At 42.1% G+C, this 71,337-nt stretch overlaps 3 protein-coding genes across 10 annotated transcripts; 2 read left to right on the top strand and 1 right to left on the bottom strand.

Annotated features, from left to right (window-relative positions):
* Positions 1-6,530: 6,530 nt before the first annotated feature.
* Positions 6,531-14,681, bottom strand: myb (v-myb avian myeloblastosis viral oncogene homolog). 2 transcript variants are annotated; one of them, XM_080490092.1, is made up of 15 exons: positions 14,602-14,681; positions 12,818-12,935; positions 12,655-12,726; positions 12,116-12,208; positions 11,263-11,483; positions 10,560-10,779; positions 10,408-10,467; positions 10,223-10,327; positions 9,643-9,912; positions 9,056-9,174; positions 8,856-8,970; positions 8,668-8,763; positions 8,268-8,357; positions 8,004-8,087; positions 6,531-7,918 (listed from the first exon to the last, which is right to left on the bottom strand). In XM_080490092.1, the coding sequence occupies exons 1-15, from the start codon at positions 14,622-14,624 to the stop codon at positions 7,805-7,807; spliced, it is 1,800 nt and encodes a 599-aa protein (XP_080346218.1). In that variant the 5' UTR covers positions 14,625-14,681; the 3' UTR covers positions 6,531-7,804. The 2 variants fall into 2 exon arrangements, with proteins under 2 accessions (XP_080346218.1, XP_080346219.1); XM_080490093.1 differs by having other exon boundaries at positions 9,643-9,891.
* A 6,465-nt stretch (positions 14,682-21,146) lies between these two features.
* On the top strand, positions 21,147-45,235 carry hbs1l (HBS1-like translational GTPase). Of its 7 annotated transcripts, none has more exons than XR_013936421.1 (19): positions 21,169-21,365; positions 21,903-21,968; positions 22,146-22,277; positions 23,096-23,335; positions 36,741-36,837; positions 36,928-37,190; positions 37,815-37,980; positions 38,742-38,859; positions 39,887-40,033; positions 40,341-40,415; positions 40,509-40,626; positions 41,744-41,812; positions 41,906-42,010; positions 42,210-42,300; positions 42,998-43,106; positions 43,330-43,430; positions 43,845-43,989; positions 44,105-44,183; positions 45,162-45,235. XR_013936421.1 is itself a non-coding variant. In XM_080490405.1 (18 exons), the coding sequence occupies exons 1-18, from the start codon at positions 21,323-21,325 to the stop codon at positions 44,114-44,116; spliced, it is 2,097 nt and encodes a 698-aa protein (XP_080346531.1). In that variant the 5' UTR covers positions 21,147-21,322; the 3' UTR covers positions 44,117-45,235. The 7 variants fall into 7 exon arrangements, 4 of the variants coding, with proteins under 4 accessions (XP_080346531.1, XP_080346533.1, XP_080346530.1 ...); XR_013936422.1 differs by having other exon boundaries at positions 44,105-44,287; XR_013936423.1 differs by having other exon boundaries at positions 44,105-44,346.
* A 1,448-nt stretch (positions 45,236-46,683) lies between these two features.
* On the top strand, positions 46,684-51,847 carry aldh8a1 (aldehyde dehydrogenase 8 family, member A1). The gene is made up of 7 exons (XM_080490238.1): positions 46,684-46,901; positions 47,834-47,981; positions 48,605-48,760; positions 48,848-48,997; positions 49,122-49,378; positions 50,294-50,455; positions 50,528-51,847. The coding sequence occupies exons 1-7, from the start codon at positions 46,761-46,763 to the stop codon at positions 50,960-50,962; spliced, it is 1,449 nt and encodes a 482-aa protein (XP_080346364.1). The 5' UTR covers positions 46,684-46,760; the 3' UTR covers positions 50,963-51,847.
* Positions 51,848-71,337: the final 19,490 nt, after the last annotated feature.

Below are 71,337 nucleotides of genomic sequence, written 5' to 3'. Positions count from 1 at the left end.
TGATATATAGAAATTTATGAATCAGACACGTCTTTTTTTATTTTGTCCAAAATGATTAATTATTGGACCAATATTGTTAGCACAAAGACACGGCTGAAAACATGCTGGTAATAATGTCTCATTTGGTAGTGATCTTCAGTCATAAGCACGTCCAATGAAGTTTTTGTGTGAGGCAATAAAACAATATGCATCTTTTTTGATTTCACTAAACATAACAACCATGACCAGCATCTCTATCAATTATATTCTACTTGTGATTTTTCTTTGGCCTTAATCTATCACATCAACACCAATCTTTTTCCACTTCCCCTTTATTTTGAAGGGCTTTCTGTCCACTCTGAAAAAAATGTTTTATCGGAGGGCCCAACGCCTGTCTTTCTTTTTGCTCTTTGACACTGTCGGCATCATTTTCGCACTCCTGACCCACTTTCTGAAATGTTTACAGTTATTGTTTTGGGCTATCTGCAGCAGGCACATTGGTCTATACATTTGTTAGTCCTGAAAAACAACAAACAAACGGCCAAACGAGTGGCAGCCAAATCTGGGAGCACAGTAACTGTAACGAGTCTAATCACCTCAGCACCAGTCCCCCATCTCTCTCTCTCTCTCTCTCTCTCTCTCTCTCTCTCTCTCTCTCTCTACCTCTCTTGCTCTCCTATCTTTCCACCTTCAGTCTCTCTCTTTCTAAATGGCAACGTCTATCTGCTCAATCTGTGTGTTCTGGTTGTGTGTGTGTGTGTGTGTGTGTGTGTGTGTGTGTGTGTGTGTGTGTGTGTGTGTGTGTGTGTGTGTGTGTGTGTGTGTGTGTGCGTGCGTGCGCGCCCTGGTTGGCCTCTATATGCTGCCCATGTGTCGGGGTCGTCACGTTGTGCCAGACAGACGTGGACGTTATGGGCCGGGGGTCCAGGAGTCTTTCACCTTTATTTCTGCATTATCTGCAAATGCTCAACTGAAAGCAACAACTATTTTGCTACAAGCCCAGATAAAGACACACACATGCACGCACGCACGCACGCACGCACGCACGCACGCACACACACACACACACGCACAAAAGCGAGAACAAAGTATACTTTATTGACATCGCTGGTGTCACATATTATTGAAAAAGGTTTGAGTAACTTGTATTCCTGTATCAGTGGCCATTCAAAAAAACCCTCCCCCCAAAAAAGTGCTTGTGTTTACTGGTCACATTTACTGTCCTGTGGGTCTGAATAGACTCACTGAGTTCAGGCTCGTCCTATATACAGTACATGCACATTATTTTTATCACTCATGGGGTCGGCTCCTGCAGGTACAGACAGATGAATGGATTTCACATCACATTATCCTTCACTTTGAGCTTGTTTGGAATGAACCCATTTATTATTTTATCTTATCTTTTTACTTATTCTTGCTCGGGTATTGCCGGATTGGCAGAACACTGAACACTTTCAATGTGTGTTTTCTTAAGAATGCCAAATGCAATCATTTCCTGCAAAACAAATCTACCCACGGATTATAATAAAGTAACCATGAACCCACCCCAATTTAGGCTTTTTGCATTTTCTGGGATTATTGGCAGCGATTTTTAAACGTTCATACCCAGCGATAGTACATAATGTCTCATTTCGTATTACCACCACTGTCATTCCTGTACCTGGAAAGAAAACATCCATGATCTGCCTTTATGACTACCGCCCTGTCGCCCTGATCCTGGTAGTCATGAAGTGCTTTGAGAGGATCATCCCGTTCCACATCAGAGACATCATCTCTGCAGATCTGGACAGACACCAGTTTGCGTCCCAGAGGAACAGATCTAGAGAGGATGCAGTCTCTGCTGCTCTCCACTCGGCCCTGACCCACCATCTTACCTGCAGGCCACAGAATGTCAGGTTAGGAAGACACACATCCTCCACCATCATCCTGAACACTGGTGTGACACAGGGCTGTGTGCTCAGTGCAGCGCTGTTCACCCTCTTTACTCAGGACTGCTCCACCCTCCACCCTTCAAACACTATAGTGAAGTTTGCGGATGACACCACGATAGTTGGACTCATCGGTGACAACGAGGAGGCTCACTACAGAGAGGAGGTACAACACCTGACCCAATGGAGGTCATTGTGGACTCCAGGAGGACCAGCAAGACCACCCCCCCCCCCCCCCCCCCGTCCACTGCACATAAACGGTGAGAAGGTAGAGGTGGTGGACAATGTCAAATTCCTGGGATTCCACATCACCAAGGACCTCTCTTGGACCGTCACACCTCCCAGCATCTAAAACTGCCTCACTTTACATAAAACTGCCTTCACTTTACATTTTAAATAATACATGATGTTTACTGCTATTTTTATGCACCTACTGTTCTCACTTTCTTATTTCTATTCTATTTATTCTATATTTATAGTCAATCCTTGCTGCTACCGGCTGGTTGTCACCAACAAGGTTTCGTTGTTTATTACAATGACAATAAAGTTCCTTATGTCCTTAGGCGTCATGATGATGATTTGTTGCATCACGTTATTATAGTATAAAATGTAAAAAAAAACAGCAAATTTCTATTGTTGTATTGATAGTAGGCAGTGGTCGCCTAGAGGTTTAAGCGGACTCTGGATCAGGAATTCGTTCAAATATAGGAAGTTTGTATGTTTTTCAGGACTTTGTAGCATCAGTAGACGCTGCAGCAGAACTAAGAAGTTGCAAGATAATTAAGTACTTGTAATGTGATATTTATTGGGGCAATACTGGCCTCGAAGTTAGAGAAATGGAGTCTGGATCTGCAGTTTGGAAGTTCGAATCCCACGCCAGACGTCTCACCACTGTGGGTCCCTGAGTTTGACCCTTGACCCCCTGGAGCGCCATAATGTGGCTGCACCTCTGCTTCCTAGAAATAGAATATTAGAGTCATTGAGGGGGAAGAAAAAGGAAATTTCCCCAAGGAGATTGATAAAGTATGATTAGTTGAGTTTATTAATAGCATGTCAATATAGACTTTAGTGAAGCTACTTGCTCCAGTACGGTCACAGTACAGAAAAATCACACATTAAAAAAGAAATGTAGAATCACTTTCAATCTAGATTTATTGTGAATGCATCCTCTTTATTATGTGACTTTAAGCAATGAAAAAGAGTTTTCTGCTGCACAAAACTTCTATTAATTGATATTTGTTTTGAGTTAATTTTCCTTTTTGTGCAAACAAAGTTTTGAAAAATCTATTTTCTTTCTGGTTTGATAAAAAAATACTCTCATGTACGTATGTGTAGTAGATGGGAGCGCATTAGCTTAACATAAAGACTTATTGAAGACGAGAAGGTCTGTGTGTCTGTTTGTTGATAATGATGTATGCTCTCAATTTAAAATATGAGTTCTTTTTATAACATGAATACTGATATCTGTACCTTCACGTTGCCTACAGAGTTTGTGTGACAGCGTGTCGCTCCCTGAGACCAGAAATTCTAGTTTTCATTGTTTCATCCAGCTCTCTCCCCTCCATTTTTCAACTTTTTATGAAAAGTTTAACTGATTGCACCTTGGTGTCGAAGCGCTTTGCTAATATTTCCATTCATGTTTGATTGTACTTCAAATCATAAAGCCGCTCATGCTGAATTGAAATGCCGAAAGAAACACCCCCAACAATTGGTTCTTTAAAACTATAAGCCCGACGCCGAGGCCCTTCACTTTCTGTTCTCTCTGTCTCTTCATCACTGGTCTTCCTCTCTGCCCCCCTTAATTCTCTCTTCATCGCCGTGCCATGCCTGGGGAGTGTGTAGTTATCAGGCCTGGCCAGTCCAGCCCTGCCCTCCTACCTGACCGCTGCCAGCAGGGAGCGGCTGCGCTCGCCTGAATATCTCCGACCACAAAACCAACCAGGGAATGAGGAAATCAGGCTGTAGTAATCTATGCAGACCCAGAGTATGCTGGTCGGCGTGTGTGTGTGTGTGTGTGTGTGTGTGTGTGTGTGTGTGTGTGTGTGTGTGTGTGTGTGTGTGTGTGTGTGTGTGTGTGTGTGTGTGTGTGTGTGTGTGTGTGTGTGTGTGTGTGTGTGTGTTTTGTGACTCTTGCACGTGCATGTTAGGGAGCCCGCCATTTCTGCAACATCCGGCTATAAATCTATTGTGACACGCAAACTGAATTTATGAGCCAATCTGCTTACGACAGACATGTTTGATTTGAAAAGGGAAAGGATGGAAGACCAAGTGAAGTGAGAGTCAACTTCTGCTTTGACTTTGAAAGGGTATTCGACTCTGAGACCAATGAAAATCTACTTTCAAATACATCAAATGACAACAAAAAGTCTGGATCTGGTATTTGCATTATTACATATTATTCCCACTTATTGATAGCCACTATCAAAGACCTTTTTTTGGACATAACGCACAATGGAAAATGAGTTTCGTTTTTGAGAAATGGCAATAGGGAGTGAAATTCAACCCAGAAAGGAAACAATAGGAAAGTTTGGAATCACTCACAGTTTTATCTCGTCAGCTGTTCGTTCACTTTGACATCTGTTTAGCTATTCCTGTTTTGATTTGTCTTCTCAAAAAGCATTAAAAAAAATTTTTAATTAAATTTGTAACGCTTTTTTACTATTCAGCATGTTTTTCAATATATATTTTACATACAATTTTTTTTTACCTTGTTTCATTTTCACATTTTTCCTTTTTCCTGGCAATTTATGTAATTTTGTTCACACGACCTCTTTAACAATACATTTCATCATGTATGTGCATATACATTTTATTTAATTTATTTACCTATTGTTATCACATCTGTATTGTCTCAAAGTAAAAAATTTTTATTTAAGTGCAAAATTTGTTAGATTTGTGTTTTGTCAATCACATGCAAAGAAATTTAATTCACATTTACTATTAAAAAAATATCCCAAATAAATAAAGATATTTACTAACTTTTCAGTGATGTTGTTGCCCTCTGTTTGAGAAGTTGTGTTTCATCAGCACTTGATTCAGTTGACTGAAAATGCAATAAAGTTCCACCTAATATCAGCACGAGACAAATGTGATATTTTTTTGCATTACTACATTCTCCTGTTTAATTTCTTCCTGTTGAATAGCGACAATTGCAAGACTTGGCCCTTCTGATAAGAGTTGCTGTGTTGTCTGATGATAAGAGGTGACATGCAGGAGTTTAGAGAGTTTTAGGTGTGTGTGTGTGTGTGTGTGTGTGTCATTGAGGTCCTGCAGTCACCTGTATCGTTACTGGTTCCCACAGTTATTTTGTTCAATATTTAAAGTGTAATGATATCGTTTTGTCAATAAACCAATGAACAAGTATACACACACAAAAAAAAAAACCTAACACTCTTGTTTGCTAAATCTCTCATCATGCCATCAGACCTCTCTCTCTCTCTCTCTGTCTCTGTCTCTGTCTCTCTCTCTCTCTCTCTCTCTCTCTCTCTCTCTCTCTCTCTCTCTCTCTCTCTCTCTCACACACACAAACACACACACACAGAGGCAGCTGCATGCTCAGTGGAAGCAGGTGTCTGTAAACCTCTTGGGGTTTGGGGCTTGTTTTGTTTTTTTTATTATTATTTTGGGTGTAGAAGATGCTTGTGGATTTCCCAATGCAAGTGCCTGCTTCTTGCTTTGGCCTGTTTATACACACACACACACACACACACACACACACACACACACACACACACACACACACACACACACACATTTATTGTCATAAAGTTCTATATCATAAAACCTTCCTTCCATCTGCCACTCACTGACCGACACTACTGCTGCTGTCAGGGAATTTCCAACTCATCTTTTTTTTTTTTTATATTGAAACCTCCATTATCATATCTTTATTTTGTTTGATATATTTAATTTAATAAGATGTTACTTAAACCTAATTTAACCTTGCTTAAAAACGCAAATAAACTATCTCTGCTTGGCTTTGCCTGAAATATCATAGTTCCTGTTCCATGTACTGGTCTTGATGAATGCTATTTGTGTTCATGTATCCCTCTGAGGGATATTATATTTGAGAGCGGTGTGGTGAGGGGTGGGGTTGGGGGGGTGGGGGGGTTGCAGGTTTCTCTATGGAGTTGGGGGATCTGAGAAACTTTTAAGGGAGGGGGTGTAAATTTAGCTCCCAAGCTCATTTTGGGCCTCTTGGTTTGCTGGTCCTCACTTAAAAACACGCCTCCGTTCAACCAAGAGGTCGAACTCACAGCTCATGTGTGTCCGCCAGCTGATAACTATGTAGACTCAAGAAAAGTTTTATGATCTACAACTTTATGACAACAAACCTGTGCATCTGCAAGATTCTGCATGTGTGAGTGTATGTTGGAAAACATTGAATTCTCAGGATTATACTTTGGAAAGGTGAGTGCACACACTTTAGAGAGCTTAAACTTGACCAAAAGTGGCTTCATGCACTTTCTCAAAACTTTCTCCGAACTGAAATGTTACTCCTCAGCTAGAAATAGAGGTAAAACACAGGTTTTTGAATTGTTTGTGTCACCGGATCATTAATTTTTTTTCAAAGACACTATGTTTCTTCAAACATTCCTCAAAAAGACATTGAACACAGGTTTTGTAATAAAACAGCACACTTTATTTTCTAGGCAGTATAGAAAAGTAAAAAAAACATCAAAACTTGGCATGTAAAAATGCTTTTATAAAAAAGGTTTTGCTCAAATGCTAGTATCAAAAAAAAGGCAATAAAATATTAAAGGTTTGTCTGCTAAGTGTTTGACATGTGCTACTGCAGTCTTAGTAAGGAAAGAAAATGCTGATTCAGTTACCTGTAGACAACCATAACAAAAAAAAAAATAAAACATTGACAAAATGGTCACAAACAAACAGTTTGGGCTTTTGTCCGTAGCAACATGTAAGACGTTTCAGTGTTTAATGCAGCCCCTGTTTCATGGACATACAATCAAGTACAGCTTGGTCTTACTCTTACTGGGTGAAGCTCATTGTACCAAACAGATGCTCAATTATGATTTTAAAATCTTTAAATAGACTCAACACAAATCTTAAACAAATATAGCAGTTTTGTTCCTTGGATTTCTTTTTCTTTTCCTGACACAGGATGCTTTGAAGGCCAAAAAAACACAACAGAAATTGAAATGAAACTTTGTCAGTGTGGTGATCAGGTAATACTAAAAAGGCTTGTCCCCTTTGCGATGTATAAAATGTGGTAATTCATAGTTTGAAAAAAAATAATTAAAAGTCAATACGAAAGATCAGACGGCGCAGTCCTTGTATCAGCAGTGTTTAACTAAAGGTATCACGGACCAAACACTTGAAATTCTGAGTCGACCCATTACAGCCTGTAAACGACAACAACAGCGCTGAAACGGAAAAGACCATGAAGTGAAATACCGAGGTCAGTTTTGAAATCATGATTATGCCTTTGGATGTATGATAATGCTAAAAGGGCTTAAATACTTACAATTAAACACTGCTCCATTGGCCAATTGTAAAACAATAACAATAAAAAAAGAAATAAATTAACCAACTTGTTCTTTATATTAATATCAAAATTAGCAATTATTAATACAGCCCGATGAAAACCATTTCCCCATTTATAATACAACATCAATAATTAAAATACAGAGACAAGACCAAAAGAGATATATATAAAAAAAAAAACAACCCAAAGCAAACTCTGTATAAAAAGATTTCAGATACAAAACAAACAAACAAACAAACAAAAAAAAAACGTTAAAGTCTTTGGTTGGTTGAAATCCAACGAGTGTGAGTGTAAAAACACCAATGGCATGAAGCCTCTCCCAACTGTTGTACCACAACAAATATGAATCCTGCGAAGCTGCGCCCCGGCACAGATCCACCTGCGTCGCCGTCTACATGACCAGTGTCCTCGTGGGGTAAGTGTTGATGTACTTGTGACTCGATTCTGAAGGCAACGAGTACTCCTCTGTTTTCACGCAGGTCACCTGCTCCCAGGAAGTGGGGGGCTGATGGTGGAAGAAGAAGACGATATGAAGCCTCCATTGACTTGTCACGCAATGCCAAACTGCGTGGATGTGAACAAGCACTCACCTGTAGTGGACTGTTACTGCCTCTGTGATGGAGATGGTAGGTTTTGTGTCCGTCTTGACTTAGTACTGAGCTGGTGAGTAGGTCCTGATTGAAAATGTACAAAATCTCACGTGAGCCCAGTCCATTTTTCAGACAACGACCAAATAATACTGAATATACGGAAACTCGGGAAGCAGAGAGAGTTACACATCATGTGTAAGGTGATTGACAGTAATGGACCGTGGCTTTATATATTTAAAAAAACTGAAGAAAAGAGTAACTTACAGTTACTTGCTGAGCAGGGCCGTTGGGTGTGTAAAGCTGATCATATCCTTCCCACGGCATGCAGGGGCTCATATGAGTTGGCGACTCCACCTAGAATACAAAACACGTCATGGTAAATACATGCACTGTAATTATCAGCAATCAAACAAATTTGCCCACATGCAACAATGAAACAAGATACAGAGCCAATAATCTCCCCCGCAGACGCACTGGCACTTCCAGTTTTTCAACAAATTGACCAAGAATGTGGTACAAAACGCCGACAACTGATGCCACCAACCCATATTAGCAACTGCAACAGTGCATTTCATGTTTCACCATGTTTTTTTTTGTTTCTCATGGCTCGAACTCCTGTCGTGAGGAGTTTTGGGATTGTGTGGTTTTGTCGAGTGGAAGTTACCTCTTGCTTGATCTTCTTCTGTAGAGGCGGCTCAGTGGGACACTCCATGGGCTCCTGCTTGATGGACACAACTCTCTGCTGCTCCGGAGTGCTATTCTGTAAAATGTCAAAGTTTCCCAAGTGAATCCCGGGGACACCACAGTACGCTCGATAGACATTAAGAATAAATGCATTTCTAGTTGTCTCACCAGTATTTTGAGAGGTCCAAACTTTGCCTCCTGAAGAGCCAGGGTTGATCTGAAAGGCGTGGGGGTGCGGGGAGTGGACTCGAGCAGCGATCGACGGATGTTTGGGGTTTGGAACCTGAGCGAGAGAAGGCATGGCTGTTCAGAAACCCCTGCTGACCGTAAATATACGCGACAAAAGCGTGTAAAGACAAGTCACTCACATTTCATTTTCTTTCTGGTGCCTGACGATCTGGTCAATCAGAGGTTTGGTCTCCACGGGCGAGCTCACCGGTAAAGTGTCGTTGTCTGAGTGTTCTGGGCTCATCGATTGGTTGAGAAACTGGGGATAAAAAGAAAAGGAAACTCATCAGTCAAAGAATGAGTTGAAGTCTAACAGATCATGGAAGCACGATGAATGGCGAGGAGAGGGGAAAAAAGAGCTAAGATGAGCTACTGATCCAACGAAAGATGACAAACTATTTCTGAATAATTGTGGATGGTGTTAGATGACGGGCTTGTGACGGGGAGGGGTTCTGATCACACTTGGCTCTTGTAACTACCTGTGAGGCTGAAAAGGGCAGATATCTGACTGGTGAAGACTTGGGAGTGGTGCAGGAGGAACATGCTCCATGAGCAGTCCTTGTGCCCTGACTGGGTAAGACCCTGTCTGCTTTGAGAACACTCCTATCCACTGAAGTGTGGCTCTGGAGAAAGGGTAGGAAAACATGGGTCGAGACAGGTTTGCTGGATCCTGCACTACCCTTCTTTGCAAACAAAGCCAAACGAGGAAAAAACAAAAGATACTTACTGAATCAATGACAGATTCCATGTACTCCGGCATCGCGTTGGTGAACGCAGGACTGCTCTGTTGGCTGTTGTTGTGGCTGCCGTTATTGCTGTAGGCGCGCCTCACAGAGGCGCTCTCCTCCGGTAGGCAGCTCTGGTCGACGGGCAGGGCTGGAGCGGCGGCCTGGTGATGAGGTAAGGACGTGGCCGCTCCATTTGAACCATTGGTCAAACAGCCCTGAGTGGCCCAGCTTGGATACGGCACATTCATCTGGAGAGGAGAAGACAGAGACTACTTCAAATGAGTGTCAATGAAGACTGCACAAGAGAACAGAGACAACAAGTCACACAGACAAAAAAAAAAAAAAAAAAAGGTTGACAGAAGTTGTGTAGAATGTTGCGCAAGGGTTCAGCCACATGCTTAAAAATGGCGACAATGTACTATTTCATCACTTCTGCAGAAACAGACCCCCAGATGTTTCCTCATCATCATTCACGCAAAGACACACGTCTAACCACTGTCCTTAAAAGCAGGGTCGCACGCTCGTAAATTGTGCTGTCAGAATTCCGCTGCTCGTCGCGAAGCCCGACACGTGACTCACTGGTAGTGATGGCTGGCCTCGCAACTCGTTCTCTGTCGACATGAGCAGCAGCTCGATCTCCTTCACCCTCTGCTCCTTCTCGGGGTCCTCCTCACTATAGTGTCTCTGAAGGAAAGAAGAGCAAGAGTGTTTAATTTCCTGTGTTACAACAACTCCCATCGTGTGTGTGTTTTTTTCTTTTTTACCTGTATAGCAGCAGTTCCAGGCTGGGGAAAGTTCAAATGCATGGTCATGTTGAACGGCACCTAATTAATTCAAACAAACACAGCCGCATAAATTGAAGACGCTCTTGCAGGTACACGATTGACTGCCATATGTCAGCGCGAGGCCCACTCACTCTGTGTGCATCCGATATGTAGGGGTAGTGGAAGGGAGGCAGCTGTGCGTGATTGGGCGAGTGGTGAGGGAAAGCCATGATGTGAGCGGCGGCCTTGACGAAGCCATGGCCGACGGGGAGCGAGGAGTTGTTGTTCTTCGCCGTGCTCTGGAGATAGCCCTCTTGTTCCACCTTCCGCCGCATGGTAGAGTTCCAGTGGTTCTTTATGGCGTTGTCGGTCCTGAGAGAAGAGGCATTAAGGCGCATTAGGTTAACGATTATTTCTTACACAGCAACACATCCTGGTTCTTTAGTCCCGCACTAGAGCATTATCAATCAACACACACACACTGACGCAGGCCTAGATAAAGTCTCAGCCACACACACATTAACACGTGTGGGTTCAACCGATAAGATTTTTTTCCCCGAATGAAGCACTTACAGTGATATTAAACGTACATTGTGTCAAGCTTCTCCACACATTTCGATGAAACTCCTCTTATTATAATATGGCCCGTGTTCTGTTTTGTGTCTTCGATACACTTTCCACACCTTCCTTCTCTTTAATGGAGAACACATCTAATTTGTCGTCTTTCCTCTATTTCCCCTCTTATTTCCTCATATCCTCGTACCCGCAGCTTTGCGCGGCTAACCAAGAAGAATTCAGTGATTTCTCGGGCTTCTCCTTTTCTGTCTCTCTACATTCTTCGTCCTTGGCCCTCACCTGCCAGGGAGCAGCTTAGCAATTTCTGCCCAGCGGTTGCCCAACTTCTCGTGTGCCTGGTAGATGATTCTGTCCTCCTCCTCCGTCCACGAGGTCTTCTTCACCTCCGGGTTCAGGTGGTTGTGCCAGCGCTCTCGGCACTGCTTGCCTATCCGTCCCTTTAGGTGCTTGGCGATCACCGACCAGCGCTTGGCTCCATACTTCTGGACCAGCTCGATCACCTGGGGTGTTTGGTGGGGGGGGGGGGGACATAGGAGGAGGAAGAGGAGAAGAATCTCATAAACTTGTGCGCCATCTCACTGGATGTTCCTGCTCTTGTGCGCTTCCCTATTACCTTTGCCTTCCAGCCAGCGAAGGTGATTGAGAACACCTGCTAAAGAGCTGTGAGGGAGTTTCCAGTGGAACGTTAGCAACTCTGCTAATCATTACAGTGGCATCTGGGTGAAACATAACTCTTCGGGATCAGCTCAATAAATACCTCACGGGTTGTGAGAGACTAAACATGCTATAAGTTGTGTAAGGGCGACACTTTGGGAAACTGAAAAATGTGCAACAGCAGTTAAGGAGTTGCTACAGAAGAGTTGCTTTAATCGCACAGGAAATTAAAGTAATTGTTTCTAACCCGAGCAGCTGCTTTCTGTGAGTGTTCTACGTAAATGACAAAATGTAACAAAGCTGCTGAGGTATTGATAACCCTTTGGAAAGAAGAATATAGAATGTTACGCTAATAAAATTTGAACCCATTCTTTTTTTGTGTGTGTGAAACTACAGCAGTGTGCAAGGCACACCAGAACGTGTACAAAAGCATTTCTGTTTGCTTTTTACTGCATTTGGTTTCTCAAGTGATGCTTACCCTCTGGTCTTCTTCTTTAGTCCATGGCCCTTTAATGAGTTCTGGGTTGAGAACCTTTTGCCACCTGTGCTGGCACTGCACATCTGTACGGTTCTGTTTGGGTTAAAGAGCAAAAACACATTATTATTATTATTATTATTATTATTATTATTATCATCATCCTCATACTACAGACAGTTACGTGTATATAAGTCAGTAGTTTTATTTAACAAATCACTCACCAACATGTGAGTCCACTTTTCAATTAAAAGTAGTCCTAATATTAAAAGAGAATGTTGCTATGTAGCATGTTTACAGTACATTGACAGAACATAGTGGCTCAGTTGGTTGTATGTTTGGCCTCCTATTTCCCTCCATCCATATGTTCAACTGTCCTTGAATAACACACTGAACTAGCTCACAATGGATGGACGAAGCATTCTGCATGGCAGCCTCATCACTGGTGCGTAAGTGTGTGTGTGTGTGTGTGTGTGGGAATGAGTAAATAGTCCCTAACGCTAAAAAGTGATCGAAGGTAAATCCATTTACTTATTACTCACGGTTAATAGGTTTGCAATGAGTTTCCAGTCTTCTGATCCATGATGTTCAACAAGTCTCTTCAACTTTTCATCCTGAAAAAAATTAAATTAAATTCACACATTATTAATATGCAATACAAATGGAGGTGGACTCATTTCAAGTGATTTAGGTTGGTGTGTCTACCTCCTCTCGTGTCCAGCGTGTTTTGCCAAGGTGACGTTTCCCAACTTTGGTCAACGATCCATCGTAATCATGGTCATACATCTCATTCTCCTCCTCATCCTCCTCACTACTGTAAACACTATAGAGACACACAGACAAAATTACATTTAAAAAAAAATTAAATTAGGGGTGGAGTCTGTGGGAAAGAGAATAGTGTAAGATAATAGGACAGTAAATAATAGCACAACAAGTACCTGCCTATTTCCAAACTACTCCCTAATCATCTCTTTACAGACTGCATAAAGAGCTCTGCCCAATCTTTAACTCATCAGGTGTCAACACAGACAGAGAACCAGTCATTCTTGAAGGTACAGGCTTCAAGCCAAGACACCCACAAGGGCAATGAAAGAGAGCGAGGAGGGGGGGGAGGCAACTCTGAGGGAGGGAGTAGGATGAACAGGTTCCAGTGTTTTTGGTTTCCACAGATACTGGGATTGGCACATGCTATCATAATTTTGTGACCCTGGCTTGTTCAGACCTGCAGTAGCATTGTGGAGCACAACCATACACGCGTGCATGCGCACACACGCGCCACACACTGATACTAATAGCCGCTTCACCAATCAGAGTGCGAGAAGCAGACAGGTATAGTGTACGGAGTGCAGAGCAACAGGTGAACAGGAACCCCGCTGCGCGCGCGTGTGTGATATTTAATAAACCTTAATTTCCTTGTTTTTTTTAGTCGTGAAGTATGCCACCACTTGATTCAGAGTGACTAAGTACAAAACGACATATTCTACACAAAATGTGTTAACCGTGAGTTATCCAGCATGTGTCTCAAAGAAAAGTAAAAAAAATGATGAATTCTGAGATGGACACAAAAAACTGACAATATTATGGAGTAGCTATAATATTTGGATTTAATTGCTCTCACTTCTATAAATAGCTTATTTTATATTTATATAAGCGTGAAAGCATGACAAACAGATGCATGTTTATAACCGATGTACATGTCTGCAGCCGTGACTTTCTGTGCAGTCCATTTTTCAAAGTTCCGGTTCTCAGCAAAATACACAGTAAAAAGCCTTTTTTTATTTACGTCTTCCGTTAAGCTTAAACGACTGACATCCCACACTGCAATCTTGGTGTCCAATTGTCCATTCATCTTGAACTAAAGGCTAATAAAAAAATAAATACAAATCCAGTGTCAACAGATGGGTCGAGCAGCAGCGGCAGCGGAGACGCGTGCGCTCTCCGTGGCTGCTCAGCGGAGCGGCGGTCAAGAGCGCGCGGTGCGTCCCCGGCACCGGGCTGTGCCATTATCTCCCTCTCTCATTTACATCTCAAATGATGGCGGAATTTAACATTTGACAAAGCTGATTGCAAGTTAAAAACAACTGAGACAGCAGCGCATTACAGCTTTGCAGTTTGACGCTGTAATGCTGTACCTGCTCCGAAGAGGAACAGGTGCCGTGGGCACAGCGTGGCACGAAAACATGCGCCCCTGTGTGTGTGAGTGTGTGAGTGTGTGTGTGAGTGTGTGAGCCCCTGACAGCAGCACTTCAATCAAACACAGTCTTTGCACCAATCCAAGAAAATATGAACCGAACACAAATCAAAATAAAAGAAAGACTTCAAACACAAGACTTGGTAATGAGATGCGCAAAGTGTTCAAGCCTCATTCAAAGTCCAACATGTGGTCACTTTATGGACCTCTTAACGTGACAACCAAGCAAGAAAACCCCCATTCCCTACAGCAGTGTGGAGAAAAAAAGAGTTAAAGAGCGGCTGTTTTTGTAAATTACCTGTTTCTTTGTCTGCGTTTCATTTGAAATAGTAAGCAGCTCTCCGTAGCTGCGCTCGGCACAAAGTGAAGGTGATGAGTGTGTGTGAGCTGCGCAAAGTGGCGCTCAGTTTTAAACAGCCGCCGGAGCCTCGCCCCTCCCATCAGGAGCCCGGCATGAAGAGCGCCTCGACTCCTGCCGCAGCGCTTCTTCTGTTGAGTCTTCACTGTCGTCGGACATTCAACTGACTGACTGAAATACACAGGGGTGAGGTGTTGCAATCAATGGAGTGGTTTTATGAACATAATAAAAAAAACGAAGAGCGTATAGTATGAATGATGTTATAAACATGTTTTTTATAGTACATGGCGCTGAAGAAGACATATTGGAGATTTACGAGGGGTCCCTGAACTTACCAATTGCCTGTGCGGTGGCGTCCTCCGAGGCGGGCTTTGCTTGACCGACTTGGCTCTGTTATGAAACATTTATTGTCACTCACTTCTCCTCTGATGTAAAGAGAAAAAAAGAATGAAATAAAAAAAGGAGAAGGGAACTAATGCATTCGGACCGAGTAAACAATAGGAACAGGAGTTGCGACGCATTCATGGCTCATCCACCTCCTTATGGAGGGCCTGCTGGTGTTACAGATGTTTCCTAGTGATAAAGAACGCGCAACACAACCTTGTCTTATCAGTTGCGAACAAACTGAGCTTCGAGCTGGCCTATGCCAATAAGGTAAAAGAAATACGGCCGCACTAAAACTTTTTGTAACAATCCTTTGTGCGTGTTTCTCAGAAGAACCACCTCTGAAGTACACCCAATGTTCTTTCTCAAGAGTTGTTTGGAGTTTTCTTGTCATATTAATACAAAAACAATTCGCATTTGAGTCTAGAAGCAACTGTAAACTCAACCTCTCTTTTTTTAATGGTACAATAATTCTCCTCACTTCTGCCTGATTCTGCATGTCTCTGGATTGTTTTTGTTTTGGTTGAGCTCCCCTTTCTCCCTGGGCCAAAGCTTTCTTTGCTCAGCCATTCATGACAAAGAGAAAGGGGGGGTTTGCTGCTTTATTTGTATAAAATTGTCTTCTTATTGTATTAGTTCCTCCATACGCGACCGTATTGTCCTGGTCACTTGTAATTATCATCACCCCAGAGCAGCCTATTGTCCCAGAGCGGTCATCATAATAGTGGGCTGATAAAGAGCTCCACACATGCACTTACACACATTGCCACTACCTAAAATTTCACTACTTGATGCAATAGCATAGTGTACACAATGCTTAGTGAAGTGAAGCACCTCATGTATTCCAGTTTATTAAACTGGACATGGGTTAAATGAGGTATGAAAGCTATTTGTAAAACTTGCCCCGTCTCCCCTGACTACGAGTCTACATTTCAGTCATGAATAAATGTTTCTGTTTAGTTTTTTTCGTGCAAAGTGATTCTTTTGTCACATCAAAAACATTTGGTTCACTTTTAGTACCATTAAGTCTAATTACAGGCTTGTGGTATAATGTATGGTTGCCTGGTTGCGTTCACTTGAAGTCCTTGTTTCTTTTTTACACCTGTGTACACAAGCATTGTTCATGTGCGTCTTGCCTTGAGGAGGTGGTATTCCACATTATTACAAACTTTAATTATACGGCAGCTCTCATGCAAGATTGCGATAAGGGATTGCCCCCCGCTTACAAAAAGAGGAGATTAGCAACAGATGTACGGCAAGAAATATCATCAACATCAAGACAATGGAGTATTGACTCGAGTTTACCTCGCTTGTCGGAAAAATAAGCAAAGGATCCCTTAACAAATAAAGTGAAATGCTATGTATACTCAGACATTAGAGGTGTGTCTATGTGTAAACCTTTCCTTTTTGTCAGCATGTGCTTATAAGTGTGTGAGGCACTGGCTCCAAATTTGTGTTTTCCCTCGAGGGCAATATTAAAAACTACATCTTGTTATCCGAAACCAAATTGAAAGACGGAAGCCAGGGAATGCAAATTGCCTATATAGTAGGTTGAGCTGCAAGCCTGAGACCCATTGACTTTTTAGCCCGGGACATTTGCATTGGACAAGTTAAAGGGAGATATTGTGACTGCTGCCCCCTTTGCGAACGATTGTGTGCACAGGATGGTTCATTTGAATGATTTGACTTCTTGTCCTGAGGTATCATCCAACCAGGCTTTCAAATCCATTGTGTGTGTGTGTGTGTGTGTGTGTGTGTGTGTGTGTGTGTGTGTGTGTGTGTGTGTGTGTGTGTAGGGGGTGGGGGGCTGAACAGAATGTACTTCTGTATGGTTATGTGGTTAGAAAAAACAAACATGCATTGGATTTCTTCATGATGTCTGTTTAAAAGGATGCTTAAAAGCAAAAATCCATTGGTCAGGATTCTTCTCTGACTTTAGCAGTTCGACTACCTGTCAGACTGTCAAAGTTTTGCATTTTGCCCTGAGGGATTTCCTTTTAAGGACTCTTCCCATAACGCCTGGTGCCCCTGGTGAATTATGTAAAGCATCACTTCATATTCACTGCCAATATTTATCATGAGCCCCCCCCCCGCCCCCCCCACCCCGCCCCCCCCCCACCACGCCCCCCCCCCCCCCCCCCCACCCCGCACTTGTTACAGGCTTTGTCTTCCACAGTTATACAAGAATTAATCTGTTTACAAATGTACATGCTGTCGTGTGCAAATTTACAAAATTTTTGCTTTCACTTGATTCCATGGCAACCGCTGCTGACCAGGTTTATCACCAACACGTGTCCCACCTCACGTTTAGATAGCATTCAATTTGCTCGGGAAACATTATCAATACAAAGCATGTATTTTGATCAACAAATGATATAATTTTGCTATTGTTTGAAAGCAGCTATTCACTGATCCCCATTCTTCTTGCAATCTGTCCATCCATCTGTTGAATCCATCTAATCAGGGCAACATTGTCTCTCTCTCTGAAAGGTTTCTTGTCTTCCTCTGATTCACTGATCAGACTTTCTGTACATCCTCTGCGTGGCCACAGCTTCAACACAGATTTGTCCAAATAGATTTTCTACGGAAACTTATGTTCTCATACGACCAAAGGTATGAAGAACCTCACCACAGGCTTTTTGCAACACAAGTCAGCAATTTAACTCAATGTGTCACAATGAACAAACAGTAAATATAACATTAGAATTAGGATTGGTAAAGTTTGTGTTGTTGGTTGTCTTTCCACGCCCGTGCTTCTCCACCCACAGAATGCCAATCGAAGACACTGCAAAAGTAAAGCTGCTAACACTATTTTCCTTTTTAGTGCGTAGACTATTGAGCACACTGCTCGTCACTTAGGAAACATGTTCCATTTCTAGTTCGTATCAGGTGCCGTTTGGTTTCAAAATGTCCTAGAAACATTTCAGTGCCGCAGAGGAAGAGTTCCCTCTGTCACCTGTGTGACCCTGTAAAGACATTGTTTCTGTGTGCCTGAGTTTGCATGTGTAGTTGTTTATTTTGATTTGTAGATATGCAGCAAACACTTCAAAACGCAGGAAGTGGAATTTTAGACGGGAAACCTCCACCCACTTAGAGATGCACGCCTAACCAAAGGGGACTCTGTGTTCACGGCACATAAACTCTCCAACCTGCACCCCTTCCTGATATGAGTGACTCCCCTTCGGTTCTTACTAACCTCTGTCAATTAAATGCACTCATTGTCAAACTGCCAGTTGCAATATGATCCATTCGCTGTGAACAAGGTCGCCTCTTTTTTATTTTGTTCTATTTTTAGAACTGGGAGACACGCCACACCTCATGTTACATTTCACCGTGCAGATGTACTGATGTATACTGCACTTGCATCACTGTCGTATTATATCCAATTATGGTCCTGTAACAAACTGCCACCAGCTTGCATATTGATGACTATAAAATCCATATTGCTGACTCATTCAAAAACACATACATACAAGAAAATAAGCAAACACTGGCACGTATGTCTTTGTTTTCTGTGATAGACAGGTTTAAGCTTCTTGAGAAAGAGAGCAGGAAAGAATGATGTCACTTCGAGTGTGTTTGTGTGAGGTGTCGAGTGCAGGTCGCTAACCATAGGGCAAAACCTTTGACTATAAGGTTCAGAAATTCACACTTCAGTATGACAAGTGACACTTGTTGCTCATGCAGTTCATGCAAGCCGACATGAGGCATCTTTTTTTTTCACACATCGTTCATGGAATCAAAAAGAGTCATTATTTACTTCAGGCAATGTTTAAGTGAAAAACATAGAGCCCACGATGATTCCTCCTTCATATTAGCAGCTTACTGTTGAAAAGCTGGCGTAGCAAATAAAAGTAGCGCTGATATTATTTGGATCTGCATGGGCCTGATCTTCATTATCAATATTCTTTTAAACTACTTTTTCTATCTACAATGAAATCAAAGACTTTTCAAGGGTTTGGCAACTAACTTTTGAGAGTCGGGACTTAAGTTGCCCAATATAAATTATCTCTTGATATAAAGCTGTTTTTTTTGAATGACATTCTGTTGCTCTGTTTTTTTCAGTCTTTCCCAGTTTTTGTCTGGAAACCATGTTTACATCTTTCTAAAGTTCAGGTTCAGTACATAAGTGAGTAAAAACAAAATTTTTTCATTAAACATCTTTTTTTCTACTGTAAAACACCAATTTTGGGAGGTAACATCTGCTAATTCAGCTTGCCAAATGTTAGACACGACCAATAATGTAACAATGGCCAATAACGTGAAAAATGTCTACGTAAGAAATCCACTAAAAACAGTGATTTTCATTGGATTCGGGATTTGGTGAAGGTGGTGTAGTGGTCATGAATTCAAGTCCGCACAGTTTGCATGTTCTCCTTATGCATCCCTAAAGTCCAAAACAATGCATAAGGTATGAACTGGTGACCCCGAATTGCTTGTAGGTGTGAATGTGAGTGTGTGTTATCATCACTGTTGTATGAATGGGTGAATGTTGCATGACTGCCTAAGGATGTTAAGTAGGACGTTAAAAGTAAAGTCAATTCATTAACTACATTTGCTTGCAACTTACAAAACATAATATAGGGACCTTCTAGAAAAGTACACAAAGGTACGTAGGTAAAAGCAGACTTGCTGACCGCTGAAATGGTTTTGGTAAACCTGTTCTTGGGTAAACTTTGAATTTCCACAAGAGAACAATTTCATGCCTTCATTTTCTGGTTGTTAAAGACCTGTGGCCCTGTTGATAAAATTGGTCTCTAATTAGAAGTCATTACTGCCACGTGAACCAACTTTGCCTTTTGTGTTTGCTTGATTCCTCTTTACCAGCTACGTCCACTAACTATTAAAAAAGAAAAAAGGAGATTCTAAGTTTGAGATGCTTACCAATTTCGGCAATATTCCTGATTTCTGCATCATCAGTTTTTTTCTGCTATATCTAGACTAGAGGCAGTTCAAGATATTACCATACCTACCAACTCCTCAAAGAAGTTAAGCTTCATCTGGAAGCATACAGGTGGAACAGTAGTTTGTGCTCTCACTCTCTCAGATACCAGCCGGGGCCATCCTGTGTGGAGTTTGCATTTTTCTCCTCACGAGTGAGTGGGTTTCCTCCAGGTACTCCGGTTTCCTCCCACAGTTTGATGGAAGTATACAACATGTAAAATCTTTACAGAGCTTGAACCTACTGGTTTACACTCTGTTAACATGGAGAAAACAGTTTCTGATGGCCGAAGCAATGCACACGTTTGGATGCCTGTCATAGATGAGCGTGAGTTTAATGGAAACCGCAGATTTTGAATGTTCATAAATGAACAAGGTGCTTAATTGGAAATAAGGGCTCAGGCTTTCATTCATCCGACACACCAGCAGGCAGTGCGTCACTTACACAATCCATCTCATGGCGTTTAAGGCATTGGCTTGGCTTCTACACACAGGAGAGAAAGTTTTTTTTCAATCGGTTGCATTTGGGGCAGTGGTGCCCTCGAGGCTACAGAAGTGGACTTGGGGTTGGAAGTCTGGCACAATGGCCAGGTCACCACTCTGGATCCCTGAGCCAGACCCCTGGCTCACATCAGCTCCCTGGAGCACCCCGGTGTGGCTGCCCACTGCATCCTAGAAATAGGATGGGTAAATGTGGAAAAAGGAATTTCCCGAAGGAGATTGATAAAGCATGATTAGTATATATATATATATATATATATATATATATATATATATGAAAACATAATCAGAGAGATCATATATTAAATATTCAGCTTTTTTTTTTTCAAATAAGCACATATCTATGGTACATGCAGTATTCTTATTTTATACATACATTTTCAATACCCGTTTGGAAGGAACATAAAAACATAACCAAAAAAACATAACGACGACATCCACAAATGTGGGACCCTCCTTTCTCTTCCTTATAATATTCAGCATTTTTTATTAATTTTATTCAGCCATAATGACAGGAATTTAGTAAAACAAAAATATTAACTAAAAACCAAAAATGAAAAAAATAAAAATAAAAATAAAAATAAAAATAAAAATAAAAATAAAAATAAAAATAAAAATAAAAATAAACTCCGATGGAAGTGTGTTGTTGGTTCGCAGGAAGAAACTGCTGCTGGTGACGCTGCTTCTCCTCTCATCTCCCCTCCTCCACCACCACCTCCTCCACCAGCAGCAGCAGTAGCAGTAGCAGCAGCAGCAATGGCAGCCTGGCACTGAGACACATGTCCCCTGCACTCTGTGAGCTGAAACACACGGGAGAGGACCCACGAGCGGCGACATGTCCCGCCACAGAAACGTCCGAGGTTACAACTACGACGAAGGTAGGCCACTTTCACCCGTTTCAACGGCCACAACAAGGCCCGGGCTGGCTAATTCCTTAGCCGCTAAGCTAAAGCTCAACGGCTAATGCTAAGCTACTGTCGCTGCCTTCGTGTCACTTGGCAGCAAACTGAAGGTAACTAGCACAACAATGCTCCCATATACCCGTTTATCTGAGCGTTTATTGTGTTTTTATGCTCTACATTCACGGAATATCTCTATAATCTCGCTAATGTTTTGATCCTAGCTGATTGCTGCTACGTGCTAGAAACTCTTGAAACACTCGAAACACTGACGGCTACAAACCATGTGGAGTTTAAAGGCTCTAAATCGCTCAGAAACCTTAAGTACTGAAATTAACTGCGCATCTGGTTTACTGATTGTATTCACTCCTGAAGTTGCTGACAGGGCAAAGTGGCAGCTGTCACTTCGTCACCTGAATGTCTGAAGCTGCATTTCTTTTCTTTACAGGTCAGTGTTTGTGTGAGACTAAAGAGAAATAACACTGATTTGAATTTTGCTTGTGTCTTTCCTCCCAGACTTTGAAGATGACGACCTGTATGGGCAATCTGTGGATGATGACTACTGTATATCACCTGCAACAGGTGTGTTGTGAAGAAATACATGGATCATTTATGTGGTCATCATTTAGCTTGTGGTCCATATTTGTAAACATGAGCTGCTTTCTTCTTCATTTGAACTAATTTGTAGTCATCAGTATCTTGTCATTACATAGAATATGTCATTATCAATCACACCGTATGTGTTTTTGCCTAATCCAGCAAATCAGTTCATCTACTCGCGTCAAGAGAGGCAAGCACCAAGGGAAGAGCCATTAGAGGAGGAGGAATATGAAGGTGAAGACGTTCCCATGTCCCCCACCATCGGCCAGGATCTTGATCCTCTCAATCAAGGTAGTATTTAAGTTCATGCAACTGTTTGACCTTTGAATCAGATCTATAATCTGTTCTACTTTAGTGTTTTTTTTTTTCGTCTGTTTTATACTCTATCCTTGTAAATTGCAAATCATATGAAGACATGCTTTGACTAGACACAGGTCACTTAATTAGACACATTTGTACTGTGTAATCTAATACAACAAATCTGTCATAACCCCCCCCTTTCAAGGTAATGTTTGGTTTTCTTTGAGATTGTCTTTGACAATGATTTATAATATGGTCATTTTTAAGGTTGCCGAATGGTTTAGTGTAGTAGACTGCAGGAAATTGGGAGATTTTATTGGATACACCTTTTGATATAAACCTTTTCAGCTCCTAATAAAGAGGTTGGTGAGTACGAATTGTGAGAATGAAAAACCTCTAAATGACAGGGATTCATTCTTGTGCCTGCCTTAATGGCAAAGCTCAAAAATTACTATCCTAGGCGGCGGTTTATTTGTATTCTTATAGTTCTGCCGTTGATTCGGCGCCTAACTAGTCCCGCTCCGTTGAGAGCACGGACACAAAAAGCACATCAAGACGTGCGGAATGTCCGGGACATATGTTTCTATGACTTTTGTTAGTGATTCCGCTCACTATTTCTGAATAAATCACAAAACTGCAAAAGATGTTGCATACGAAGTGGATGAGAGAGGCACCTCATGGACGAGATCAAAATAGAGAGAGACAGGCACACAAAATTCCGTCTGGAATGTTCTAGTTAGAGCTTTCATATTTCTTGTATCATAATACATCTTTTTTTTTTTTTTTTTTTGCTCCCTGATGCTCTGCAGCCAAGCTGTTCTCCTGCCTGGACCACATGCGGGCCGTCCTGGGAGATGCCATTCCAGACACTGTGCTGTCCCAGGCTGCCATCAAGTGTGGATTTGACCCACAGAAGGCACTGGATGCAGTACTGTCTGAGGACACCAAGACTGTCCCGGTTTCTCAAGAAACGGCTTCAGTGGCAAGAGTGAGCGAGGAGAAAGCGCCGCTGCCACAAAGAGTCAAACAGGAGGCTGTAGCAGAGAAAGGTACGCCCGGATTGATTCACACTATGATCTTTGTCTTCATTAGGATGAGTTACTATTGACTCATCCACTGCAGTATGGAGCATGTATCTCAAAAATCTATCGGGAAGGTTACCCTATTTAGCAATTTCTTCATTTTTTACGATAACATTAAAACTAATGATGGAAAATTAATTAAAGTGGTGCTGGACATTGAGATGTGTATATCCTGTGCCTGGTATTAGTCTGGTTTATAAAAATGGATAACACTTCTCATAATGACAGAAACACAGTTGTTTTTCCCCTTTGACATCATATTTGATATTTACACATAATGCGTTTGTGTGCACATAAAGCTATTTCAAGTTACAGTATGTTTGTTTTCAGACATAAGTAATGTTAAGATTTCATTGATAGTGCCACAAACTGTTCAAATTACTTACCCAAAAACCCACATAATCTTTTAGCGAGAATGAAATGAGCATATATGTTGTTAAGAGTCGGGCTTTTTTATATTTCATTCACTTGCAGCATGTGCAGAAAAATTAGTGGTGTTGTAGAAATGACCACTTTTATTTTGACCTTGATTTTTACCAATTGATTTCAAAGCTCTTTTCTGCTCTATATACACACAAAAACAGAGTTTTGCATAAACGTCACTGCCTTTATTCTTCTATATATCGATTTTAATGGAATAAGTTTTGGCTCATCATTCCTTCAGAGTCTTGCCAGTCTGGAGGCCGCCATTGTTGGTATTATCTCTCTACTCGCGCATGTGCAGAAAAACTATTTACTACTGCTGCGGTGTGCATGCGCAGTAGCAGCATTTCTGCCATCGACACGGAGACGTAGCCCGAGCTTCAAAAAGTTTCATTTTTGGACGAATGGTCTGTACATTTCTGTATGTGCAGCTAATAAAGGACAGGAATGAGCCTTGGGCGTGTTCAGTTTGAGTCAAGCAACAAAATATAATCGCAGCAGAATTCACATGCGCTTTAATACAAATTGTTCAGTGGCCCATTTGAAACCTGCAAATGTTTAACAAATTGCCATTTTTCTTTTTCTTTTTGTCTGTTTCTGGTCTGATTAATCTGACTTCGGCTTTGTGGTCCCCTCCGCCCTCCTCTTTGACATCTGTAATTGGCTTTCGTAAGGTAAGGAGCCTTCTTGTCTGCTTCTCATACAGATAGTACATTCAAAGGACAGATGGATGGACAGAAACATACACAGCCTCGTGCGTCGGCAATTTGTGTACCCAGCTTACGTGACCTGTTATCTCAGCATGCGTCGAACGCAGCGGTTAGCAGCTGTGAAGGACAAAACTTTAACCTGAACAGTATTAGTCCAGGCAGTGGCAGTGCTGCCAGTCTGGCACAACTTATGTCTGAACATGAACAAAAGAGTAAAGGGACGGGACAGGCCGACACAGGGGGAAGTTTCAATGCTCTCTCCTCAATCACCTCCCCGCTGGGAATCAGTTCATCACCTTCAAACAGTCTTTCCCTGGGAACACTGTCGTCTTTGAACATGCCCTTAGCATTAAACCCATCGCCTCCCTCCATCTTCTCACTCGGTAACCTCTCGCTCAACGACTCCAAAAACGCATCTCCAAACGTATCTCTCGCTGCTCCTTTACCTCCTTTCCTTGGTCTCGGTACAGTCCTGCAGAACAGTCAACATTCACGGTCAGTGGGGCCAAATTGTGACAAAACTGTCGCAACTGATCATAAAGTGAGCCCGTCGTTGTCGGATTTAATTCAGGAGCACTCGCACCGTGGGCAGCCCGTCGATAACGCACTCGCTGGCTCTCAGAGCAGTGAAGGAAATTCTCTGCCAGCACCGACTCTGTCATTGTCTGAACTTGCCCTACAGCATCAGAACAGGAGCACAAATTCTCATTCGCAAAGCACTGAAGCACCAGAAATGCCACTCTTCTCTTCTAAATCAACCAATATTACTCCGACTTGCCGGGATGGGACAGTCGCTTTATCTCAACTTGCACTGCAACACATAAATAATGGATCCTCAGCCTCTCATGAGCCCCCCAGCACTGAATCTGCAGGAAACGCACTGCAGCCTCCACCTGGCCTCTCCGTGCTGCTTCCTTTGTCACATTTGGTGCCTCAATACAAAGGCAAAACCTCAACCACCTCAACTGGGTCACAGTACTCCCTCACCTCGCTCCTCTCACCAAAAAAACCAGAAAAGGCTGCTGTGTTGGCAGAAAACGCTGCAGAAGGTCTGACTGAGTGTCAGCTCCACCGCAAACCAGACCCGAAAATCTCCCGGCCACGAGCTTCAGGCCAGACCATCGACTTGATTGAACTCATGGCCCAGTCGCACACAGCAGACCCCGATGAGCTTGACACCGACTTCCCTTCACCATCGTCTCCAATACCTTGTGCTTTGGGACTGGATCGCTCTGTTTTTGCACAACCGTCGGTGTTTGCAGTGACTTTGTCGGTTCAAAGCTGCAGGCAGCAGAAGAGGAGGAGAAATGTATTGAAGGGAAAAATGAGCGGTCACAGGCCAGGAAGTGGTTATCAGGCTCTTCTCTATAAATCGAAAGTCTCATCCAAAGACAGCCCAACGCCACTTGCACCAGTTGTACCTTTCCACTTCGACACGCCTTCACCGGACGACATTGTCCGCGCTAACCAGCGAAAAGCCTTCACCAGGTAGAGGTGAAGGAACGCAGTGACGCCGCTCGCTCAGATCCTCCTGGAGGCTTTTGTTCCTGCAGCTGTAGTAACTTTAAAAAGCTGGTGCATTCAGGACCACCATCCTCTTCAATCTTTTTAGCTTTGCTGCAGGATTTAAGTGAAGTGAATGAAGTTTTGGGACCAACAGCATGCTGAAATAAACCTTTTAGAAACCGTATTGCCTACAGCATTTAGCTATTTTTTATTTTAAATAGTATTATGTTGCTTCCATTAAATAAACAGTATGACAGTTGACCACTTGCGTATGTTTTAACTTGAAACTTATGAGAGCTATCTAAACTCTTAACATATAATTTGTATAGTCAGTGCATTTTAGAAAAAAACCCTTTTTGTAATTTAGTGCATTTGGCTTTGTTATGACATTTTAAAGTTTGAGTCTTATTTTTCTACCCTCTGGTGGCCCTTGGTTTTAAATTTTTTGCCGTCAGTTTTCAACATTGCCAGGGAAAGGGAGTTTTTTTTCTTTTTGTACAAATCTATTCTGAGCTCCATGAACTCTGACAAAAGAAGAAGAAAAAAAAAAAAAGAGACTTTGTCTGCAGGTGCGCTGCAGCTATTGGAATATGGATCAGTTAACCATTGTACTGGTTTACTGCTGCCTGCGCTCGAGATCATGAGGTTGACTTTTTGGTTTGGAGGACACCTGGAGATTTTCCCATGAGGGAACGAGAACACACACATGCTCGCGCGTTCAGAGACGCAAAACCTCTCAGGCAGACGAGCAAACTATTTTACCAGTTTTAGTTTTTGAAAACGTGCGCTTAATTTGTATGCAAGCACTGTAAGAAAATGATTGACTGAATTTGATCGAAGCAGTTAATATTGCGATGTACCTAATGGGTTTGAGTTACTCTCGCTGTGTCTCCGCACACTCGGGAGCTGAATTTGTCACTAATGCAATAAAGACTGGTTGAGTTTATGCACTCTGAATGCGCCTCTGCCCAAACCTGTCTGTCACTTTGTGTTTGTGAATGGTTGTGTGTAGAAATGTCTTCGTATTTTATTAATCGAATTCTGCTGAACACTATAGTTATCATTTATAAATAGTGTAGGTCAAGAGTCTAAATATATATTTTGACTTGGTGTTTCATCCTGGTTTGAAAAAAATAAATGCTATGAGTCATTCATATTTCTCATGACTATAACTGTTAGATTATTTGTTATACCCTAAACATTCAAAACTTTCCCGAAAGCAGTACAACAGTCCATTGACGGTGTTACACATCTGTAGTAGAGGCTTCTTAGTAAAAAAAACAAAAAATAGTAATAGTAAAGTCCAGATTTTGGAATGAAAACAATTATTCTTTGCACTTTTTTATATTGTAAAGCCATAAAATGTAGATGAATCTGTTTTAGTCATAAGTAAAAACAAATTCGACCCTCATCACCCTTAAGCACACTGCAGTTAAAGTGGAAGGAAAAAAAGAGCTGTTATGTATTTTGAGTGTTCAAATTTGCACCCACACTGATTAGCTGTTGTGGGTTTTCTCATTTACACGTTGATTTGAACCTTTTTCTAACCTTTAACGTCTCATTCATTGCTGCACATTTAGCTGCTTTTTTTTCTTTTTCCTATGGTAACTGATCTATAAAACATTGTGTATTGAAGTTGCTTGTAGCGCTGGAGAGATAATCGCACGTCTGTCATTCCAGGTCTTAACGGGTTAAGATGGAGAATGTGCAGGCTGGATTAGATCTGTGTAAACGTTATACAGGTGCAGAAAGCTACATGAACTGGACCTTGTGGCAGCGGAGCCTCGGGGGAGCAGATGAATAATAAAGTGCAGATAGTGGTAATGATAAGCCAAACACTACAAGTCAAACCGGTTTGTCAGTATATAGTGTGTGTAATCCTCGGGTCTCCGTGTTTGGAAACAATTTGCAGTATTAGGGATATTGCGGTCTGTTTTGCCAGGGAGGCTCTTCTTCAGAGGTGTTTTTTTTTATTTTTTTCAAGTTGTGCTTTTTGAAATTCACAAAATGAGCAAGTGTTGTTTTAATGAGTGGGTTTGTCCAGCCCCTGTTGAGTCCTTTTCTCTTGAGGCGAGCCAGTGTGTGGGTTTGAGCAGGAAGCTGCAGTCTTGGAGCAAAATGTCACCCCGAGCACACGTCGACCCGTGGCAGCAGCCGATCTTCTTACTCGGTGTGCCTTGCACCACCTACGTAGGAAAATATGATCATGTCTCTCTACATTCACGGCTTTGTCAAGAGGCCGTGACAGATCAAATCATGTACCTTCACAGCCTTTGCACTTCTGCAAGGTGTAAATGTTGCACGAAAGTTTGATTTTTCTTTTTTTGTCTGGTGCTACTTCTGGAAAATGTTAACAAGTGGTCAAAAGAAAGCAGCAGCATTTGGATCCAGACGACAACACCATAGCTTTGTTGTGGCTGTTTATGTTGAAGCCCAAAAAGCTAAACTACGTTGTTTGATATAAGATAAGATATCCCTTTATTTATCTCGCATGTGGAGAAATTTGTAAATGGAAATTAATTAAAAATGCCTTGATATAAGCTTGATTCTTTGCTCTATTGAGTGAGAAGTTAAATTGTTAAAGTAGTGAAATAAAGCAGCAATGAGCCAGTTTGCTTTGTCTTAAAGGGGACATATCATGCTAAATCCACTTTTTTAGCCCTTAAATGCATTTTGTTGTATATTTAGAGTGTTTAGAAGTACAGAAAAGTTCAAAGTAGTCTCTTCAGGTGCTCCGTTGATATCTTTATATTCTGTTTTGGTCATATTTTGCGATCGGTTTCGATTTTTCTATTCTCTATTACGTTTTTTGAACAATGACGTCACAGTATTCTCAGCGGAACTGCCAAATTAGGACATCGACATTTCGAGCAATCCGCCATTTTTGTTTCTCGCTGCGATTTTGTAGTCCAACCGAAGTTACGAGAGGATAAGTCGAAATTTTCGGTTGTTGGATGTAGTAACCCACAAGCTTCGTTACACCGTCTCCCAGCAGCAGAACCTTTTCGAAGTGCCTGGTTGAGTTTTATTTTTCACAGAAATGTACCCACATCTGTGGGTAAGGTCATTTTTGTGTGCGCGAATCACTTTAAGGACGACTGCTTCAACAACCTCCGCCAGTATAAAGAAGGATTTGCCGAAAGACTTGGTCTGATTGAGCGGTCAGTTCCTTCTATCTATGGAGACGACGAACAGAACACTTCGGTAAGCTGTATATAACGCTAAAAAGTGTGATGATAAGACGTCCCTGTCATTGTTTTGTTAGCATTAGCAGTTGCACCGTCTTCATATGTTAGCGCTGTGTGCTCGTTTTAGATTATAATGTAACTTCTGTGTTAAATAGTCGTTGTAATACAGGCAGTATTGTAGTAGTGGGCATGGATGGAGAAGTTGGTGTAAATATAGTAACACACCATTGCGTTACATCCATATGAAGACGTTGTTCTGCAGCTGCATCATCGTCATTTTCATCTCGCTCCGCCGGGTCCGACTCTGGCTCCAACATGTATGGCTGGATGGACAAATCTTCCGTTGTTGACATTTTGTAAATAATGTGTGAATATAAAGTTTCTGCGCCGCTAGATGATTGTATCTGTTCTATCAAACTACAAAGATGGCCGAACAGGGTGACGTTGAACCGAGTGTCACCTCTGCAACCTGGAGAGGAGGCGGGGTATGAAGTGTCTCATTTGCATTTGAAGAGACCGCCCCAAAACGAGTTGCTCTCAGAAGCACATCAGAAAAGGGGTTGAAAAGGGGCCTGTGGAGCTATAATAATGAGGAATTCAGACCCAAGCATTGCAGTTTCGCGTTGTATAGACCACAACTGTATGATTTATATGTAAAAAGGAAGGATTTAAAAGCATGATATGTCTCCTTTAAATATTAAGCATGTCTTAAGAACTTGTTTGGGGGTTCATTCATCAATAACTGTTGTGTCCTTGCAGTGAGCAGAATCTGTTGTTCAGTTTGGAAGGAAAGTTTTTCCTTTAGATTTAAGAGTCAATTTTCTGTGGCTTTTATCTTCACTTATACACTTGTATCTGCAAAGTAAGAAGTGAACTGATACTCGTACGTTATAGTCCGTATGTTCACATTTACTTGCTCACGTTGACTCCGTGTTGACGTGGTTGTTGGTATTGGGACATTACCCGTTCACCGACATCACAGACCATAACCAAATCTATAGCCACTGCAAAGCTCCAAATCAGTGACTGGAAGATGACGCGAGTCTTGCATGTGTCTTGCGCAATCGCATTATTTTTGATCTATTTTCATCACAAAGCACCACAGATATCCATCTTCTTTTAGGAACTATAAACTACATCAGGTTTACAGAGTCAGTGGAGTGGTGAAAACTTAAAACTAATGATGTAGGTGACAAATATCTACAGTTTTTTTTTTTTGTTTTTTTTTTTAAAGACAGAAGATTACTGACAATACTTGATTTGTAGTCTGAAGCCACTCCAGTGTCGATCTGTCCACTTGGCTGTCATTGCAGTGACACAGTGGCTGTTTGATATTTCCCACTCTGAATTAGGAGAAGGAGCACACGTCTCAAAGCACGAGGACATCAACATGATCTACTTAAGTGTTTGTATTTATACTACGCTCAACCAAATTATTGCATGTTCACCTAATATCGAGGATGATTTGTAACGCTAACATTTTCTTGCGTTTAGAAGTTTCTCTCGTTTAATGAAAAACTATGTAGATAAATGTAGCATAATGGAATTATCTTTTGTTTTCATCGAAAAATTCCCCCCCCAATTTTTTTTTTAATGATTGTGGACAATTTTAACCGTTAAATGTTAAATAGGAAGGTTTTAAGAGACTGTTGTTCATGTATTGCCTCTACGCAAAATTCACTTTGTTGTCAGGTCTGCGCACTTCTTGAACTGCTGTCATTCTACAAAGTTCCCAGATAGCTGCAAATTTTTGGGGAGGATATTTTCTTGCTAAAGACACAAAAAACCACAAGCAAATGGGTCAACATATTTCTATTGTTCCCACTTTATGAAATATACTTTTAAATAGTGTCAATCGTATCACTTGATGGCCAAAACCAGCCTGCAGGATGATGACAAAATATGGACGCACCTTTTTCCATTAAATGTAACTGCTGTTGAGGATTTATGCGTGGGAGAGTTTAGTGTCAGTATATGAAGCAGACATAGTACGACACTGAAATCCGAGATCCGTAAAAGCTACTGACCTTGTTTGTTAAGGGGTATCATCACCATCCAAGCCCCAATGGTTGGTTTGTAAAATCATACTTAAAACAGGCTGCAAAATGCTGCTTTGCTTTACAGCAGTAGGCATCACTATTGATGGCATAATGGTAAATTACAACTTGCAACCTTTTAATCGTAAATTTCTTCTACATGAATGGATGCTTTTGCACTAAATCAAAACTTGTATTCAGAGGTTGTTGCTATGCTCTGGTGTTACTGATCTGGCCCCCTTCAAGATCGACCGGGTATGTATGTGCGTGAGTTTCACTCCTGTGTTAAATGATTATCATTAAAAAGGTGAATACTACTGCAAAGCTTACTTTTTGTAAACTGGTTGTTTCCATGAATATCAGACGAGACTTTACATTTGGTCTAAACACTGGTGGAATGAAGTTTGTGGACATTCTTGACAAAATTTCAAATATCATGAAATACTTGTGGAAATGTTTTATATTTTTTTGCATTTGAAGCAGCGTGGCTGTATTAGACAGATCCATAGACAAATTTGATTTATTTGGTTTATTTTTTACAAGAAAAACTCGTCTAACTAAATTCTTGACTGCTCCAATTTGTCAGTTCTCAACATGATCATTATCAAAGTCAACCAATAACATAGAATGTATTGATAATGGAGCAAAAAACAAAAAACCATGACATCATCAAATGAATATTGAGTTGTCCTGCCATTAGCACTCAGTAGAGCTCCATTCCCTTGAATTCCTGCTTTTAATTCTATGGTTTTTGCTTTGAAACAGACCATCAGATAATCCACCGCAGATTTTCAATGTCATGTAATTGAGTTGGCCGCTGTCAGACCGAGATGTTCCTGCAGCCCTGGTTGTGCCAACGGGGGATTGTCTGGTCGAAACACTTAGTTTTGACCTTGACGGTGCACGGGCAGAAGGGAACATGTGGCTTTCAAGAATGGCACAATACTTGTCAGAGTTAAATGTGCGTTCAGTGAAATGACCAACACCAACAGAACTCAAGCGACCCCAAACCATGATACTGCCTCCACCATGCTTGACAGATAGTGCTTCACCTGGCCTTCTGCGTATCTTCACATTAGCAGGAAGCTGAAGCTGGACTCATTTCACCACAGAATCTTCTAGTTCTTGTGTGCTTGAGGCTCAATGACGCCGGGCTGACCTCTGACTCTTGTTGATCAGGAGCTTCTTGGCAGCCTTGTCGGACCTTAAGCCATGACCGAAAAGTTGGCCACGTACAGTGCAGGTGCAACACGACACCGGTTTGTTTTGACCACTGCTGCTGGTGCTCCTATGATGTCATTTGGTGGTCTTCCCTGTAAATGCAGATCAAGATGCGCTTATTTCTTTGCTGAATAAAACCATTGGACGCACAGATCTTGGGTTTGCCTTCCAAGCTGCTGGTTTGTCTGTGTATCCAGAAGGACTGCATCTGCACTTTCTGGCTATCTGGTGGCAGCTGTACCCTTCCTGGCTGAGAATCTGTATCTTCAGGCGTGTTTCCTGCGTTAGGTTCCTTGTTTTAGCCAGTTTTGTCTCTGAAGAACTTTCAAATGTGCTGACTTTCTGTTGACATGAAGCACTGCAGCAAAAATTGTGTTTTAACAAAAAGCACAACCTGTAGTGGATCACTGGTACCTAAATGACCCAATACTCAAAATGTCTTGTGGATTTTTATGGAAGCAATATATTTTAAGTCTCTTTTGAGATTAGTTTAGTGTTCTGGCTGTGACTACAAAAAGAAATTGCACTTAAGACCTAAGAGTGATTCTTAAGGCAACATTTCACAAATGCATGGAGTGCAAAACCCTTTTTCCACCACAACTTCTGCTGTGAATATTCACTAATAATATCATGCAGTGTGTCAGCAATGGCTCAGTATTATTGTTTCAAGTATAAAAACTGGAGGGTAGGTGAGAGTTTTCAGGTAGTTGATATGACTCAAGCGAGCCGCTGAGACGGTGGGAGCATCGTGTGCAGACGAATTGTTCATTAAATGCTCAATGGCAGGTCTGACATTGTGTTTCTTCGTGTGACTCATCCTGAAAGGGGTCAGAGCTTTTCCCTCAGCAGGCAGTCTCACTTCCTTCACATCTTCATTCATCTCTTGTTGAAACGCGAGTGACATTGAACTCCAAATTTGGCACATAGCTCGGCCCAGCAGCAGAAAATAGATTGCGTCACAGTGGGTTTCATTCTTGAATCGGGGGGGATTCACCTCATTCCTCTGGCTGAAAACAGTGTGTGCAGTTTGGACTCAAACGTGAACTGGGCCGTCATCCTTCGCTCTGTGACACATGGTCGCATTTCAACCTTTAAAAAGACATGTGGCCCACGCCGAGATGAGGTACATGATTCATTGGAGACGGTTTTAGTATTTTGACACACACTGCTTCTGGCGGCATCAAGTGGGGAAAAGCTACTTCTGTTTTTCATGAATATCTGTTTTTCCCCCTTCATAAACATATTGGAGATGATAAAAAAGATATTGCATTTAGATGCTTGAAGAACATGAAAAATACAGTTTGATGTAGTTCCGAAGTTCATCCCTCATTTTTATAGGGCCTTATCCTGCAAGGCTGGCTGTCACCCCATAACTTAATCTTTCTGCGGCTGTGTGTATGTGTAGGTGTGTGTTTGCACAGAGGAGGGAGAGGTTTCCTATTTGCATATCCTGGGCGGGCTCCTCTCTCCGGAGCCCTTGGGCCAAGGTGTGCAAACGTTTTGCTCACCCCGAGTCATGGCAAGGGTCCGCTATTTTGACGGAATCCTGGATGGGAGGATCCCAAATGTTTACCCGCACAGGCCAAACAGTGTGAAGCAATTCTTCTGTCGGCTTCAGAGGAAAACCACACAGAGGAGTTGTTCACCGCTGACCCCCGGTAACGCCGGCCCCCGAGGCCAGGTTACCTGAACCAGTCCACTGTTTGAAGAGATGTCCGACCGTTTTGAGAGACCAATATAACCTGCGGGGGAGGGTTGTTAAACCCAGGATGAAGTGTAAGAGTAAGAAAGCCCTCGGGACTTTATGTCGTGCTTTATGTCAATATCATTTAAAACGTAAAACTTTTCAAAAGTGAGAAGACCCCAGAACTTAAAAAACACGGGTGTAAAATACATTTTAGTTCAGGAGCTACATACAGCTGAATTTTATCTTGAGTCACCTGAACCGGTGAAATACTGCCCTAATAACCTTTAAATTTAAGTTTTTCTGTGTTATTATGGAGAGTATACATGGATGTATATCTTTTCTGAAAACCACTCAATTACTGCTAAATTAAAAAAATATATAAATACTTTTAGGTGTGAAATACAGTGAGGCGTTTAAAAACACCTGTCCTATTACTGTTGCATTCTACATTATGTTTTCACAAACTGACGGCGTGACTTTTCTGCTAGTTTGATGGCAGCTCTCTCTCTTGGCAGCATCAGTGTTCTCTCTTGGGTCTCAGTGTTATGTTGTGTCCGCTACTCCTAAGAAATTTGTTTCAAAATCTATGTTTTCTGTGGAATTTTTACAATTTTGGGGTTGTTTCCTGGGCCAGATTGGAGCCTCTTGTTAGCCGGTTTTGGCCCACGGGCCTTATGTTTGACATCCCTGCAGGTGTTATTTCTTGATGACTTTGTCTTTCATTTCAAAGTAAATTGGAAGCCTATCAAACCTCCCAGATGATACTGCTCGAAGGCTAAGCGACATTTATCTCTCATGCTCCTTAAAGTTTTACGATGCAGTGTAGATTAGCAGATCCCAAATTATCAGTTTATCAGACGATCAGCCCCCCCCCCCCCCCCCCCCCTGCTGCTCAGGTTGCTTATTTTAGGGTGTCAGGCGTAAAACTTGTGCCAAATCAAACATGCACATCTGCTGTGGCGACCCCCAGGAGGGAGCAGCCAAAAGACATCACATCCACGCGTTAGTGAGTTGTTGCTTCACAGCTGATGTATTACATAAATGTGGGCTGGTCCAGGTGCTAGAAACGTCCATGTTAATAGAGAAAAAAAGCCCCAAACGACATGAAAAGACCAAAAATCCCCAAAGTACTTTTCCCAGCTCATGTTGCTGCTTCATGCTGACTGAATAAAACTTTTAAGTAATTGATTTATTACTGTAATCTCTCGGGACACCTGCATGCAAATTACATTCATCCGTTATGTTTGCACAATCCGTTTTATAATATAAAAGTTAGCTCCTATTTTTAAGTAGATGTGAATGATTGTCACTGACATCTAAGCATGAAGGGGAAATAAGCCTCATCAGGGTTGTGAGCTGTCTAACATTTGTATCAGTGTTTCAGAAAGAAAGGGACTTTCTCTCTGCTCATCGAGTCATTCAGAGAGTGCTTGGTTAGAGAAAGTCCATTAATACGTCTATTGTCACTCCTGTGGAGCTTTTGGGCTTTTTTTTTTTTCATGATTTATCTCATTCAGCACTGAGAAGAAAGAAGAAAGTGTGATTATTATATATATATATATATATATATATATATATATATATATATAAGGTGATTAACCAAAGCTATAATCAGAAAAAATGTATAAACTATAGAATACATTGTGCTCATAACACACATGCATAATCTCATACAACACTGCAATATTTGCTTGAATGCCACTAATCCAAATGCTTTTAACAGTATAAGATAATATATATATAAAAAAAAAACTTCTTTAAAATTAAATAAATTCCTTTCAAAGATTGTTGAAATTTCCCCCAATGACCAAAGTAACTTCAATGAAGTTGTGAGAAATCCAATGTGAAATCGTGCAGTATAAAAAAAGGCTCATCTTTTCGCCAGCCCCGTGTGCACCGATGTGAGAGACAGTCTGAAAAGATTCATTCTGCGAAATGCTGTGTCACACTGATCTATTTACATGGAGACGGCAGGCAACGGCCACTTCAGAAATTAACCCTGTGAGTACCAGGATGCCACTGCTGCACACAGATGCACGCTGTAGGCTTGGCTGAACAGCCCAGTCTAAATGAATCAGTAACAGGTCGATATGACTGGGACGGATGGCCATTCAGGACTGGGATGACGAAGCAATGACCTCAGCAAGTCGAATATGAACTGCCAATCAGATTAAAAAAAAAGAAAAAAAGAAAAGAGGTTCATAGTGCAACTGATTGTGTGTTGCGCTGTCACTGCTGAGTGGAAGAGTCGTCAGCTCTCTCTCTCCCAGCACCACAGCAGTGAGCTTTACTGAAAAGAGTTTTCTCGTGTTATAAAACAAATACTTAGAAAAGCATTCTAAGAAGCAGGCATGTTCAGATAATCTGGAACTCTGTGAGCTATGTGCACGACTCCTCGATAATCTCTAAACAGCGATGCGCACCTTGATGCACAGACAGTCCTTAATGAACACGATGACAAAACTGCGGACTTGTACATCAAAGGTCATGTCTGATTTTAATTGAGATAAAATACTCCTATTAAAGCTCTTGGTGAAAGTAAACAATGGAGGAATGGTGTTTTTTTATTTTTTTTTAATTTGAATGTCCTTGTTCTTTTAGCTAAAAGCAGAGATAAAGTGGACTCTGAAGTGGTACCTAAAGTTGCCCGCATGACCGTCTCCGGCAAGAAGCAGACCATGGGCTTTGATGTTCCTAGGTGTGTTGAACCTGCGTTTATTTCCACGTTGTTCCAATTTGGAAGACTTGCGTCGTGTGTTGCAAAATATCCTTTAAATTCTCCCCACAGCACAGCCGAGAACGGCCTCGTCACAACGCCATCGCGCCGAGTCGGGACTCCCGAAAACGCCAACGTGACAGTCGCCTCCGAGACGGCCAACAAGCGCCCCGAGACTCCGTCAAAAGGGTCCAACGGGGACGAGGCTGCCACCGCCGCCGCCGCTACGCCCACACCAGGCCGGTCTGCTGGGAAGGCAAGGCAGTCGATCAACGTCAAGGCTGAGCTGGAGAAGAGGCAGGGGGGCAAACCTCTGTTAAACTTGGTGGTTATAGGTAATGTCAAGAAGCTTTGCAGTTGCTTTAGCATTTTAGATGCCCTACAAAGGTTGTATGTAAAATGGAAGAGGCTCACCAGTCATACAAGTACATTTATTACAAAAGGAAGATCAAAGAATTCTCTTGTAATTCACAAGTACTTGATTTACTCTAATTTTCAAGTTGTCCTTCAGGTGGTTTGGCGGGAGCTTGTCATAGTTGATTGTTAATGAGTCAAGTCGAACGTCAGACCAGCGCAGTTGCTCAGTCATATTTTCTCATTCTCACTTACACCATGAAAGAGTGACTTGCTAGTTTCAGAAGTGCAGATGATTTTAGTTTCTCACAGCCTATGAAACCTTTCGTTTGCCCCCCCCCCCCACCTTCCTTGTTCCCATTTTTGCCCGCAGCCCTTCACTTGTGAAATTCTGCCGATTTCCTTCTCTCAGTGGCTTCCTTTTGTCTTTTATCTTCTCTTCCTCACTTACCTACCTTATCACAGTCTTCCTTCTGTCTTTATCCTCAGCCTCATCCCCGACTTCACCCGTTGACACTGCACACCCCGCAAAAGCCCATTTCTGTTTTCGTCGCTAAATCCCCGATCTCCTTGGCACTGCTGATTTATTCCCTCTTGCTGTGCAGGGCATGTGGATGCAGGCAAGAGCACACTGATGGGCCACCTTCTTTACCTGCTGGGCAATGTCAACAAGCGCACCATGCACAAGTACGAGCAAGAGTCCAAGAAGGCAGGGAAAGCCTCCTTTGCCTACGCTTGGGTTCTGGATGAAACAGGCGAGGAGCGGGACAGGTACATTCAAACAGTGGAACTGCACTTGGAGTGAGATTGACATATTTGCATTATGAGAGCCTAGTGTTGTGAGATTGTGAAAAAGAAGTAACAGACCCGTCCGATCACTGTGTATCATGCTGAACATGGCAATTGAATAAGATAAAAGGAAACACAATCTACTCGACTGGTAGAGGAATAAAGGCTTAACAGAAGGAGAGTGACAACAGTGAGGTAGAGCTAATATCCTATGCAGCTCATAAAAACTCATTTACAAAACAAATGGATAAAGGACTTTTTTGGAAAAGATTGAAGCTCTTAAAAACACTAGAAAAACTATATTAAAAACAGAATTCAACCAGAAAATATTTACGGTGATTCAGCAGTGAAACTCATTAAGGTTGTAGACTTTACTTGAACAATTTCATGGTTTTCTTTTTTTTTTTTAATTGTTTCAGTTCTGATCATTTTGACTTGAAGGTCCTATAAAGAAAAAATCTACAAATTTTGTTTTCGCAGCTCAGAAAGTGACTTAGTTTGTGGTGATTTATTGTTGTGACCGGAGTAAAATGCAGTTAAATTACATTAAAAAACAAAAACAAATTATCAATGGCTTTTGAAGCACTTTTTTAAGAAGCTGTTGGTGTTGAACAAAAACTCCCCAAATCTTCTCACCCACATCCTACTGCAGGTGTAACATAGCTGGATTTGCTCGCATATTTTTTTATTTATTAGATGTAGTTTTGAATAAACTAATTTCTTTTATACGTGTTTTGCTTCAGAGGTGTGACAATGGACGTGGGCATGACCAAGTTTGAGACTAACTCTAAAGTGGTGACTCTGATGGATGCCCCCGGACACAGAGACTTCATCCCCAACATGATCACAGGAGCTGCACAGGTATGCTTCCATAATTTGTTTGAAAAATTGTAGAACAACAAAGAAAAAAAGAAGGTCTTGAGCATAAATCTTCAGTTTTAGCTTCCAATACGCAATCTGAGAGTAACAAATGATCAATACCAGTGCACGTCCAACGTATTCTGGTTTGAAAGCGTCACACAAACACAAACACTGACGACAATCCCAATCATACAAGCAAGTGATTTTAGGAGCCCAGAGAGCTCTAATCTCCACATCATGAGTCTGTTTCAGATAACATGAAGAGCCTCTCAATCATCTTCCATCCACAGAAGATCTGTGCTGAAACTAGACACTGATTTCATTGTTTTGAGTCTTCAGTGTTAACAAGACACCTGCATGTTTGTTTTCTTTGTAACATTTGGTCACATATATGCATCTTTACATGGAAATGGTTCTTTGCCCTTGTTCTACTGTCTTGCCACACCTTCGCTGTGGTTTTGGGTGTTGGTGTCGCAAGGTTTTTTTTTTTTTTTTTGCAACCACGGGTGGGGGTGTGTGTGGATGTGTGTCTGTGTAGGACGTCTCTGTTTTGAGGAGCTCACGTAATTTCTCTTCTCACTATATGACTGTTTGGTCTTTTTGTGTAGACTGAGAGGTTTCTCTTCAATACGGCCTGGCCTATCAGCCTGGTACAATATGAGTAATTCAACAACGAAACACTACTTTACATTTTACTTTGCAATAGCAACAATATAGACAATGTCAAGCAATTAAAAGAAGAGCACAAATTACATTTGCATTGTTTGTCTGGTGTTTTAGTCACCATATCTTATTAGCTTTTCCAAGGACGTCCTCACAGGACATGAAGGTTTGTTTTGTTTGATGTGTTTGATGTTGCTCTAGTATTACATGCCCTCTGTCTTTGCGTTGTCATTCAACTGAAGAATTGCAAACCAAACACGGTTTTGGAAGCTTTAGATGTGCGATTGAAATGATTTTTTCAGGAGCAGATGCACACAATTATTTAGAAATCTTCCCTCTGTGATCTCTCTCTCGCTCGCTGCAGGCCGATGTGGCTGTGCTGGTGGTGGATGCCAGCAGAGGGGAGTTCGAGGCCGGCTTCGAGGCCGGCGGCCAGACCAGAGAGCATGCCTTGCTGGTGCGCTCGCTCGGCGTCACTCAGCTGGCGGTGGCCGTCAACAAGATGGATCAGGTCAGGCTCGCGTCACGATATTCCGTTTTGTAAACATTGCAGGCGTACAACAGGTAGACAGTCTTAAGTTTAGTGAAAAAACATTTTAAAGAATTTTTTGGACAATCTGTGAAAACAAACAAAAGCACATCGTCCCGCTGCGATGATCGAAATTAACATTCACAAACACAACATCGCTAAAACAACAGAAATTTCATGCTGTCGTATGTATGGGATGTAATTAGCGTTTTATAGCAATGTTTTCATTGCTACTATTTTGCTGAAACATAACTTTTTTTTTTTTCTTTGACATCCGCTTACAAATCAGGTAAACTGGCAGCAGGAGCGGTTCCAGGAAATTACCTCAAAACTGGGCCATTTTCTCAAGCAGGCAGGATTCAAGGTGGGCGATCTGGATGGAGTCGTATCAGACAGTTTAGTATGAATTTGTTTTCTGTTTTGATGCAGTGTTGCTCTGGTTTGTTTTTTTTCCCAGGACTCGGACGTTTTCTACGTTCCCACCAGTGGCCTGTCGGGAGAAAACCTGGCCACCAGGAGTACAGCGCCACAGCTCACGTCTTGGTACTCTGGACTCAGCCTGGTGGAGCAGATTGGTAAAAAGCACACCGGCACAGATCAGACTGCTTCAAGGCGCCATTTCCACATGGTTCCTGCCACCGTCGGTGCACAGTGGGGATTCTGGAAACCAGAATTTTATCTTTTAATACTGTGCAAATGTGCACATTTATGTATTCATTTATTAATAATAAATAAGACCTTCCAGACACATTTCCCTCTTATCATCAGATTTTCACTCCGACCCAGTGACAAACTCAAGACTTTCAATCGCCACTTTGTCGTCCCTCTAAACATGAACTTTCCACTGCATTTTGCGGGCCCAAACTCTGGAACTCTATTGAGAAATCATTAAAATTCTTTCCTCTTTGGCCCTTTTTTTAAGACAAAATTATTTGATTATCCTACAGGATCCAACTGATTCCTGACTTGATATGTTTATGTGACAGTTTTCATCAACTCGTTTAGTTTTCTCTGCTCGTTTCTTGATCCTTCATTGCTATAATGTTTATTAATGGGGAGGATTTCATGTAAGCCTCTTGGGCTTCCCCCTTCTCCTGTACAGTCGGGTTTTATTTCTTGTAATTAATGTATTTTAGTCTTAATTTCTGAAAATAAAGAAAAAAAAGTATTGAGTTCAAGAAGGCCTCTTTAGCCTCATTTCAAAAGGATGTCCACGAACCCGATGAGACTGAATTCCACTGAAATGTGAAATATTTGACGTCTTCCACGTCAGAGCAACCCACAATTTGTGAAATGTAATACTTGCGAAGAAACTCTTCAAATATTTGCAGTTGTCAGCACATCCATTTGAGGAACCAAACAAAAGTGTGGAGAAGCTTATGGTCTAAGTTTTAGGTCTTTTTTAAGCAATATTATATTTGAACTTTTAAGAACATGTAGAGGTTGTGAATTCATTGGGAGAAAGTGAATAAAAGAAAAGGAGCACGGTTAACAGAGCCACCTTTACGTTAACGAGTGGAACATTTCTGTGAAATGATTCGTTTTTCACTCAGTATTTCACCGACTCAGTCCAGTTCTGGGATAAATGATTCATCGCCACCGATCATCTGACTTCTCATTGTATCTACGAAGCTTTTCAGACCGTCTTTGTTTACTTCCCCCTTTTTGTTTTTCTCTTTTTCTCTCATGAAGATGCCTTCAAGTCCCCTCAGCGGTCTGTGGACAAACCTTTCAGACTCTGCGTGTCGGATGTCTTCAAAGGTAAAAACTCAACGCGGCAGGCTGCAGTACGTTTTTCTAAATCGCCGCTTGAATCTGTGTTTCTTTTGTTACTGAATTAATTTCTCCTCTCAGATCAGGGTTCAGGCTTCTGTGTCACCGGGAAGATTGAAGCTGGTTACATTCAGACAGGGGAGAAAGTGTTGGCCATGCCTCCCAATGAGACCTGCACTGTTAAAGGTACGCTCTGATTGGTCTCTGCTGGCGACTGAGTGTCGACTGGTACAGCACAGAAACATCTGCAGCTCTTTTCATCACCAAAATCGACATTTATGACCCGTAAATGTTTGTCAGCCTCTCGTACGTGGGCGTCTTTGATAAACAACACTGCCACCATGTGGATAAGTGGTGATATGCGTGTCATGTTGGTGTTCTGTAGGAATTACTCTTCATGACGAGCCGCTGGACTGGGCAGCAGCAGGAGACCACGTCAGTCTGACAGTCACCGGCATGGACATCATCAAGATCAAGTAAACCAATGACAACTTCAATGTCTTTATCACTTGGTTATTTATTTGCTCCATTGCATATTTGATGTTAGGAAACAGTCCTTTTGACTGTATGAATACTTATACAGAGCAGAACAGTGTTAGGATGTTATATTACATATACTCTGCTACATTACTCATGAGATTATTCTGATTTCTCTACACCGTCTGAACAGATGTTGCCACTGACAAGCCAGCTGATATTACAATAGTAAAATTCTCACGTAACCACGGATCAGAAAACCTCTCTCCTGATAATAAGGCCACATATAAGCTCACAAAGCTGGAGTGTCCGTGAAAGGCAGCGTTGATTCTGCAAATAACTAAACAAATACAGCAGCTGTATCACCATTACTAAGTTCCTGGATGGTATTTGTGATACTTTATCGTGAATAGATATTTTAGATGTATTATTTCAAGCCCTTTTTGCTTCATTAATTATTATTTTAGCTTTGCTATATTAAAAAAACCTAACTATATTTCAGATATAATAATCATAATTAAAGTCTTTAGAATTTTTTTCTTTGTATGAATGAAGAAATTAGTTTCTAAACTATTAAGTTTTCAGTGATATTTTGACATCACACCCACATTCCCAGGAATGTTGTGTTTTCTGTGTTAAATACTTCATTTCCTTTGCGTTGGTTTCCATATATACTAAATACCTGCATTCTTCCAGTGTTGGTTGTGTGTTCTGCGATCCCAAGGAGCCGATTCGAGTCTGTACTCGATTCAGAGCCCGGATCCTCCTCTTCAACATTGAAGTTCCCATCACACAAGGCTTTCCAGTAAGTTCCAGCAAACACACACCAAACCCACCCACCGCTACGCTGCGTTCAACACAAGTTTGTTAATTGTGGCTGTGTGTGTGTGTGTGTGTGTGTGTGTGTGTGTGTGTGTGTGTGTGTGTGTGTGTGTGTGTGTGTGTGTGTGTGTGTGTGTGTGTGTGTGTGTGTGTGTGTGTGTGTGTGTGTGTGTGTGTGTGTGTGTGTGTGTGTGTGTTTTATGTAGGTATTGTTGCATTACCAGACGGTCAGTGAGCCGGCCACCATCAAGAAACTAATTAGTGTTCTACACAAGAGCAGTGGCGAGGTGCTCAAGAAGAAGCCAAAGTGAGTTTTGCAAGTTATCGCCCAACTGTGCATGTCTGAAGTTATTTTTACCCGATTTAGTTAGTTTTCACCAACTAAACTGTACAGGTGTACCTCCTCAGATAGTTCAGGGCTTTCAAATTTGAGACGACTTCTCAATTTACATGAAGATGAAAAAGATAGTTGTTGTTAAGACAGTAGAATTTAACTAGGCGTGTTGTGTTTACTGTGTGTGTGTGTGTGTGTGTGTGTGTGTGTGTGTGTGTGTGTGTGTGTGTGTGTGTGTGTGTGTGTGTGTGTGTGTGTGTGTGTGTGTGTGTGTGTGTGTGTGTGTGTGTGTGTGTGTGTGTGTGTGTGTGTGTGTGTGTGTGTGTGTGTGTGTGTGTGTGTGTGTGTGTGTGTGTGTGTGTGTGTGTGTGTGTCATTGCCCCGCAGGTGTTTAACTAAAGGTATGAATGCAATAGTGGAGATCCAGACCCAGAGGCCAGTGTCATTAGAGCTGTACAAGGACTACAAAGAGCTGGGCCGCTTCATGCTGCGATACGTCGGCTCCACCATCGCTGCAGGCGTCGTCACCGAGGTAAAGAGCAAACATCACAAACACAAACACCATGTGATGCGACTGCAGCCCGCTTTTCCTCTCGTCAGATTACAGGTTTTTTCTTTACTTCCCTCCGGTTCTTCTCTTGTCGCAGATCAAAGAATGAGGAGCGTTTCCGTCGACACAGAGGCAGCCGGACTTTGCTGAGGAGACTGCATGCAGCCAGAGATAAAGTGCAATTCTTGAATGAGATGCCACTAATTAGTGTGTGACAGTAACCCATCCAGTTTTCCATCCAGTGCAGCCGACTTTTCACCCGACATCGTCGCCGTCATATGTGAGGTTGCCATAAAACAAGCCAACGACGTGGCCTCATTCTCATGTTGACTTGCTGCTGTGAGCAACTCTTGTATCCAACAGGCTCACTACACTTCCCCCACCTGTCTGTCTCCAACTGCTTTAAATTCAGAGTTTGGTCCAAGTTTTTATTGGACTCTAAAAAGACAATGATATTTTCCCTGTGATTACTGCATTAGCAATGGCTCAGCCAGTCTTGACTATGAAGGACGTCCATGCGTCTCCTGTCGCAGTATGATAGTTAATGAGAAACTCTGCATTCACTTCACACAACATTTTTCCCCCAAAAATTAAAACCATAAAACAGGAACGGAAGCGGGACTAGTTGGCGGGTGCATATGATTATTTTTAATAGAAATTAGTGTGAATAAAGGAGGTGAGGTTTACATGATTTAAAGGGCCGTGTGTGGGATTTGGTGGCATCTGGTGGTGAGGTTAGAGATTGCAGCAGGGAAATATTTGACAGCAGCAGAAAACCTCTTCGAACATGAATTAAGTTATTGTTGAAACATACTGGAACAATACGTTTGATGCCGTGGTTGAGAACGTAATACTTATATAGAGTTGAACACCACAAATAAACAGCTTTTTAATTTAAAGTCTTACTTTGCAAACAACATGATTATATAGTTTCTTCACAAAGATCCCACAAATTCTCACACGCTCGTCTTTTAAGTGTTCACTTTAACAATTGTTGCAAACGAATAAGGGAAACTTAAATTTCCCCATTCATCCAGGGAAAGACTTCTTGTTTATTTGATCAAAAATATAATTGAAATGCTTCCGTAGTGGAGATTTTCGTTTCAGCAGTAAAATGCTTCTTTGAAGGGCTTTATTTTTTTTCCTCTTAACAGATTCTGAGTGCAGTTTGGAGGATGAAGAGCTGTGTCTTTCTGTGCAAACATGATGTAAAATCAACGTGACATCAGTGCCTTGTCTGACTTTTGATTTCAAATCTGTTTCTCCCCGTCAAACCTTTAAAAACACCTCGACGCAGGATTGTAGATCAACTGGATATGAGAGTCGTACACGAAAACAAAAACCATAAGTAGGCCGGGTGGAGTGAGAACCACCGTAAAAACACACCCTATTGTTGAACTATAGTTTTGGGAGGAGTGTTTAATTAGTTAACTTTTGAATTGGAGTTATTCATGTATTACAATGCTATTATTTACCGGTCCGGCACATTTTGGATCAAATTGCGCCGCTGAAGTAAAATGAGTCATATACTCCTGGTTTGAGGGTAAACGAGAAGAGAATTCAGAACGACAAGTGATGTTGAGTTTCCAGATTACAGCATTATTTATTGTTAAATTTCACTGAAATGGGAAGTTACTGCGTTGCAGTGTTGGTGGAGAATCTTGCCTCAACATTCACAATTTATAACTTCATATGAATTCATCACGTCACATGAATTCATTACTAGATTCTTGAAAGTAATCTAGTAATTTTGCCTATATTTTACAGAGTTCTTCTGACTTTATAGATGCATTCAGTGGCTGAAAATGGAATTTCCTTTCTTTTGCATCAGTTTTTAATTTTAACTTTCTAAAGTGTTTGTTATATTGAGAAGTATGAAGAATGTTATCAGGCCTGAGCATTGTTCAGTCTACATAAACCACACCTCGGTATTACTCCCAACTATCTTGTCATATAATCTGTGACGGTCCTTTATCCAACTCTGGGTTCTGAAAGTTTTTATTTTCAAATTAAAAATTTAATAAAGGTGAAAATACTTTGTTGTACGTGATCGGATTGCCGAGACGAACAAGATGAAGCAAAGTGCGACACTGAATCGTGTTCTTATTGGAAACAGTGTTAGAGTTGCACTCGTACAATTAAATGTAAAAAGTGATGTGCTACAATTTTTAAAACAAACTGAGCCACTCAAACTGCTAAATCAAAAATACATACACGATAAACATCTTTCAATAAAGTCAGACTAAGACTGTCTGGCCTTCAAGAGAGTCAAATGAAAGAGATTTAAAAACCTGAATATGCTTTGACGTGTTCATTTGATGAGCACATATATTAGCTGAAATATATGGATGAATTGATTATGGATTTGAACTCTTATCTCAAAAACAATTAGATTTTTGTCATGCAATAACTTGAAATCAGTTGTAGTCTTTGGTTGTGAACTAAAGCTGAAGCCTCCAAACTCTGAGGACGTGTCGTTCACACAAGATTACAGGTTAAAGGTCATAAACTTAAGAACTGCATTTCTTTTGAAAATGCAGTCTGAAGCAAACAGTTAGTGACACTGCTACTGTTCTGATACAAAGAAGCTCTCCTGCTTTTTATTGAGGAGGAGGAGGAGGAGGAGGAGGAGGAGGAGGAGGAGGAGGAGGAAGGTTCTGTGTGGGAGGAGGGTCGGCGCTACTTCTCCAACCCCAACCTGCTGCCTGCTTTTCCATTTCTCCGCTCCATCGAGTTTGCATCGGCCGACAGTCATGGCGAAAACCTCTGAATCTCATCTGGTCCTGGAAAACTTCATCGGGGGAAAGTTCCTCTCCTGTGGGAGTCACATCGACTCCTACGACCCCTCCACTGGAAAGCTCTACTGCAAGGTCCCCGACAGCGGCAAGGAGGAGGTGCGTCCACTGTGTCCAGCTTCACGCCGCTCTGTCTGCAACTGCCTTCATTTGAACTGTGAACGGAAATCTGACGCTAAATATTTATAAGTAAACATTCTGCATTTACACGTGATTTTATAGAGAAAACTTCCAACTGTAATGGAAAACAGATATTCTGTTTTTCAATACAGGGCCTCCTATATAGACGTTTTTGCTTTGGCATCCTGGATGCAATTTGAAAATGGATAAATGAATTGCATGTGACAAATATTCCTTTGATGACTGATATTTTCAGTTTGCAAGTGGAGAGAAGCACCTTTGCTCTCTGCAGAGTCAACAGCCGAGTAATCATTAAACGTGGCGACTGCTTCCAGCCGTGCTATTATACTGTTATCCTGGAGAGGTACTATGTGTTCACACTCCATGGAGGAATTTCTGCCGCTCATTTCGACTTTTCAGACATTTTCACTCGACGGTCTAAATTCCATCCCGTGGAATTTACCTTGAAACCCACTGCAGGTTTCCAGAGCGACTCAGAATAAAGAGTCTCAGTGCAGCGATCCTGAAACAGTCTTATCTTCTTTATTTGGGTAAGAGGCAGTTAGACGAAAGGTAATTTCACATTGAAATTTCACAGTTAACTAGTGGTGAAGTAAGACCTCAAAAAATCCAAGTAACATCGGCGGTTGATTGATATTTCAAATTGAAAACGTTTAGTGAGCATGACAAAAGTTCAGACTTTTAACCCCATATGGATTTCTTATGATATGAACCCCATCAGGAAGCCAAGCAAAAAGGACTTCTTCTCCAAGCTGCTGCTGTGGCTCCAGTTCTGCTGGTTTACATTGGACTTCTTAAACTTGTATCTGCTCAGGCTGATCAGAGAGGAAACGCACTGCGTTCAGGACGATCTTCTCAAATGTGTTTGTTTTCGGGCCGTGTGCTGGCAGGTGGACGCAGCAGTGGCAGCAGCTAAGGAGGCCTTCCCCGATTGGTCCGCCCGCAGCCCGGAGCAGCGAGCGCAGGTCCTCTACAAGCTGGCCGAGCTGATTGAAGCAAACCTCGAGGAGTTCATCCAAGCCGAGTCCAAAGACCAAGGTGTCTTAGACGGTTTTATTTGCTGTTTGAACTCGGCAGCCGGTCTGCTCGACCCCCACCGCGTTGACTTCACTAAACCACACGCATCATATCATATCATGAAAGTAGAACATTTGAGTAGACGCATGCAACAACCAACGTCAGTGGCTCAATGACTTGTGTCCTTCAGCATCAATTGCAGCAGCGGCAGGAGCAGTGTCGTCCATAAAGATGGAATTAGGGCTGTGTTTTTCATGTAGCGGCACAATAACTGGATTAATTATGTCACTCGGGTAGTAAGGGCTTGACATTGCACCAGGGGCTGATACAGAGCTCTCTCCTGGACGTCTCCAACATCGATGGCGGCCATTATGTGCTCTCACCATGCACTGAGGCCACTGCAGGGCGAGCAGACCTGCGCCTCGCGGTGTGTTTAGGAACCCCTGCAGGTCTTTCAGCATGTTGGAACATGTCTCCAATGGTCTGAGGTGACACTTGGTGCCGAGAGTTGAGTGGCATTCATCATCTGCACCGTTCACAATGAAGCGGTCACTTTGTCCGTAGTGTATATTCCGGGTCAGTTCATGCTGGAAAATAAACAACTAATTGCAAGTGCTGCAGTCACCTTTGTTGTGCAATTGCAGGTAAAACTTTAGCATTCGCCCGGGCCGTGGACATTCCTCGAGCGGCGTACAACTTCCGCTTCTTTGCCTCGTCGGCGCTTCACCACACATCAGAATGCAGCCAGCTGGACCACATGGGCTGCCTGAACTACACCGTCCGCTGCCCCGTGGGTGTGGGTGAGAGCGCCGCGCTTCTACAACCTGCCAATGTGCTGCTTCTTCCATCGCCTGTCCCTACATGGTGGTCTCTGTCTGTGTGTGCAGCGGGTTTGATCAGTCCCTGGAACCTTCCCTTGTATCTCCTCACCTGGAAGGTCGCACCCGCGATCGCCGCAGGCAACACAGTGGTGGCAAAACCCAGTGAGATGACCTCTGTGACCGCCTGGATGATGTGCAAACTGATGGAACAGGCCGGTAGGGCTGCCGTACCCATAATGCAACGCTCTTTTACACATCCAGGAGTTCAAACTGAATTATTAAACTGAATACAACTTCTAGCAGATGAAATGAGTGCTGGTGGATACGACTGTCTCTGCAGGAGTTCCTCCGGGTGTTGTCAACATCGTGTTTGGCACTGGCCCAAAAGCAGGAGACGCCCTCGTTGGTCATCCCGACGTGCCGTTGGTCTCCTTCACGGGCTCCACGGCGACTGCCCAGCGAATCACGGAGCGGTGCGCCCCATACTGTAAGAAACTGTCACTGGAGCTGGGAGGCAAAAACCCCGCCATCGTTTTTGCGGATGCGGACTTGGACCAATGCATTGAGACCACTGTCCGATCCAGCTTTTCCAATCAGGTCAGGAAAAGTTTGTCTTGGGAGCATCTCAAGAGTATTTATAAAACTCTATTATGTCTATTATGTCATTTCTAAAAAGGGAAACGCCTGTTTGGGTCTCCTTAAGTGTTGTAGTACAATTGGAAGCTTGCTGTTAAATCAAAATGAGAAATATAATATGATAAATACATATTTGTGGGACAAAATACTTTAATTGAACCTCAGCACCAAACTTTAATGCAGTGGTTGTCAAAGTGGGGCCTGGTCTCCGCTAGAGGGCGCCAAAGAGCTGCACTGGCTCCATTAACAGCAGAAGAGATCTTGGGGTCAGGAGGATGCCTCTTCCCCGTTGTTTTTTTTCCACTTCTAATTTTAGAGAAAATCATCAAAGAAAGAAATTAAATCTGTTTATTTTATTTTAATCATGAGACAAATGATTAAAACTGAATTTGTTCTGCTAAAGTGAAAAATTTAATTGACAAATTTTAAAGTATAAACAGCCTGCGTGCAGCAGGTTCAACATTTGGAGACTATATGTAAATGATTGATTGATGAAACACATTTTTAATTAAATAGGTATGTAATGCAAAAGAGTTTTTAATTTTAATTGACGAGCAGCAGTTTGGAGTATTATCTACTGATGTGGAATTATTGACATTCATCAATAAATTGCTAATTGACACTAGAGAAGGTTGGGGTTGCTACAGATGGATAAATTCTTCAGGGAATTCAATAGGCACAATGTAGTCAACACTGTGTTTTAATAGATGAATCGATGATGATGATGATGATGATGATACAGTCACATAGTTTGTCCACACGGTGGAGATCATACTCCATCCTTTTTTTGTTGTTACAGGCTTCGTCTCTTTAAGCAGCTTCATGAACAAACTGCTCTCATGTCAAAACTTTCTTCTTCTGTGTTTGTGGCTTCAGGGAGAAATCTGCTTGTGCAGCAGTAGGATTTATGTGGAGAGGAGCATCTACCCCGAGTTCCTGCAGAGGTTTGTGGCCGCAGCCAAGAAGTGGAAGACCGGCGTGCCCTCTGACCCCAGCAACAACAACGGAGCACTCATCAGCAAAGAACACCTGGAGAAGGTAATTGGCTTCATTCTGTAGTTTTCTACGATCACATTGAGTTTGAAACGCCACTGTGCTTTCACTCTTCAGGTTCGCAGCTTCGTCGCCCTCGCCAAATCAGAGGGCGGCACGATCCACTGTGGCGAGGGCGTCGACAAGCTGGACCTTCCCGAGCAGAACAAGTCGGGCTACTTCATGCCGGCCACAGTGATCTCCGGCGTGTCCGACGGCTCCCGCGTCATGCAGGAGGAGATCTTTGGCCCCTTCGACACCGAGGACGAGGCGGTTGCCAGGGGGAACGGCGTGCGCTACGGCCTGTCGGCCACCGTGTGGTCCCGGGATGTGGGGAAGGTTCACCGCGTGGCCAAGCGGCTGCAGGCCGGTCTGGTGTGGACCAACTGCTGGCTGGTGAGGGATCTGAACCTGCCGTTTGGAGGGATGAAGAGCTCCGGGGTCGGCAGGGAGGGAGGGAAGGATTCCTACCACTTCTTCACGGAGGTGAAGAGCATCACCATCAAACACTGAGGGAGTGAAGGCACTAAGGCAGCGACGAAAGCAAATCTCCAACGGCAGAATCACTTCTTTTTTTTTTTTTACAATCAGAAATCATTTAAGAAGAAGCTTTGGAAACACCTGCTTTAGACCAACATCTACAGCAGGGGGGTGAAATATAAGGCCCGTGGGCCAAAACCCGGTCAGGGTGAGTTTATGAAAACATGCAACAGCTATAGGAGAAGGTTTCTTTTTAAGTTTTTTTTTTTTTAACATTTCACTGTTTTTCACCATTAAAGTTGGCTTTATGTTCAGATTGTAGTAGTTTTCTGGTTGTGAAAATATAGACATTTCATTCACATATACTCTGCGCCACAACTAAGAAACACTTTAAAAACTTTAAATAAAAAGGTTGTCATGGCAATATTTTACTAGTCCGGCCCACTCAAGATGATACTGAGCAGTAAACACAAAATAATAATGATGTGCATTCCAAATGGCACATTAAAAAAAGTTTAAAAAAAAATATTTGCGAGATAAGCTTTTTTTTTTTTTTTTAATCTGTGGCGATACATTTCCTTCTTCCTTGTTGCTTGTGAACACGCCAGGATATATGAACCTTGTGTTATAAAACTCTGTGATGCAAAGGTTTAGTCAAAGGTAAAAGATAAGATGAGATAATCTAGAGCAGTTTATGAGAAGAAAAAATAAAACTTTTCTCCAGGTTAAGCCATTCCAGGAGCTACTGTACGTCTGCTGATTATAAAATGTTGAAAGGAAAACACCTTCAGATAAACCTGACATGCAGTTGGGATGCAGGCTTACCCCTGAAATCTGGGTTATGTCACTCTCTGCTGCGGAATGCATCTGTTCACAACGCTCACTGTGAAAATAAAGATATCTAAGATTTACTATTCTATCAGTGCCGAGAGCATTTTTATTTTTTATTTCATTGCCTCACGGCGCGTTTCACAGTCGTGTTTGTGACGTCACACAAACTTTACAGTGTGTACCACAGACTGTAAGTACACTGACATGTGTTTATGTTTGACCTGCTGACGCACGAAAGGTGAATGAATTGCCAGACTGTCCCGTCCGGCGGCCGTGCTGCATGTTTGGAGAGAGGAGCGATGAATCCTGTGAGCCCGGACAATCATTTTAAAAGGCTGACGTTAGTAAAGTCTATTAATAAAAAAAAAAAAAAAGATGTGCCATTTGTTGTTACAATTGCAGCAAACGGCTGTCTAGACAGTCGCATTAAAAAACTAAAATGGGAATCTCGCGTGGCCTTAAAGGACAAGTCACAGTTAGTAAAGTCTGTAAACTTCCTCCAATGCGCCTCTCCAGAGGCTTTGGTTGGTCCTGAGGGGGTCGCCCAGCAAAACAATTACAGGAATCCACTTTGCTGTTGGCTAAAAGTAACTCGTGTTTTTAATTTATTCAGTGGCGATCGCACTAAGAGCAGACTTGAACCACCAACTTGTTACTTTGGGAAAACCTTCAACACGAGCCTGAAGAACCCGCTGGCAGAAAATACTTCAAATGATGTCATGGACGCCGCGAAAATAGAAGGAAAGATTTTAAAAAGTGAATTGAGGACTTGGTTTTCAAAGTGTTCTCTGTCCTCTGCACCAGGCGGCTTCATCAAAGTAACCTGGCGTTAAAATTGCGTGAACATTTCTCCAGAGACGTGTCAAATTAGGCTGTTTTTTTGCGTTTCTGTTTCAAAGAGGTTTACATGAAACGGCGATGAGGCTGAAAATGATGGCTGTCGTGGTGTTCTTGTAGCGAAACCAGACACACATGAGCACAGAGAACAACACGCTATAAACATTGACAATGGAAGTGGACGGACATTCTAGTGGACAGACGACCAGGTTGGATTGTTGTTGCGGTTGACTGTCAAAATAAAACTGCCAAGTCCCGGGAGAATAAGGACTCTGTGTCGTGACACTTATTATTATATGGTCTGTCTACGGAACCGTAGTGGGCCATGCGCCGTTGTTTTCCTGTCAAGAGTGAAGCTTCATATAACAGACAAGTAAAATCTTAAAATGTATAAAATGCAGCCTTCGTCCTGAACGTCTCACTGATTCTTCCCCGGATCACGACGCCACATGCCAAACACGTCTCTTCTCCTTCCTGAGCATCTCATTTGGACCGATTGCCGCTTCCTTCTGGACGTTTGGAAACGGTGGGAGCACGCAGGACGCGCCCCTGCCGTCGGGCGAGTGTGTACGACCGTGTCCCCTCGTGAGCTCTCTGTGACATTTACAATAGAGTCAGTGTGTGGGTCCCACCCTCGGTGTTTTGGCTGGGGAACGGGTATTGTGCTGCGCTGCATGACTCATTACACACGCTCATGCGCATTCCTGGAACATAGCGTGTGATGAAATGAATACCACCCTCAAGTCAGGTCGGGGAGTCAGGAGACGAACGTGGGCTGTTGCACCAGTGCTCCATCCCTCCAAGTCATAATACGAGAATGAAACGGCGAGTCAGCATCTACTCTGTTTTCCTTTGTCACCCCCCCCCCCCCCCTCCCCCCATTTACCCCCTCGTTTTTATCTTAAATCTCGTCTCTTGTGGACGTTTCATTGAGAAGGAAAAGCCTGTGGAGGACTCGCCCACCCGTACGTGACACTGAGGACGGTGCCCAAGACTTCAGCCAAAACAAGAACTAAACGTTTCCCCCTTGAAGGAATACATCCATTTTATATGATAGGCCTCCTGCAGAGGGTCTTCACGGTGTGTGTGTGTGTGTGTGTGTGTGTGTGTGTGTGTGTGTGTGTGTGTGTGTGTGTGTGTGTGTGTGTGTGTGTGTGTGTGTGTGTGTGTAAAAGAACTGCTGAAGACAGAAAAGCCGTTTTCACACTTTTCCCGGCCTCCAAGACGAAGGAAACTTTTCCCTCTTCCTTTATTTTGTTTTAATTGAACACAAGCGTTCAGGTTTTCCGCGGAGAAGAGAGCTCGCCCATGTGGGCGTATCACAAAGACGGGGGATAAAACAGCGACTGACAAAAGAAGAGCCGATCCCGACTTGGCTCGATGGCTTCACGTTTCATGGTGTCCCAGATTTAGTGGAAGTGTTCCTCTCCTCCAGTTACTCAAGTTAACTTCACCTCAGCCGGTTCGACAGGTGAGACACAAAGTCTAAGTCACAACGGACCTCTTCACAGATTCTCCTCAGAAAGGACAAAAAAAATCATTGACAAAACTCGGTTTTTCCTGTTTCGGCGTCTCCATTTCCTCTCCTGTCTGTGTTATTACACTTTCTCTCTCTCTCTTTCTTTTTTTTTTTTTTTCCTCCTCCTCTCTCTTCGAATGTCACACAAAGTGCTATTTCTCACCAGCAGCCTCTTTCTCCCTCTCCCTCACCAAAACTCCCACCTCCCAAAGCCTTTCTGTCACATTTGGGTCGAGGGAATTTTCCACAGCGGGCCCGGCCAGGGTTTCGTGGTAGATAAGCCCGGAGATGAAGCTGAGGCCTGAGAAAATGCCGAAGTTCAAGCAGGTTAAACAAACGCAACCCCCTCCCCCCCTTCCCTTCCCCCTTCCCCCCCGCCCCGGTATAGACGGAGGGGAGATGTGTTACTTGGCTGCAGACGACCAAACGTCTGCAGCTGCGTGTCAATCTCTGTGAGGGACAATCTTCTCACCAGTCCGGAAAAAAAAAAAGCTCAGATAAAATCTAAAAGCTCGCACCATTTTTTTTTTTTTTCCTGTCGACCCGCACGTCCTCCCTCCTTGCCGTAGCCTTCCTCTTCTCATACTCACCATCACCGCCGTCTCTCCTACACACATGACTAAACCATCTCCACCTCGTCTCACTTTCCACTTTCCCACCAAACCGTCTGTGACCTTTATGACCAGAAAGAGACGGTTTCACCTTTTTAACATGAAGAAATAAACATCTTTAAAAAAAAAGTTGCATCGCAAACAAAAATGCAGGTTACATTCACAAAGTGCCATAGGTGCAATTTATAGATATATATTTTTATTACATGTTTAGCTCTTGTAGCCAGTTTTACATTTTTTTTCATGGATTTTCCTGTTTTAGCTGTTTTATGCATCTTGGCAATTTTAGCCTCTTTAGCTTTTTAAATGTTTGTAGCTGCTGTGTTTTTCCATTTTTCCTTTCTTTTCTACTTTCCCTGCAAAAAAAGAAAAAAACTCTTATTAGTTGAGTAGTTTTACCTATTTTATGATTTTAGGGGGCAATTACTCTGATGGTTCTCGCTGTTTTTACATTATTTAGCTGTTTTTAGCCAGGAGATTAGACAATTTTCAAAAGCCAGTGTTGTACGCAAATAGAATAAAAATGGAGGCAAAGTGTTTATTTACAAATAATAACATGTGGCTCCAGAACCGCAGGTTGCCGACCCCTGGTCTCTCTCATGCACTCATTCTTTCTGTACGTCTCAGATTTCTCCTTCAAACTGCTTCCCACTTTCACTACAGAATACTGTGTCATCTGCGTACTCCTGTATCTTGACTTCCTCCTGAGACTGAGAGTTCTGGTTGTCGACGGATGACTTTGGAAGCTTCCTGTTAGAAATGCAAACAAATCTGAAATCTGAGCTCATGAAGGAAAATGGTCCAAAATCCAAACGGCAAATCTGTAATTCTTAGCAAAAATAATGAGCTTGAGGGTCAAACATTTTTAACGGGCACAGTAATTTCTGCCAAATAAAATTAGCCGCATGTCAGATTTTAGTTCATAAACTGACAAACTGACAAAAACTTTTTCCAGACTTTGCTTCCAAAATGTTACTGAATCTTTCTCCCAAATGATCCTTATCGTCGCTTCAATTCCTCCGGTAGTTTATGTTATTTCATTGCTGTTATTCGGTGTGTACGTAACATTTCGACCAACATTTTCCCGCTATGATATGGAGCAGCCTCGTCATTCAGTGGGTTCGGAACACGCTGACCCAGATCTATTCACTGGGGCACATTTTGTGTGTTTATCCTGACTGGACATGAATTACAGTCGTCTTTACATCATCTAGACACTCTGTTTAGTCAATACGATAATAGAGTGCCAAAGTTCTATTTACCTCTGTGTCGACTTCTGCATTGAATTTTCTTTCATTGTGTAAATATATCATGTGACTTTTTTTTGTCGGTGGGAAAAGAAACCAACCAAAACATCTATACTATGGATTCATTTGCATTGCCGGTCCTTTTGCAGAAATCAGACGTATGTTATTTTTATACATGGAGAGCCTTTTAAACAGCCATTTAGCAGTGGCTCAGAAGTCATTCAGCACTTTGGCTTGTTTTGTTTCCACGCCGCGAACTGCTGGTTTGGCCTCTTCATGCTGTTCTCGATGCTCCTCAGCGGAAGTAGAGAGTAAAGGGGTTTTGTTTCAGAGCATGTGTCACCAAGCCCTGGGTCATGTAAATATGTCAACAGCATGCAGAGTTTGCACTATTAGAGCGGGTCTAATTGCAGGTGTTGCTTCTGAAATGTCATCATCATCTACTTTGACCCCGGACGGCAAATCAACTTGTTTTTTTAATAGATAAGATGGAGGACAGATAAAGGTTGTCTTTGAGATCCTTTGTATTCAGAACAATCCTTTGCTTGCAAAGTTTCCTTCTCTATGAGGCTCATGATTGTTGTGGGATTATTAACTCACTCTCTCAATGTCTTGATACAGAAACAGATGGAGCGACGTGGAAACTATGGTCTGGCTGCAGCTGAAGAGTTCAAGTTGTTCAAGAGATTTCTCCATGTGGGACATTTACGGTACATAGCATTGTGTAACTAAATCATAGGAGGACAGGAGTGTGGGTCAACCACAGGAGAGCAAACAATGAAGAAAACCATGTCAGCCTGGAGACATAAAGGTTTTTTTTCACAACGGTGTTCATTGTGTGACAAAAAAAATTAATAGACCAAATACAAAAGGGAACTCTGGAACTATTTGCAATTTAAACACGTCGATGCCTCACTATAAAAAGAGAGAAACAAAGTACCCACGGTGGGTAATTGTACAATGAAAACAAAAACACGGAATGACCCACATTAGCAGTGTTTGATTTCGGATGTTTGCTCAGCGTTGGCTATAGTAGCGCTGAAAGCGGGGACTCCAGGTGGACAATAAAGAGGTCATCCGTGTGGCTAAAGCTGCCTCTCCTCTGGTTACCTAACAGCCTTAAAATCATTTTGTCGCCAACACAGTATGTAAGCCATCGTGCAGCTAATCAGTCATCTGCAGAGGAATTCAGAGTGAAGGGTCTGAACTCTACCCAGGATATATTTCACATGATGAATGTCGTTTACATAATCCTACACTGAGTTTAAAAAAAAAACAATTCTGCTCTATTCTACTCAATCCTTGTGTTGTTTTGGCAGCTGAATATGAATCGCTCAAACTGCATGTGTAGTAACATAAGAGGTTTTAGACGAGGTGGACAAAATGAGTATTCCAATCCTTTTGAGTTCTGCAAATGTGTCACAGAAAGTGCCAGGAGGTCCGAGTGGATTGGTTTTTATTTGTTTGGAAGTAAACAGCTCTTAAATGGCTTCGGAGATGTAACTAGTATTTCAAGTAGGCTTTAATGCGCTCACACACCTTTCAGGCTCCCATGGGCAGAGTATGAGACAGCGGGCATGATGCTATTTAGGCCCGGTGCCAGAACAATACGATGACATAACAAGATGGCACAGCCAGAGCAAAGATATGCCCTCTGTTCATCCAGACAACAATCCCACGAAGCAAAGACGGAGAGAATAGGATGAAAAAAATGCAAATTCTGGAACTGACGTTCCTTAATAATTCACTAAAGGATGAAATAGATAAAAACGTCTATTTATAGGTTGTATTGCGGGAGACTAAATTGTATAATATAGCTTTAAAGCCATGTCGAAGTCCATTTTCTTTTTCGAAATGTTTGCCTTTTGAAATGTATTGCAGAGCAAAAATATTCCCCAGGCATTTAATTTTTTTTGGACATTTTGTGCATCAAAGTTGTGTAAATGAATTTAACCATTTACATGCATTACATAGAATTAATAGTGTGGCTACAGTGTGCTGTGTGCAAGAGTGTGAGAGTGAAATGCTTTTTACTTTATCCACATTCAAATCTGACCCAACCAATGACTTTATTTCACACACACACACACACACACACACACACACACACACACACACACACACACACACACACACACACACACACACACACACACACACACACACACACACACACACACACACACACACACACACACACACACACACACACACAACCTGACCTGGCAACAAAACATTTGGTCTCACACAGCCTGCAGTTGCACTGCTCTCCTGCATACTGATCAACAAATGAAACCAAATTCTCCTCAGTGGATTTCTTAAAAAAAAATACAACACCCTGTGGCATTAGTGTCTCACAGGCGAAAGGTTCTCAAAAAGCTTGATTTCATTTTCCATGCAGAGGAGGACAGATGACACCAAATCCTCCCCTGAATGTAGAAATAACGAAGCCAGCTTGTCATGGTGGAACATTGTGCCGGGCCTGTCGCCTGCAGCGTGGCTGCCTCACAAAGGCCATCACAGCACCGCTGAGACTGAGCCGAGGCCTGTCTGTCAGTGCGTGGGCGGAAATGTGTGTGTGTGTGTGTGTGTGTGTGTGTGTGTGTGTGTGTGTGTGTGTGTGTGTGTGTGCGTGCGTGCGTGCGTGCGTGCGTGCGTGCGTGCGTGCGCGCGCGTGTGTGCGTGTGTGTGTGTGTGTGTGTGTGTGTGTGTGTGTGTGTGTGTGTGTGTGTGTGTGCGGGGGGGAGAGAGAGAGAGGAGAATGAGGGAGAGCTGCCGGCCTAATGCTGACTGGTCAGTTGTAGGCTGGAGGACCAGATGGCCCGGTTTGGCCTCTGATTCTTCTGGTAGAGTCTCCAGGTGAGCACACCTACACACACCGACACACACCGACACACACCAACACACACACACCCACACGCACGTACACACACGTACACACACATACACACACAAAATTGTACTCAAGTATTTATATGCAGGAGTATACAAAGTCATATCTCCCAGTCATTGCAGTTCCAGCTTCAAAAACTTTTTCTTATTCATGTTTTGGGTTACAGGATGAGCGTCCTCCTCCTCCTCCTCCTCCTCCTCCTCCTCCTCCTCCTCCTCCTCCTCCTAACACCCTGCTTGTGTTGATCTCTGAAAAGTGTGTCTGCAGAATGGAAACAAGACACAGAAAGGAACTTTGAAGGAAACTGCATCAGGAGTCGTTTTCCTATCCGGTCGCAGTAAACAGAGAGTGACAGAGACGGAGAGAGAAGGAAGCACACCGGGAGCTGAATTCAGATGTGTTTATGGAGTGAAACTGACAGAAGGAAAGAGGGGGGGAAAAGAAGAATCTACAATTTTCAACCAAACTTTAGTTTGACTACGTCAGCATTCAGCACAGTGCAGCATACCTCTATGCAGCATAACATTATGACCACCGACAGGTGTCGTGAATAATGTTCATCCTGTTAGTAGGGTGGGACGTACTTGCTCACATGCCAACCGTTTATTTGTGCCCAGGTTTGATTTGGGCAAAGTCGGATTGAATAACTTGGATAAGGGTGAGATGGTGCTGGTGTGGTGACTGGGTCACAACCTCTTCTAATCTTGTGGCTAATGTTGGATGTGGCAGAGGTCAGTGACACAAGCAACCACGTCGTGGGCCAAGGCTGATTGATTAATGTGGTGGAAAAGAAGCCTTACCTCAAAACTGCTGCTAACGTATGAGTGTCAGATACCACAGTGCAACTCCAGAGGTCGAGTTCAGTCCATAGCGTCATGGCTCAGGGCTTTTGTAGCTGCAAAATCTGCATCCACCTGCTTGGTGGTCATAACGTTTTGGCTGAATTGTCCAAATGCTAATTGTCTCTAATTTTCATCTTATGTAGTTATACGACCTGTAATTCACATATATTAAACCATGATTGAAAACACTGCTGTGGTAGTATTTATTGTTATATTAATTTATAGCACATATACATTGGATTTGTGGTTGAAATCACCTTCCCTCCTATGTCATCCTACTTTTCTTTATCTTCGTCTTCATCTTTTGTTTTTTGGGGCTTGTACCCTTTCCTGTCATTTCATTGGCCAGTGAGTGACACACCACCACTGAGAAAACATCTGCCATAGATCAAACATGCCTAACCACACAGAGACGGACTGACCTTTCCCGGCGTATGACGGAGAAGGCGCCGTGTGGCCTCCGTGTCTGTTTATATTTGCGTCCGGTTCGTGGCCAACAGTACAACTGTAGCTCGGGGAGCCCTTCACATACATGTGACATTGGTGTCGTGAACATATGGAAGTATTGTACTCTTATTATTTTCTCACTGCTTTTTTTTTTAATCATCTCTTTCATTTTAAAATAAAGGCCATGTTTGTTTAATAACGGCCGTGCAAGGCCACTTCAGCTGCTCTCTGAACCTCAAATCAGTTCGATATTACTACAAGGGTGCAACGACCTGACGCGTCCTCCGGTCCAATTTTTTTTAATGTGACAAAAGTTCTTCAGCTACGTGTATTTCTTCACTCAGTGCTAAGGGAAGGGTGTAAAGTAGAAAGTAAAACACACTAAACATGTCTACAAAATAAAAGCGTTGTGCAGTGACAATTCGACTTCTCAGTTTCCTGGGTTTAGATGTCATTTCTGATATGAGGCTAGTTTTCCTTATACGTAATGCCTCCGCTGCTCCACCACACGTCAGGAAAGCTTGGTGGAATGCTGGTGGTTTTGTTGGACTGTGAATAAATTGCTGCAAATGCACTGTATTTTTACAGTAGACTATCAGTGCAACTAATCTACGTGCTGAAGTGGGATTAGCAAACTATTGTCATTTAAAAAGCAGCTAGTCAAGCTAGTTTCTAAATAAAAGTAGTATTGCAAAGCAAACAAGAGCAAATTCATTGATCGGAAAGTTTTACGTAATAGAAAATGGCATGGAGTGTCAGTGTGGCGTGTGAACTAATCAGCCAGTGTTACTCTTTTCCTTCGTTTGGTTTGTTTGTAAAAACGCGTTTCACAAATATTTGTACATACATATTTTCTACTTTTGTGGGAATGTAAAGTCCCTAATAAGTTAATTTAAAAAAAACATAATAATAATAATATATAACTGGAACTGGAATTCAGAGTTTATTCATTCTTTGAGAAGATTCAATTTGATGTTGTTATGCATCATTAAGCGCAGTAGTATTTCTCCATGATTGTACACAATGTTTTTTAATGCATCGTTTTGCACAATATTATCAGTATGGAGGATTTATTATTGTCAACGAATGCTGAGCTTTGGTTAATGCTCGCGTCTCTTTCCTCCCCTTTCCTCTGGTTTCCTGTAGTTTCTCTCATTTCCTCTCTGCTAATTGGATGATTTGGCATCAGGTAATGGAGGGTGTGTGTGTGTGTGTGTGTGTGTGTGTGTGTGTGTGTGTGTGTGTGTGCTGCCCATCTATACTTGTGTGTGAGAGCGTTGTGTAACTCCCTGTTTCACTCGAAAAAGGAAGCAAAGCACTTTTCCTGGGGCGCCGTCACTTCTTCCGCCGAAACCAACTGTGGGATTAAAAAAAGAGGGAAAGAAAGAGAGATGATCTAACGGGGACAAAAAGAAAGAAGGATGCTCGGCGGGGTCTCACAACACCCGTAGGCCAGCCGCTCGATTGGCCCACTGGGAACGCTGGCGCTCAGGATACAACAAGATCAGCCGGGGATACGGGGAGAGGAAGAGGCAGAGACGGAGAGAAGATCTGATCTGAAGACGAAGGCCGAGCCGACAATGAACGAGTCACACAAAGAGACGCCAGCATGAGTAATGAATGTTGAATATGTTCTGAAGAACTGTGAGTCAGCTTCATTTTCTGCCAACAGAACTGTACTGAAATCAGACATCTGAATGTTCTGCGCTCACTACAGATTTCACTGACTCACGGGCGAGTGGGACTCAAACAACCTTGAAAATGTAGCAGATGCTTTTCTGAAAAGGCGACCGGACTCACCTCGGGTCTCACCTCTAAAGTACTCGATCGTACCGCGATCTGAATGGCGACAGACAACCTTGAAATGCTTTGTTTTTAGTCGTTATTATACGTTTGGAGAGGGTGCAAGGTTTTACTAAATACTCAGTGAAAATGAAATCTACGGTCGGACTCGAATGACATCACCATCCAGTCTTGTCAATGAATAATAGTTCAACCCAAAGGCCATTTGAAACAGCCAGTGTTGGATAGAGGCTGCATGGTTATGTAATGGTTAAAGTATCACGACAGATGTGAATATTTGAATCATGTTGTACAAGAATGTGGTGCAGTTTGCTGAAAACAATTTTTTAAAAATCTTCCTTGACAGCAGTATTTCAGTTATGTGTGATTTTAGTGTGTGATTGTGAAGAAAATGCTGCAGTGACTCCACTTGAAAATTGACAAAGCAGAACCTGGGGTCATGTTGGATAGGAAAATGCTGAAAATAATTTGATTTGAATTTTTAGAAAAATGTTCTGCCTGTACAGTACAGAGAGTAAGTTTTAATAATTCAATTACAGCAAAAATACACAAACACTGGGAGTTTTATCTCTATCTATCTGTTGATCGGATTTGCTGATTGAGATTTTCCTCTGAGGAGGACGATTGGTCAGCCATGGAGCGCAGCAGGGCGGAGTTACGTGATGCACCTGAACGCATCAGCCATGTATTATCGGCATGAAGCTCGTTTACCCGTGAAAATCCCCAAATTAGCTGCATTGTTTAAACCGGTAGGATCAAATCAATTCAAAAAAGTAGCGGCGTATCATCCCGAGATTATTGAAAGTTCCGGTACGTATGCTAGAAAAAAGTCCCGGTACGCTGAGGAGTAAAATTTAAAAGTGTCGGTACTGCGTCCCGGTGCATACCGACCCACTTAAGGCACTGCCTGCATACCAACACAATAGAATTATTCTGGTTATTTCCTCACATTTAAGTCTCTTATCTGAAAGGCGGAAGGCTCAGGTGCATAATGTGATGCTGCAAATCCGCACAGATTTAAATTTAAATGATCCCCACAGATGTGAATATTTCTATCATGTTATCCGCATTAACAGGATTCTCAAACCACAATCCTGTTCATTGGTTAAAAATGTTTTAAAAGCTGAGGGTTATTATTTTTTTTCTCCTTTAAAAACAACTTTGTTTCTTCCACTGTTAATTTTTAATGTTGTGAAAAAAAACTTCAAAGCTTAAAAAATAAGCTTGTTGTTTCCGTGTTAATTTATTTTAGTGTATTGTACAGTCTCTGTAGCTCGGAGCCACCATAGTGACTCTGTCTATCACTAATTCAGGGACGTTAACTAACAGAAAATCCAGAGTGACTGTGTTTTTCGACCTCTGTTACATTTTGCATCCTGCATTGTGAAATCGGTGAAGTCTGTGGCGTCCTCATTCTGTACACATCTCTCCATGTAGGAGGTCAGGATTAATCTGTGTGTGATTGTTCTGGTCCTCATCCGACTGCCGGAGCCGCATAATGGTGGAAGATTTCTATGTCCGAGTGAGGAAATAAGGCAAAGATTTTAAATGGAAATATGTAACGTGAACTAAAAGAACCTGCAACAATCAACATTGTGCAAACTCATCCTGTAGACTCAACAGCAGATACTCATGTTACATTACATCAAACACTTATGCAATATTTTCTCCCTTTCATTTCAACCCCAACAAAAAGTTATCGTAGTAACTGTTCATCTTCCTAACCTATTTCTTTTCGCAATGTTTTCTCCAGCACAACAGTGACGCAGCACAAAACGTTGTTTTCCAAAAAGTTTCTCAACCTGTTGACCTTGTCGCCTTTGAGTAACCTGACCGTCGCCTCACACGCCTCTCCGACTGGCTCCACTTCACAGTAGTAAACACTTTTTACATGCTTGGGACGATTACCTGAGAGGGTTGAAGAAAGGTCAGGCGTTGACATGTTGTCATCGGATAGTTAAATGTGCCGTTTCGAGCTTCGTGCTTCAACGTAATTTACTTGAAACAGGATGAAGAAGTGCAAACGCACAATACCAAACAAAACCATTTGTTGGCAGCGGTGACCATCCTTTTAGCCTGTTAAACGTTGGTATGTGGATCCCCCTCATGCAGTCAACTGGTGGATTATTCACTTATCTTTACAGCCCGTTTTCACAAAACACACGTCTTAAAACACCCCCTAAAAAAGTCAAATAAAAGCCTTGACGTCAAGGCCGGGTTAGATGTTTATGTGCTTTATGTTCGGTCCTGACTGAAGGTGGAGGGGTGGATGAAATGACAGGCAGGGAAGAGGAGGAGCTGGAGCAGGGGGAGGTGGTCAGTGTTGTGGTTTTGATGAGAGAGTGTGAAAACGTGCGTTCGAGTTGGGTCAGTGTGGAGCCAGAGTACAACCTGATGGAGGAAGTGTGTGTGTGTGTGTGTGTGTGTGTGTGTGTGTGTGTGTGTGTATGCTCTGCATGCAGATGAATGAACGCTGGACGGGGTTACTATAATGCAAACACACGGATATGGAGGCACGTGAATGAAAGGAAATGCGTCACATTGGAGGGAAGCACAAACTTTACAGAAAGAGAAGCTGTGTTTACATTCAGTGATGCGACACGATTTAAATTGACATTTTATTCCATATAATTATGTTTCTGCAGCCAAAACACACAAACTAAACAGAAGAGTGAAAATCACAGGTCATCATGGGACAATGAACACAACATTTTTATAAAAATCCAGATCTCCTCTGTCCTCTACGTTATTCCTGTTTGATTGACGATTTCATTTAACTATTAACTATTAACTATTAACTGCAATGTATTTATTTTACCACTAGGGGCGTACTGTAGTCTGTATTATGGAGGGAATCAGTTGTTGAAATTGCAGTTCTTTTATTCTAATTTGAGGTTTGTCATGTGTTGGAAAGAGATAATTCATTACATGTGAATCACACATTGATAGTTTGTTGGACTAAAAAACAAAGACAGAGGTTTAGAGTTGTAGTTTTATTTTGATAGATTATACTGGTCCAGCCCGTTTGAGATCTATTTGGCAGCCCCGGTCTACAAGCATAACATTTTCCCATCAAATTGTTTGGCCTTGTTTTAAAGATGTTTAAGTGTGAATTTGCATACAAGATGCATCTTTTTAACATTTTAGAAAACAAAATTGAGTAGAGGATTTATAGATTTTTACATCTTCAACACCTTGTATATTCTGTGCTTGTCTCAATGTTTTTGATGTGACTGCTACTCACTTTTAAAGGCTGCAATCAAAATCACGTAATCAGAAACAGTACAAAAGGACCCTGGAAAAACTCATGTAATACAAATCATTCTTGAAGAATTGTCTGAAAGTTTATAAAGAATATAATATTAATATATAAGATAAATTGGAACGTTTTATTTTTGGGGTGAGAAAAACTTGCCTCCTATGAGTAATTTCAATGAATAAAAAAATGCATCTCCTATAGAAAAACTTTTAAACCAAATGAGTCTCCCAATGCACCGTTCTGGTTTTAGAAACGTTGGGTCAAATATTGTGCAGCACAGATAGATTGCCTTAATAATGCTGGAACGGACCAAAACCCTTTAAAAGCAATCCTGCTGTGCCGTGCGCACAAGAGAACCCACAAAGGGTCTGTGTGAAATCTAATGAAGCTGAGAGTGGATTAACAGAGGAGAGATCAGAAGATGTGCCAGGAGAGCGTAACGAGTGGGCCTTCATGTACCCACAGAGGCTCTGTCCTTCCTCTGTCTATCTAAAGATTCGTGTTCAGCGCAGGCCGGAGAGTGTGTGTTAGTGAAAGTGTGTTCTCCAGTGGTTAAAGGTTATGGACTGTATAAACACGGAAAGGGATTTGTGCATCAGTACTTTCATGACTTGAGCTTTCCAAGTCGCTGCCTCTTCCATAGATGGCATCAGATTGCGTGTGTGCGTGTGCGCTTGCCTTTGACCCGCAGGACATGGCCTCAGACTGCTGTCTCCATGGAGAGGGCCGGCTTCCTCTCATCAAAGGCTGGGTTTCCTGCTCTGCACAGCCACCGCGGTTTGTGGAGGGTAAATGCCTCATATTGAACGTGCACGGAAGTCTCATTTCATTAATTCACGAACAATATAATGTCATGTGACCGTAGTGGTGCTGGCAGAACATTTCGCTGAGGGACGTGTACTAAAAGTCTCTAAAAGTCGGCCCGAGCGTGTTCCTGGCGCAAAAGGGTTGACGACTCGTCATCCTATTGTAAGTCTCAGAGACCGACGCGACATCCAGGAGGCAGTTTCAATCCTTTGGAGGCCCTGCCCGCCGCATGACTCCCACTCTCATCCCAATTCGACTCTGACTCGCACGAGACCAAAATAATGAGAGTGAATGGTTGGGCGGGTCAAGTTTGGGATCAGAACTAAACAGTGAGCCATCAACATAGGTAAAGGCGGGTCCAAGCTATTGTCTGCACCGTCCCACTGTCTTCTCTTTTCCTCCTGTGGAGTCCATCCCTGCTCGGCCCGCCACAGACACACAGGCACCAGGAGGGAAGTGATTCCTCTGCAGGCTATTCTTTTGAGTGTGGCCATTGTAAAACATTGGCAAGGGGTGCTTTCAATAATATACATCTTCAGAGGTAAACATTTGTGCGTCTATATTTATGTCAGAGTTTACATCATGTTTTATGCAGTTTAGACTGGAGTTTGTTATTGTTGCTTTTTTTTGGGGGGGGGGGGGGGGGGGGGGGGGGGGGGGGGATGGCCGGTATAAATGTGCTGCTGCATGTCTCTAGAATAGCAACGGAGTAGCTGCAGGATCAAAAAACTTATTAAAATCAGTCCAGAGGTTTATTTTTTTTATTTTATTTACACTCTTGCTCAGTCTCCCCCTACATTGTACTGGAATGATCACCAGAGGCATGATGGGAATTCTCATGACCTTTCCTACTTAAGCTGCAACCGTCTTCAAGTGAGATGTGACCAGCTGCCAGTTCTTACATAATCACACAAAGGCACATCAACAAAACAGTAGATTTCTAAACTTAAAAACATACACCATTCAGCTATACTGGATACAGAGCCAGAGATTTAATCCCACCCCAGTCATCATATTTTGGCACTTTGACATGTTTCCAAATTGATTTAAGTCTCAATTCTTGACCATTATTTATGTTTGGGTGTAATTGTTTGGAGATTCTATATATAATTTTGGTGTGTACGACACGGGCACTACTGCAACAATTCCAATAGTTTTTAAGAGTCTGCTGAGACCATTTAAAAGTGGAAATTATCCTTACGTCATATATGTGGTACTGAAAATAATTTGAGCAGGGTGTGAAAACGTACGTGCATTCATCCATCTAAAAACACAAGCCCAAACAAAATATTGAAGAAAGACATATTTACAGAAACTCTGGATACCTTTTGAAGCAGTCTTATCTTGGATACAAGCTTACTGAGTCGTCCGTAAAATATGATCTTCATTATCGAAATGTCGATATCCAGTATAGGAGGGGACAAACGAAATCAAGAAACTCTTGCGGACGGCCATCTCTGTCATCACTTTTTTTTCCTTTTTAAGTTTTTCGATGCGGCACAAGTATTTAATAAAATATCCCGAACAGTTGTGAAGTTCTGCATAACTGACATTTTTACCTGAATGCAGCAGAAGCTCCTCGTCCGCAGGATGAAGGATACACTGGCACTTATTTGACCCACTCGGATTGTGCAAGGGTGCGACTACAGCGCTGCAGTATCTGATGAAACTGTTCATCTGACAGCACTTGACATTTCAGTCAGCACAGCATCGCTCCCTGCACAGCGAGGGAGTCAGCACCTTTATGTAATAGCTGATATGTATCAACCGGAGCTAAGAGAGCAGTGGAGAGCAGCAATACAGGAAGAACTCCCACACTATCTGACCACGCGTTTGCGTGTGTGTGCGTGTGTGTGTGTGTGTGTGTGTGTGTGTGTGTGTGTGTGTGTGTGTGTGTGTGTGTGTGTGTGTGTGTGTGTGTGTGTGTGTGTGTTCTAACACATAACATCTTTCCATAAAGCAACCATCAGAGGAATAAATATACAGATAGGACGCCAGAGTTACAAAACTATTATCAACCAGAAAGTTTCTGTCGACTCAGGGAACAGATAAAAGACAATGACGTTGTGAGTTGAGAGATCACTGCTCAATCCAGGGTCAAGCTGCACTTCATTTCTTTTAAATCTTCTCCTTTGTCAGGTCAAATAAAGGAAGAAAAAAACACAATTTCCTGCCATTATTATCGAAACTTTCTGGGCGAGTGAACTATCCCGTGAAAAACATGAAAAAAAACATAAACAAACAGAAGGAAAATTGGCTGTCCCATTTTGGCCCTTTGTTTTATGCCTGTTTATTTCTCACAGTCATATTGACATCACTTATCACAACCGCAATAATGTCTGTGTAGTGTTAGAAATAATAATAATAATAATAATAATAATAAAAAAATAAAAAATCCACAAATATGTCCAAAAGATTAGTGTTTTTACTCTTAACAAAAAGCAAAAACTGTTGCAGTAGTACTGCAGCACTGTGTTGTTCCGACTCCTTCAGTCACATCAGCTTGATGGAAGAAGGAGTATTTTTACATTTATGTTCGCAAAAGAATAGGTTTAAGGACTAATTTGGACAAGTAACAGCAACAAACCATCAGCATGCACATTTGTTTTTTTCACAGGTAAGCTAAAGCTCAATGTTTACGTCACTTAGTTGGACATCTGTAATGTTACTGTGAGTTCTGCCTTATTGAAGAAATCAGTGCAACAATTAGTAAGTGGCTGTACTGTTTGTGTCGTGGAGAGCAAATAACCGATAAATGTATACAAGCATTAAGGTCATATTGTTATATTCATCTTCGACTGAATCACAGCTGAGCTTATCTCCAGGACAACAAGGCTCCATCTCGTGTGATATTGCTCAACTATATCATCACATACGTATAAGTGCACTGAATTGTGTCACGTCCCCCCTCCGATGTTCTCCACTGGGACCAGTGGAGACTTCCTTTGCCACATCTGGTCCAGTTGTTCCTTCAGGCCCTGGCTCTTTCTGATCTTCTCATGCTATTTCTTCCAGCTGTGATTGTCACACACGTCACCGCCGACCTCTCCTGCTCCCTGTCAGCCGCCACAACGTTTGATCGGTTTGCCGGCAGCTGCATGTCAGGGATTCAAAGTCCCACAGGATCTTCCCTCTGCAGTTCTCAGCCACATCCAGTGCTGCGTCTCTCAGGGATCCAGGCACTTCTAACCTTCAGTAGAGAGTTTCATGTGCACCATCTCAGGCTCTTGTATAAGTGCTGGGCTGTCTCTGGGGGCATCGCCTCTCATGCTGGACTTTTCCTGTTGAGATGGATTCCTGCGTGGCTGTTTTGTGCCCGCCCATATGCTCCAATGATCAGATGCTCTGCTGTGTCCCTCACACGACCTTTTTCTCTCCCCTTTGGGATTTCTTGATGTCAGTTAAGTCTATTTTCTACAGTGTATATATCACATGTTGGTGCTTGGTCTTAAACAATATTTACTCTCTGATTCACTCCTGGCAGTTTGTGTCTGGAATTAATTTTACATGTAGTTTTCTGGATTTTCCTTCATTCACCTCTTTCAATTGAACAAATTTTTTAAAATATCTGCAGAGTCTCAGGTCACTGGGATAATAATATATTATCCCAGTGACCTAGAATCGCTGTAGCATCCAATAATGTAATAAAGGTCAAAAATGTTGACAATTTTAAATGTAATTTAGCCGATAAACAGTACGATAAAACGTTGAAGGCAATAATCACTGAGAAAGACTCGCAAAAAATTAATATGGTGTCCATGGCATCCAAAAACTGCAAACTTTTATTACTTCAGAAATGTAATCCTATTTATTGTTATGTGTAGAATTTATTCCATTTTGAAAAGATGCTACTTCATTTATCCAGTCAGCCCATTGAAAAGCTGCTACAGATTAATCTCTAAACTGAAATGGCACTGGTGCAATAGTCTGTATACATTTTAACATAAACAGGTTGTATAATACTTGCATTAATTTAAAAAAAAATCTATTTTCTAATTATTAATATGCACAGATATGTTGGATCTTTCATAATTTTTTCATTTTACTACTATTGATACTTTTCTCCATGTAGTTGTATGTTTGTATGTTGTATGTGTGTCTGAAATAAAGAACATTATAATAGTTTATTGCATGAGCTTTCCATTTTTGACGGTATTACATTCAAAATGGCCAAATGTATTATGTTATATACTTCTTATACATGGTGTTAAGTGTCCTGATCTGCACTTTCTTTAATGTTGTTAAATGTTTTTGTGACTTATATCATGATCTTTAATACTGTGTGGCAATACTTGTTACTCCCTCAGTATTTCATAGTTGATCAGTGGAAGGTCAATTTTAAACCAAGAAGAGACTGATTTTTAAATCTGAAGAATCAATTACCTTTTGATGTGCACTAATTCAAAACTACTGGCTACAGCAAATTCATTTGATTCAAGTTAATTAAAGTCTTAAGTTAATTAAAGTCTGAGAGTGCAGAAGCTGTAAAATTGTTTTCCAGATGCATGTTTTGTTGTCGTGTTTAGGTTACACAGGTGCTTTATTAGAAACAGGTTAACAATATAGATAGAGAACTATAAGTTAATTTTCAGAATGTTGTGTTATCTGTACCAAAGCAGTAACTACAATCTTCGACAACATATATGACCCTCATGCCTTCATTCCAACCTATCTTGCTCCCATGATGCAACTGAGGCAGTGATGTAATGCCTGCGTAACAGCAGCGATAGCTTCTGGCATGGGCGGGTTTTTTCTTTTTCATGCACTCACACAAACGTAGAACTTTGACGTTGACGTCCACCGACAGAGAGAGAAAGCTGACAAAAATAATTGAATTCCACTGTTATGTAACCCCATACTGTGTGTGTGTTGAGGTGGAAGGCGATTCACTCCTCTTATCAAACATCTTCTGTCCACTCACAAGTTGCTCTTCAAACACAAAGGAGGCCAAACAACAATAAACCTAAAATTTGACTTCCGTAAAGCACCGCGTCAAATCCCCCTTTTCTGAATCCCAAAAAACGGAATCAGAATCACAATCTGTCAGTTGGAAGAGGAAAGGACGAGAAGAGAAGAACATAGTGAAGGCTATTTACAACCTGGAAGGGATCAGACTAGGAGATATGGGAAAAAAACAAACAGAGAGATAATTACTGTATCGCGGCAAAAAAGAAAGTTGCACAGAAGATTTAAGCCCTGACAATAAATAAATGAATACATCTGAGTGAAAATACTTGGGAAGCAAGAAAATAAGAAACTTGACGCAGATGATCCAAATCGGAGTGAAGTAATCAATGAGCTATAATAGCAAT

Source organism: Lipophrys pholis (genome assembly GCF_963383615.2).
Source record: "Lipophrys pholis genome assembly, chromosome: 21".
In the NCBI taxonomy this organism is placed as follows: domain Eukaryota; kingdom Metazoa; phylum Chordata; class Actinopteri; order Blenniiformes; family Blenniidae; genus Lipophrys; species Lipophrys pholis.
The sequence above is the reverse complement of the archived record's forward strand: the minus strand, read 5'-3'. Positions and strand labels throughout refer to the sequence as shown.

Bases quoted from the DNA above. Each gene is read 5' to 3' on its own strand.
- hbs1l (XM_080490404.1), top strand. From the start codon at position 21,451: ATGCTAAGCTACTGTCGCTGCCTTCGTGTCACTTGGCAGCAAACTGAA. The intron at 37,191-37,814 runs GTAATGTCAAGA...CTTGCTGTGCAG, and splicing joins GTTAAACTTGGTGGTTATAG to GGCATGTGGATGCAGGCAAG. The intron at 40,034-40,340 runs GTCAGGCTCGCG...CTTACAAATCAG, and splicing joins CCGTCAACAAGATGGATCAG to GTAAACTGGCAGCAGGAGCG.
- aldh8a1 (XM_080490238.1), top strand. From the start codon at position 46,761: ATGGCGAAAACCTCTGAATCTCATCTGGTCCTGGAAAACTTCATCGGG. The intron at 46,902-47,833 runs GTGCGTCCACTG...GTGTGCTGGCAG, and splicing joins CCGACAGCGGCAAGGAGGAG to GTGGACGCAGCAGTGGCAGC. The intron at 47,982-48,604 runs GTGTCTTAGACG...GTGCAATTGCAG, and splicing joins AGCCGAGTCCAAAGACCAAG to GTAAAACTTTAGCATTCGCC.
- myb (XM_080490092.1), bottom strand. From the start codon at position 14,624: ATGAAACGCAGACAAAGAAACAG. The intron at 8,971-9,055 runs GTGAGTGACTTG...TCTCTCGCTCAG, and splicing joins CACCAGAAAGAAAATGAAAT to GTTCCAAACCCCAAACATCC. The intron at 8,088-8,267 runs GTAAGTTACTCT...ATTTTCAATCAG, and splicing joins GCCCTGCTCAGCAAGTAACT to GACCTACTCACCAGCTCAGT.